This window comes from Apodemus sylvaticus, chromosome 10 (genome assembly GCF_947179515.1).
Source record: "Apodemus sylvaticus chromosome 10, mApoSyl1.1, whole genome shotgun sequence".
Lineage (NCBI taxonomy): Eukaryota > Metazoa > Chordata > Mammalia > Rodentia > Muridae > Apodemus > Apodemus sylvaticus.
Genome location: NC_067481.1, coordinates 85,127,561 through 85,199,649, shown reverse-complemented (window position 1 = coordinate 85,199,649; position 72,089 = coordinate 85,127,561).

The window sequence follows — 72,089 nt, the reverse complement described above, 5'->3', positions numbered from 1 at the left end:
CCCCTGCTAGTACGCATCTGTCTGTTCTCTTTCCATAAGATAATTTTTCTTTGGAAGTCATCTACCACATTTTTGATTTGTGTGTAAGCGTATGTCCATGACTCTACCCCTGGCATGTGAATCAGATCTGGCCACTCTGGGCCTTTTTATTATTTTTCAAGGATTTGATCTTGAACTGGCCCATAGCAGCATCAAAGATTGTTTAATAACAGCTCGATTAGATTAGAAAATACTTCCATAAGACAGTGAAAGTAAATTCCAAATCAACCAATTATTTGTTGGTTTATTTTCTTTTTTTTATTCGATATATTTTTATTTACATTTCAAATGATTTCCCTTTTTCTAGACCCCCACTCCCTGAAAGTCCCATCACCCTCTTCCCTCCCCTTGCTTTCCCACCCAACCCTCCCCACTTCCCTGTTCTGGTTTTGCCCTATACTGCTTCACTGAGTCTTTCCAGAACAAGGGGCCACTCCTCCGTTCTTCTTGTACCTTATTTGATTTGTGGATTATGTTTTTGGTATTCCAGTTTTCTAGGTTAATATCCACTTATTAGTGAGTGCATACCATGATTGATCTTTTGAGTCTGGGTTACCTCACTGAGTATGATGTTCTCCAGCTCCATCCATTTGCCTAAGAATTTCATGAATTCATTGTTTCTAATGGCTGAATAGTACTCCATTGTGTAGATATACCACATTTTTTGCATCCACTCTTCTGTTGAGGGATACCTGGGTTTGCTGAGCACTTTAGTATACCAGAATATCCATAGTGAAAATAAAAAAAAAACATAAGATTTGAAAATAATTTTAGAGCCATATCAATCCTGGAAATTTAAAACCAAAACACATTAATAAGAAACACTGAGATCATTTAACATATAGGATGAGAAATTATATCCAGTATTTTTAAAGAAATAGGTGAGAAAACAAACAAAAATGCTATACTGTAAGTATTAAAGCCAAGCTTTGTGCTGGTCTACCACAGCCGCTATCTAGAATCCATTCTGTTTCTCCGTGACTTTCATCCAATCAAAAGAGGTGACATCTAAGGTACATGTGACCTCGGTACTCAGGAGGAGGATGTAAGTGGACTCTCAGTTCCAGATCAACCCAGAGACATACAAATATTTTGTCTAAAAGAAGAAAGACCAAGGCTGGGATGGGAGGGGAAAGAGAGAGAAAGAGAGAAAGAGAGATAGAGACAGAGACAGAGACAGAGAGACAGAGACAGAGAGAAACAGACAAGGAAGAGGAGGAGAAAGAGGAGGTGGCAGAAGGGATAGCTTAATGAACAGTATAAGAAAGACGCATATGAAAACTAACCACGTAATAATCCAATTAAAAATATTAGTTACTAAGAATAAGAGTCATCTCAAGATAATGCTACTCCCAACAGCTAATGGTTTTGAAAAAAAAAAAAACAACTCAGTAGCTGATATTTGACACCACTTAATGATTTGTTGTTCAGAGAGGTACTAAGGGCTTCAAATACTACAAGATTCTCCTAGTCCTCTTACTTGCAAACCACAACTAGTTGGTAAGACACTTGCTGAGGAGTCCGTACACCTTGGTTACAGGGTGTAGAGAAATCCATGAGAGACTAAGCTGGAAGCTTTCTCCCTGCAGTCTAGCATTCACAGCATTGTAATGAGCTATGCAGGTTTGGGGAGAAGAGGTATCAATAGTTTTGCTGGCTGGTTTTATATCAACTGGACATAAGCTAGAGTCACCTGAAATGAGGGAATCTCAGTTGAGAAAATGCAAATAAGATCCAACTACAGGGCATTTTCTTAATTAGTGGTTGATTGGGGAGCTCCAGTCTACTGTGGGTGCTAGCATTCCTGAGCGGGTGGTCCTATATAAACCTATGTAAGGTGACTATATAAGAAAGCAGGCTGAGTTGCCAGTAAGCAGTATCCCTCCATGGCCTCTGTATCAGCTCTTGGCTTCAGATTCCAAACCTGTTCGAGTTGCTGTCCTGACTCCCTTCAGTGATGAACAATGATATGGAAATATAGCCTAAGAAACCGTTTCCTTCTTTTAGGTCATGTCATTTGTTGCAGCAATAGTTACCCTGAAACAGCAGACTTACTTAGCTGTGAACTCACTGAGCAATGATACCAACCTGCCAGGTAAGATATTCCCACAGATGTAGTAATACCTAGTCAGGAAAGAATCAACTTCATTTTAGATTTAAGACCCATACAGTGAATTTAAGTTTGACATTGTAAGCCCTGTCTAAAACCTGAGTTGAGGGGGTGATTTAGACTGTATTTAAAAGGGGGGAGGAAAGAAAGGGAAGGGAAGGGAAGGGAAGGAAAGGAAAGAAGGGAAGGGAAGGGAAGGGAAGGGAAGGGAAGGGAAGGGAAGGAAAGGAAAGGAAAGGAAAGGAAAGGAAAGGAAAGGAAAAAGAAAAAGAAAAGAGAAACAAGAACTGGAAAGGGCAAGGCAGGGCTGGAGGAAAGGATCAGTGATTACTTTCAGACAACACAGGTTCAATTCCTAGCACCCACATTAATGCTCACACCCTTATCTATAACTCCAATCCTAAAGGGCCAAATGTCTCCTTCCAGCCTTGTGACACACAGACATACATGCAGGCAAAATATTCATATGCAAAACATGAGTACTTTTCCCTTTAAATAAAAAGACATAAATGGGGGGCGGAGAGATGGCTCAGCAGTTAAGAGCACTGACTGGCCTTTCTAAGTTCCTGAGTTCAAATTCCAGCAATCACATGGTGACTCTCAACCATCTGTAATGAAATCTGACACCCTCTTCTGGAGTGTCTGAAGACAGCTACAGTGTACTCACATATAGTAAATAAATAAATCTTTAAAACAACAATGACAACAACAACAAATTGAATGTAGGAAATGAACTTGTAGAGAAAGCAGAAGGTATAGATATGGGAGGAAGATTAGAGGAGGGTACAGTATTCAAAACATACTTCATGGATGAAATTATCAGATATCAAATTTAATAAACATTATATTAAAAGAATAGTTGATACTTTTAGCTACAAGAAAATCACTTGAGAATGAGAAAGGAAGACACCTAATGTCCTCCTCTGGCCCCTGCATGCTCAACCATGGGCACACACATGTATGTACACACCATAACACAAAGAGAAAGAAACCCATTTTGATTTATTTAATTGAAAAAATGGGTATGATTCCAATTTGCAACTGAGATTAGAAGTACACTGAGATTAAGGCAAGTTTGTTTGACCAAAACAATGTTCTTAATGTAAGAAATCACCTCCAAGCACAGAGTGTACTGGAAGAATATTCACAGATCCATTATTAAGGCTAGAAAAAGATACTTAGTAGCCTTCTTCAGTTAGGTTAAGACAAGTCTAAGCATATTTTTGGCCTTTTTTTTTGTTTTTTGCTATAAGGTATTTTAAAATTAGTTCCTTGACAGTATCACATAATGCTTTTGATTATCCCTTCATTAACTTTTCCCAGATACAACATCCCATTCCCTACACACTCAGCATTGTCTCATTTTTAATTCCTTCAAGACTAATTTGTTCTACCCAGATACTCTTGGATATGTAGTCTTCCACTGAGGATGTTTACTCGTAGGAAAAACCTATCTCTCTCACTCCCCACAGAAATGGATTCCCAACAGTTTCATAGCTAAGGATAGCATTGTGTGCTCAACTCCCCTCTGTAGAGTGAGATTTAGTCTGGCTTGTGCTTGCTGATGGTTTGTGCATAGTGTCCCAACTATTGTGAGTCATGTGTGCAGCTGCCCTGCTTTGTCCAAATGATATGGTTTCCTTGTTATCTTTGACTACCCACTATTCCACCTTTTCTATCTCCTCTTCCACCATAATTACTAAGCCTTGGGGTCAGAGGAGTTTCCACAGATATGTTTCTTTTAGGGCTGAGGATTCTACAGTCTCTTTCTCTGTTCCTTAGCTAGTTGTAGGTCACTGTGATAATCAGCATCTGCTATAAATACAACCTTTTTAGATGTGAGTCAAAGGGGGCTTTCATCTATGGGAATAATGGTGAATCATTAATTTCATACTAATTATCATTTTTATACTACATCCATTTAGTAGGTTCTCCCTTGGACCTATGAACTTTCTAGATATAAACCCAAAGGTCCAATAATAATGCCAGATATAGGTTTCATTTTGTGGATGAGAACTTAAATCCAATCAAAAAGAGGTTGGTTACTCCCATGATGAATGTGCCACTATAGGTACGTTCTGCCAGGCCTGTAATCATTGTAACTGGGGTTTATAGCTGGTTATGATCAGTGATAATGTTTTTCCTCTTGAAATGTATATGCTAAAAAAGATCCAGAAAGAAAAATGTCATGTTTTTCTCATCTATAGATATTATCTTTACATCTTCAGGAATGTGTCTTTCATTGGGAAGACCCAAAGAGTTCAGAAAATTGCTGAGTTGTGGGAACTTTCAAGTAAAGGGAAATAAAATACATCTGTGCTATGAGTCAAAGCGAAAAATTGAGCAGGAAGGATTAATTGAAGGCGGTGCAGTAGAAGATAGGTAGAGAATGGAGTAATACTAGAAAGGATAAATAGCACCAAAGTCCTTTCAAAGGATATATGGAAATCAATTGTTGACAAGGCTCCCTACACACACACACACACACACACACACACGTGGGGAAACCCTGCTAATTAAGGTCGATGTCTGCCATGACTGGATAGCTTCTTTGAGTTAGGCACAAATGGAGGACTCCCATGATTGAATACCTTTTCTGAGCTGGACACAAATGGAGGACTCCCTTTACCAGCAAGCCTTCCATGTCTCTAACCTTCTCTGGGGAGCCCAAACCTAACACCCACTACCTGGGGAAGATCAAGTAGTCCTAGGTAAGCCTACAAGTTCAGCCTCCTCTTTTCCCCTTCCCTGCCTCCCTCCATAAGAACTAGTGCAGTGAATTTCTAGGATTCCTAGAATGCCTCTCCATTCAAATGAGATATTCACAACACTTTAAACTCTAGCCGATAATTTTCATTTACCCTAAAAACACACTCTCACTCTCCAAAGGTCCATCTATACTTCTGGTCCATCCCAAATAAAGTGTATGTAGACAAAGTCACCTCACATAAAGGTAAGTGTACAAGATAAAGTCATCTAAGAGAGCCATTTCATTAAAGATCATCAGAGAAGGCTAAAAGAGCTGTAACATTAAGATACTTGGAGAGGCCTTCTATCCACCCACACTCAACCCCCACACTACCATCACCCAGACTGGAATCCTGCAATCCAATTCTGCTTCAGCATTCCAGCCTGGTGGAACACCTGGATACCATAATGGGGAGGAAGTAGAGGACATGAAACCACAGCTGGAAGGCTGACCCACATACACACACGCTCACACATTACTTGCAAGGAGTTAAAATGGTATCACACTTTAAGAGAAGAACAATGCCCCTACATGACAGCGGGGGCTAACAGTACCAGGAATGTTGTTGCTGAGGAGTGAAGCACCACAGATATTCAAATATTAAAAAGTATTTTCATTGCTGTTGGTTACCTTCTATAACTCAATCAAGGGCATGTGTGAGTGTATATAGCTAGTAGTGCTGAAGATATCACATACTAGAGTGAGAGAACTAGAAAAATCCATGGGTTTTTTAGTACTGACCTGGAAAGTACATCTCTACTACCAAGTTTATATAGGGATGAAAGTGTAAATAATTTAATAGATTGTCCAACTAAAAACTAACATATTCAGACCAAAGAGAGGCTAATTTCAATATATATTGGGAAATGAGAGCATAGCTCAGTGGTATAGTATATATTCAGTATGCAGGGGACCCTGGGTTTGATTTATAGCTTTGCCGAAATGAAACAAAGCAAGAATAAAAATATGAGGTGGGAGAGAGGGAGATGTGAAAGGCTGCCAGATACTGTATAGTATTTCTCAGCTGTATCAAAATGTTTTCTGCTCACAATCTACAATCTATGTTTGAGATTTCATATCAGGGCCTCAATGGTTCAGTCCTCTCAAAGTTTATATGCTAAACCCCCAATCTCCATATGATGGTTTTGGAAGAAGGAGACACTTGATGGACATCACCAGGCTTAGGTGATATCTTGGAATTTAGATTAAATCTCCCCCTCAAAACGTATTCATGAAGAAGAAGAAGAAGAGGAAGAAGAAGAAGAGGAAGAAGAAGAAGAAGAAGAAGAAGAAGAAGAAGAAGAAGAAGAAGAAGAAGAAGAAGAAGAAGAAGAAGAAGAAGAAGAAGAAGAGGAGGAGGAGGAGGAGGAGGAGGAGGAGGAGGAGGAGGAGGAGGAGGAGGAGGAGGAGGAGGAGGAGGAGGAGGAGGAGGAGGAGGAGGAGGAGGAAGGAGAAGAAGAAGAAGACCTGTGAGCCCAATAACAGACCTGCCATCTGAGAGCAAGGAACAATGTCCTCACGTTGACCTGCAGCTAACCACACTTGATTTGGGGTTTTCCTGAAAGTTGAAAACTGTCTTAAGATTCTTAGATTCATCTTTGTTTAGCCAAGGGGTATAATACTGATTTCAGGATATTTGCATAGTCATGCAACCTGCCAAAATCTATGAAGCCTGAGTGATTTATTCTATTCTAGAGACTGTAGGATTAAAGCAGGACCAGTTATCTCCAATGAGGAGCAGAGAGAGAGAAGTTAATGAATACAAGGAAACCAGCCCAGCATGGTGACACATACTGATAATTCCAGCTACTCAGAAGAGTGGGGCAAAAAAATAAAAACAAAAACAAATTTAATACCATCCTAGGCTATATAATGAGATCCAATATCAAAAATTACCCAAAAAAAAGGGAGGGAGAACCTGAAGATTTAGCTCTGTGGTAGAGTCTGGTTAGTGAAAACCTGCATTCAATCCCAAATCCTACAAAGGAAAATAAGTTACTAGGCATGGAAAGAACTTTTAGTCTAAAGAAAAGAATTAAATTTGGTTCTAAGCATATGTTAAGAGTTTGTGAGTTGAGCATACTATTCAAAATCATTTTCCACTTATGAGCAAACACATTCTTACTCTTGTTCATATCCCAAAGATCCTCAAAAACAGATTCCCAAGATGACTAGTTGCTAGGCAGCAGTATTTTAATGTCTCACCTTGAGTATAAGAGAGTATTCCATTAAAAATAAAAAAGAAGATAAGCTATAACTAGATTTCCCATTTATGTACAAATATGGGTCTTTGAGCAGAAATTTACCCCAGTGGAATTTATTACATCAGTATTTGCTGTATGAAATATGTCAGTATGGTCAGTTTAACTATCACAGTTTTAATTATTTGTATTAGTTTCTTATGGCTGCTAAAACATATTGAGAAGCTAGTGCTTTAAAATGAAAGAGATTTACTCTTTCACAGATTTAACAGTCTAAAATCTAAAACAAAGTTGTCAGAAGAACAATGCTGTCTCCAACGTGTACAACAGGAATATATCTCCCATAATCTCAGAACCCCATGAAGTTCTATAAGATATCCCTCTGTCACCATCCAAATGACTTTCCTTTCTTTCATGCCTTCCATGAAGATGTTGGTCTCTAGATTTAGGAAGCAACAATTCAATACAGGATATCAACTCACAATCCTTAATAATGTTTATGAGAGCTCATATCCTAAATAAGGTCTCGTCCACAAGACCAAGAGTTGAGATTGAAACATATAAGTGTCACCATTCATTTGGACCATTCATTTATAATATTAAAATTGCAAGTCACTTAAAAAAAAGTCAAACATTGTACAATTCACAAAGAAGTATTGCCAGTAACCAAGTTTACAGATTATTAATTTCAAGTCATGTGTTATTTGAATTTATTTGTGTGGCTGTGTGTGCATACATATATGTGGTCATGTGTATGCAGGTATGCCTATACTGCTGGACTCGTGTGTGGCTCAGAAGTTGATAAACAAGCATCTTCCTCTATAATTCTCTATCTTATTTTCTGAGATAGAATCCTTTGTTGAACCTGAACTGTCAGGTTCAACAAATTTCTGTCACAAAAGAACAAGACCAGCAAGTCAATGAATCCCAATGACCCTCCTGTTTCTGCCTATAAGGTGCGGGTATTGTAGGTATAAACGTATATAATACATGTGTGTGTGTGTGTGTGTGTGTGTGTGTGTGTGTGTGTGTGTCATTATACTCAGATTTTTAGATGGGGATAGGGATCACACTAGAGTAACTATGCTTATGTTGTAAGCCCTTTACTGATTAAATCATCTCCTTCGTTCGTAATGATATTTTTAATAGTGCAATATCACAGTTGTTTACAAAAAGACAACTTTAGCTTAGGAGTGACCAATAGATGTAAGATAATAGCTGATATTTTCTGTATCAGACGCTCATGTTCTTCACCTACCTCAAACATTTGAAACTGTGTAAAAAGGGAAAATAAAATAAAATAAAAAAAACACTTTAAAGTCACAGTACTTCAGATGGTGACTTCCATCTACACATATAAAAAAATTCTTGTTTTTATCTTGCTCTCACTGTAGCCATCGTTTCCCCATTTACAATGAGAATTACAATTTAGATTGCTGCCCTACATGTCTGAAGGTGACTCAGTGGGGAATAGAAGAGGAAATCTCTGCGATATGGACGAGCGTGGAGATATCTGTCACACAAACAAAAGAGCATCTGTGAATGCAATCGACTCCTTTCAATGATGCATCCAGTTAAACAGTTGAATAAAAACATCAATGCAGAAAACAGTCATTAAAACAACACAAAAGACACATCATGTTCTTGTGTCAATTTAAAACTATATTTAAAGACAATTTTATTTTTATCTATAAATTCAAGTAATGGGTTTATACTTTGGACATAGGGGATGGTTACACATCCTTTCTATTCACACATTTGAAATAGACATGAATAACAATATTGGTTTATTGAAAACATTTCTGTTACCAATGTAGACAATAACACTCCAAACCAATTTAAAGAAAAGATCCAAATAAAACAGAATCCAAAAATCAAAAGCAAGATAAAAAAAATTTGTTTCTGAACAAGTACTAGCTTAGTAACACAGATTGAGCAATTCACAAAGAATGGAAATTTATTCTTTAAGGGTCTGGGGGCTGAGCGGACCAAGATCAAGGAACTGAAAGGTTATGCCTGACCTCTCTGCTTCTAAGAAGATGCTAGGAATTCTATGCTTTAGAACGAAGGAATACTGTGTCCATTCAAAGAAATAAAGTCTCCTGCCTCTCCTTCCCCTCCCTGTCCCCCTCTTTCTCTTTGTTCCCCCTCACACACACCCAAACACACACATATACACACAAGCATGCATAAACACACACAAATATACAAATGTGAAAGGTAAATGGCCCTAAAATATATTGCAAAAAGTCTTTGATTATATTCTCTCAGGTAAAAATACATAAGAGTAAATTTCTTTCTCCCAAATCCTCCAGCAAATTCAACAGTACTTCCTAAAGTTGAGGTATTCAATGCAAATAAAAAGATATACTACTCTAACTGGCTAGAACAGTAGACACTAAGGAATCTGGGTAAAGGAAATAATAAGTCACATCATGGAAAATTATTGTGTTCCTGTTTGTTTTCATCATATACACGACTGCTAGAAGTATTGTTATCTGGGTTTTTCTAACTTTACTTGATTATTTTAATATAATAAGTTCTTGAGAGTGATATTGATATGGCTGAGCATATAATAAATGCTTTAAATTTTTAAACAAGTACACAACATTGTCTCTCAGAGGATGACATTGATTTCTGTTTCTTTTTTTTTTTTTAACAAACACAAAAAAAGATAGCTACACAAACAGAATTTCACCTTTAACAAAGTAAGCAACAATCACTTTTCCTTAAAATTTCTTAACATCGATGATCTCTGTTTCAATGGGTGGTGTGTGATTTTATTTTTCAAGGTCTTACTTTCATAGTTAAACACAAAATAAATAAATTTAGATCATATATAAATACCACTAAACATATATAATAACTTTGCTTAAACTTTGGATAATTGCAAATACTGTAACATGAAAACCTTAAGTACTGAAATAAAAAAAATATGTCTCATCTACTACATAATCACAATACTGTAATCATACCAACAAAATGAACTTCAACTCAATATCTAAACAACCAATTCATACTTTACATTTTTAAGATGTCCATCGAATGTCATTTATAAACTGTTTGAAACCAAGGAACCAGTTCAAAATCAAGAATTGTACAGTATATCACTTCAGTAGTTGTTCAGTGCTTTCTGTCCTCATGACTTTATTACAAAAATACATTTGAGGATAGTTTATTATACAGCCATTCATAACAGGAATGATTCTGATTCCACAATGCTGCTTATTTATATCATGACTAGATCCATTCCAAGTGGGTAAAATCATCCCTTCTCTGACCTAAGCATACCATCACAATATTGTGGCAAGAGACACATTTTCCAATCCCGTTGTTGTTGCTAGCTTTTGTTTCCTTAGTTAAGATGATATATACCTGTATCTGCATTGTGATGGGATGTGTCTCTAACCTGCTGAATCAACAGACATGTTAGTAAACAATTCTATGTTTTCAAAAAGAAATGAACATATATATAATTTCCATAAATGTTCTTGTGTTTCCTTATCTGGTCTCACATTTTATTACCATTTCATTTACTGCAATGCTCTTATTACAATCGATGAGTCAGTATCTCAACACAGTTACCTACTAAAGTCCACACTTTGAGTTATAGTTTTCCTTTCGGAGGGTTCATGTCTATGAGTTTGACAAATGGGTAACTCCATTTAATTGCTCAGTTGTATATAGAACATTACCATTTACTCTCTTCTCCTGAATCCCTGCTTTTGTTGACCCTTAATTTTCAATTTCTCCATAGTTTTGCCTTTTTTACAGTGCATTGTAATTGGACACATGTCACCTGGATACCTGTGTTGTTTACTCATTTGAACAATTATAAATACATCTACTATGCCCATCTATATGCAGACCATTGGTGAGCAGAAGTTTCCTTCCTTTGAGTAAACACTAAGGAGTTTGATTATATTGTCATATAAAAATGATGATAATGATAATAATAATATAATAATAATAATAATAAATGTTTATAAAGAACCATCAAACCATCTTCCAAAGTACCTAATGTTTATATCCTTACCAACAATGAGTCTGAATTGGTAAGGTAAACATGTTCATCTGCATTTTTTTGTATTTCAGATGTCAGCCATTCCCATGGGTAGTGATATCTTAATTGTTGCTTCAATTTCAATTTTCCTAAAGGTACCTGATGCCAGTGCTGTCATATAGTTATTTTCTGTGTGTGTTTCTGTCCTTTAGTGATGCTAAGCCCCTGGAAAATGCTTCTCGGTCATTTTAGCTTAGGCAAGACAGAATGGCTGGATGTGGGTAGAATTAGGTACTTTCTCTGTTCCTAGTATGAGAAAATGTAAGAGTTAGAATTGGCTATTTCTCTTCAATTGAGATAGTTAGGCATTGCTCTTGGTCATTGATAAGAACCTCCAACAATTTATTGTTGTAAAATAGTAGTTTCTCTTGAGGGCACGACTCGATAAGAACTGAATGTTCCGGTCCCGGGCTGCTCATCTCTACTCCCTACCAGAAGCAAACATGAATTTTGCTCTGAGGCCCCCTTGGAACCACTAGAAATGTACTTGATAGAGTGGGTGGAGAATCCATGACTGGGACTCTGGCATCTCTAACTCTAAAGGAGATTGCAATGAGCATCTATCCCATAATTGTCTGCATCAATCCTGAGTTTCCCTTTCTTTCACTGATTACAAGATGTTTCTGCCCAGGGACTCCTGCTCCAGTAAGTGGTATCTATCTGCCTGCAACTCTAGTTGAGGAGTCAAGGCTTTGTCCTATAACCTCAATATTTTATATCTTTAAGAATAGCCTTATTTTTTCAGTTCATTGAGTTTTCTATTAATTATAGGATTGTGGAAACCTCTAACCTCCTTAAATGCTGATGTAGAAACACAAAGTCTTTACTTTCTGTTTCTAGTTTATTATTTCCTCATTTTTACCATTTATTCCCAGACTCAACAGAGCCCTAGAATATTGTTGTCAACCTCCATAAGGTTGCTCCCCATGGCCAAGCTCCAGAAATCGACTGTGAGATTACTCACAATCAGTGGCATCCTCCCACTGAGTTGATGGGTTTCACTCCAAAGGAAGTCGTCACTATAATCTTTAAACATTAAAGAGTCTGCTTCCCATACAATACCAGCAGAGAGATTAGCAGAATATGTAAACAGGCAATTGGATGGTGTAACATGTGCATTCACAAATGATGACAGAGAGAGGTAAGGATGACTATATAAAGCTCCTACAATGAAACTGGGGTTGCCTATTGCTTCGTTTTCTATTGGAATTCCTTTGCATATGTTCTCTTTTTTTCTATCAGAAATGTCAGTGTCATTGCCAGGTCCAGCATTTGATGTGGCATAATCTCCCACGTCACATTTAGGCTCCTTCTCAAAGTGAAGAATGTTGAGTTGCCTACTGCTTATGTGCTCTTTCACATGGGCACAATGCTTGGGGTCTCCACTTCAGTTGGTAGAAATCTCAAATTCAAGAACCTTGTGCCCAAAGAGAATGGATTGGCACTTAGGAATAAAAGACTGCAGTCATAGAAGTTCTTTAGATAAACTTTGCTGTGACACTCTTGCAAACTGGATCTGTTCTCTCCACACGCTATCTTTGCCTTGTGGAACTCTTCTGTATTCATTCTCTGTGTAGCTCTGGTTATCCTGGAACTCATTCTATAGAACAGATTGGCCTCAAACTCAGAAATCTACCTGCATCTGCCTCCCTAATACTGGGATTAATTAGAGCTATGTACTACTACACCCAGAACCTTAGGATATTTATAATGCTTAACAATCATTTATAAAATTTGATTGACATACATTTCATTTTCACCAATATTATTTTAAAGGTAAAGTAATAAATATTAATTAACTGTATGTCAGTATTAGATCAATTATAGAAGAAATGAAATGAAAATTAAAGTTGGTCATCCCTGTCTTCTACAAGAAAGAAAAAATATATACAAAAGGTGGTATGGAGATTAAAGACACATCACAGTAATTTCCATGGTAGTGTAAGGAACAATAATTCAATTTTAAAAAGGTCCTAATATGCAGTGTCATTTGTGTAGTTAAAAGTTGTAGAAATGACAGAGGAGAGAAAGAAGCAGAAGAAATCACATCTGACAAAGTCCTGAGTAGGGGTCATTAGTGTTAAATAAATATTCATCGCTCACTTTCCACTCAGATTGAAATGCTGGCAGGCTGAATCTCAAAGGCTCAGGAGACATGACTCTCACAGAAGTGCGGTTTTGAATTAACAAAATATATGGAGCTCGGTAAAAGTACTTCAGTTCTCAGGCCCTGGGGCCATTTGAAGAAAGAAAAATGGAGGTATGCGGAGGAGTCTTTAAGTATTGTTTCTCTTTTCAATCTTTCAGAAGAGGCTGTAAAACTCGCATTGTATCCTGTTATAGTCTGAATGTTTATATCATCCCAGATTCATATCTTGACATCTATGGTAATAGCTGGGGCTCTATGAAGTGATTAAGCAATGCAAGAGCAGCTCTAATAAATGACATTTGTTCTCTTAGAAGACAAAGAGAAACCTTTGCCCTTCCTTGATGGCAGGTTGCAATATATGAAACAGGAGGAAGATCACCATACACATGGAATCAGTTTGTACCAACTTATGGACTACCTATTCTCCAGAACATAGAAATAAATTTCTTTTTGTATATTAGCTACATTTTAATATAGCTTTTTTTATTGCAGCCCAAACAAAGAAATGTCTCTTATAAGCCAATGAACTATATATTTTGCAAATATGTATATGTAAATAATAAATATCAAGTGTTATCTCTAGTATAATTTAATGTTTAAGAATATATTGTGGGCCGGGCGGTGGTGGCGCATGCCTGTAATCCCAGCACTCTGGGAGGCAGAGACAAGCGGATTTCTGAGTTCAAGGCCAGCCTGGTCTACAGAGTGATTTCCAGGACAGCCAGGGCTACACAGAGAAACCCTGTATCGAAAAAACCAAAAATCAAAAAAAAAAAAAAGACTATATTGTGAGGCTAGGGATATTGTTCAATAATATAATATTTGTCTAGTATATGAAAGGTGTGAATTGCCTTAGGTTCAATCCCTAACACACACACACACACACACACACACACACACACACGCATGCAAAAATGCTAAAATCTCCTCCAAGATTTCATGGGTCTGAAAAATTCTCCTTAAAACAGAAGACTAAAAGGAGGGGAGAGCCAAGATGCCTATGGGTTCAGAAAATATCTTTACTAAATAAAATCCTAGAACTGGTATGGTGGTTTGGGAAGAACATAACAGACTTGAATTTGAGTCTTGACAGGTACTAGTTGCTGACTGAAAATATTGCTCAACTTGGGGGCCAATCTGAGATTTGAAGTGATTATGCACAAAATAGTTAATAGTTCTCACATCACAGGTTTGCTTAAATCAGTTACTCTTAAGCTAAACTTGGGGAAGATAGTTCATCTAAATCTCCTTAAAAAGATATATATGCTTCTGTTTCCATTTGTATGGTCAACATTATCATTCTTTAACAGAATATATTATTGTCAACAAGTACAATGAACAGGAGTATTATAAGAATGATCTTTTGATGGAGTGTTTTAAACACATTTTATATATATATATATATATATATATATATATATATATATATATATATATATGGTAATTCACCATTTATCCTTCTATTTCAAAAATGTTTTATTATAAAGTCTTTTTTTAATGTATGCTATCAAAAAACAGCAACAAAAAAGAATCCAAACATCCCTATATTTTGGTATAACAGTTAAGGATTTGGAGCAGAGGACTGGAAAGGCAGTATCTTGCTTTACTGTGGCACTCAAGAGATTATTTTCACTATATCTAAAACATACGGAGGAAAGGGAAAAGAAACTTCTAAATCATTTAATTACCTCGTTGATTTGTATCAACCTCTTTAGTTTTGTTGCTGATGTAGGGGAGAGTTAGAAGAGTTGGAAGGTGAGAGATTGCAAGAAGTTAGCCTCGGCGTGGCTTAGGGATATGATGCAATGGCATCATTATTGATATTCTTTTTAAAGGGTTCACTGGGGTGCAGCGCACAGTTGTCGAGTGGAATGGAAAACAGAAATCCCTTTGAAAATAAGAGATAGAATTCAAGGTCAGTCTCCCACTAGCCAGAATTCCCTCTCCCCTCACCTTTTTTGAAAAGCTGAGAATCATTTATCTGGGTTTGCTCAGTGTATGCAGATGGCATCAGACCTTATCGCTAGCTGAAAGAACATTTCACTGGCATATTTAAAAAAAAAAAAAAAAACAATTTATCTTCTCTTGTTCCCAAAGCTAATTTGAACCCCAGAAAGTCCCAATGGGGAAAGTAATCGAAAGTTGTAATGCTTTTGATAAACGTTAAAACTTTCTCATATCTATCGTTCAAAGTTAAGTTAGCCAGTGTGTTTTGTTTTAGATGGGCCCACTGTGCCTGCTATATTCATGAGTTTCAGAAAACATTCACAGCACTCAAGACAAGAGGGGAATTACTGTATGTTTACTATAAATGTATGAGTATGTTTTTCTGTATCTGTTCTGTGTGCCTTCTATGTTGTAATTCTGTACAGAAAAAAAAAATCCATGATCAGTTTCAGACATCTTTACATTGGCATGGCAAAAAAATGCTTAGTCCTGAAACACTTAAAATTTAACTGCACATTGTTTGGTTTCGGACCAGGGACAAAGGGCTAAGGCAAGGCACTTATTTTATACATCAACGTATCCCTCAGTTCCTACCTGGCATACTTTGCCCCCAACCCACCCCTCTCTCTCTCCTCTCTCCTCTCTCCTCTCCCCTCTCTCCCACTCCTCTTCTCTCTCTACAGTGAGCCCTTTCTCTCTTCCTTCTCTCCCCCCTCCTTTCCCCATGGCAACTCCCCTGGCCTCAAACCTTGAGGTCAGTGAACTAGCAAGAGATCAACTTCCTAATAAGCCGGCCTGCCTTTACTATAATCTAATCTGCCTTGAATTAGCTCATTCACCCATGGCAGAGAAATAACCTATCAAACACATAGAAGTCTGTGATTGCATAGACTGGGTATAGGCACTGAGAATTTGTATTTTTAACAATATCCCAGAATGTACGGCTGATCTGGAAATCATGGTATGATAAAAATTATTAGCCATCAGTACTCAGATTATAAATATTGATTCCTGAAGGTAAGGGGGTTCCTACAAACTCCTGAAACATGAGCATGTAGAAGAGAATCAGCAAAGTCCTTGTATCCAAGACAAAATTTGTTTGGTGGACACGATATTTTGAGAACATTAAAATATAGATGTGCTGCCAAATGTATGATTCCATTTTCATGCCCACAAGCACTTAAAACACAATCCAGGTTCCATTAAGTATGTTTTCTTGCATGTCTGCTTTTGTGGCCTAAAACATTTGAACTGTTTTTAGGAGGCATGTGTTGTTGCTTCCCTACCAACAGCTAACACTAATTTTCGGTCACTGTGCAAAAGTTAATTATCATGCCAATTTTATTCTCACTTTCTTAAATCTTGATCCAGGTGGGAATTATATGCTGTCTACAACTGAGTATCATCGGATAACTTTGAATGCTTCTGTGACAGTGTAGACCAAAATATATGTTCTGGAGCACAATTGGCAAAATGAAACTTCAAGTCAGAGTTAAAAATCAGAAAAACAATAACAAGAAGAAATCTGTTTACAGAAATACTGAGGCAGAATGTAGTATACATAGGGTAGTAATAGGGGCAGGAAACATTCTCCTCTAAATCAAATATCTTAAATAACAAGAGAGAAAGAGAAGGATCCCTAACTGTGGTTAGATGAAATGGGAGAGAAGCCAAGATGAAGACTAGATCTCCCAAAGTTGGACTTCAGTATTTTGTATATTTTAATATCAGCAAGGTTGCCACCCTACAGAATCCAGTATGACTCAAAGTGTGCTAAGGGAACGAGGGATGGGAACTGTAGATTAGATTGTGTGAATTATATAAATGATGCAAAATGCAAGGATAAAATGACTACGTTTCAACTGTACTGAATAGTGTCCATAAAAATGAAAGTTAATTGGATTTAACTACACAAAGAATCTAATTCACTAACTCAGGGCAGAGGAATCTACATTCATAAATGGTCACAATGAAGAAGTGTTTAGCCCCTGACAAAGAGGACAATACTTAGAAGGCTCTTTTCTGTTTTCTTTCTGACAGCACTACTTTCCTACCAGGACTGCTAAGACCCTTTACTGATTACGAGACTGGGACTTATCTACATTATTGAAAATAAGTCTATACTCTAAATATAGCCTCAGGTCTGTCGACCATTGGACCATAGGATATGGCTTCCCATCAGCTTCTGATAACATGTTCCCTTCTAAAGTGAGCCATTTAAAGGCGTACACAGTTCAAAATAGATCTTTCTCTGGAAAGCACCAAAGATGTAAGACTGTCTCTATTTTCTGCACTGAAGCTCGCAAAGCCTGTGAAATCCCTCTTCTCCGGTGCTAACACCACTAGTGTTCTGTGATTTCTCCATAGGACCTGCCTAGCAGCCTATGTGGACATTGAATGGGTTATTGATAAATCAACCAAAATCATCACTGCAAAGACATTCTCTGTTTTCAATCGTTCTGCCTCCCCTTTCAGTTGCATGGTCACCTGTTCGCCTGTTACCTTCACATAGTTCTGGAACAAGAACAAGGAGGAAAACAGCCATCAAATTCAAGAGTGATTCAGGGAAAACACAGTGTGGATGCAACTTTCCATCACTAGTGCCAGTCTAACACAGAGAGGCAGTCAAGGAAGACTTTGCCAATGAGAAGGATTGGAAGACTGTAAAACATTGCTTTTCATATGCAGCAAAGAAGTGATTTCCTTCTCTGGGTATTCTCCAAATAGCTTCTCCTCGCCCCAGCTCCTACCGAATGCATAGAAAAAGAAAAAAAAATCTTAAGATATGGTTCAGACATACGCTCCACTTGCAAGGAAAGTTTCTCCTCCAGGTGCTATTCATAAAATAGCAGTTCCCATACTTATCAGTCAGCGTGCTGTTGAAGTGCTGCAGAAGAGTCCTGCCACCTGTTGTGCACTTTGCTTGAGGGAAGCAAGCAAATGCAAACCTTTGCATAAATAAAGATTAAGAAACACAACTGCATCCCTTTCAGAGTGTGTCAACAGTGATGTCAATAATGTCAGATGAGGTTCAGACTCATTTCTAGTGCCTACTGACAGCTGGGAAGCATTGTCCAGCCGTTCTAACAATGGAAGAGACTCTTTCCAAAAGAGAGTGCAATAGAACAAAATTCTATGCTCAGACAGTAAAGAGTCTCTTGGGAAGTTTTGCTTTTGCTTGGTTTTCTTTGGTGAAATGATCTAGGAAGAAAATCTGCCCCTTATTTGAAATGGAAATTATAGACATTCAGGCAATGATTAAAAATTTAGAAATCAATGGAGAGAGAGGGAGAGAGAGAGAGAGGAAGAGAGAGAGAGAGAGAGAGAGAGAGAGAGAGAGAGAGAGAGAGAGAGAGAGAGAGAGACGTGTAGGTACTTTTTTGATTTATACAACATATAAAATGGACATGGAAGATACAGATTCCATTCTCATTAAAATCGCAGAAGTGACTTGTTAACGGGCAGGTCACATCCACTCTCTCTGCTTCTTCATCTTCTCCATTCTTTTCAATCATACAACCTTCCTTACACAACTCAATCCCCCACTAATGATGGCAAAGATACCAAAGCCTCTTTTGAATCGTGGCCTTCTAATAAGACGTTCCGATGCTCCTTTGCTTTAGAATGCACCTCTCATACTTCATTTACTCCTGGAGAATCACGTTCAAGGACATCTGCCTGTACCCCATAATCACATCCCATTCCTTAGAAGCCTTTCCTTCTTCAGCACCTTGGCTCTATTGCCTTGCAAAAGGCTGATAACAAAGAAGAGTATGTGGCTTTTCCAGAATATTTTCACTTCAACATTGTAGGATGACATAACCCAGTCAAGTTCTCCCAAAGCATTCAAAAGGCACTAAGAATTTTTCCATTATTATTTTTTTTTTTTACTATTTTATGTCTCATCTCTCTACAATGACAGCTAGCTTTGACATTGTGTTCCAGCTGATGGCAAGCTGATGCATGGGATAGTTAAGTTAGTGCTTTAACAAGACTGATTCAATCAAGATGAGTAGAAAACACATTGCCAATAAACTCCTGGCTGAGTTTATTTGATTACCTCTTTAAAAGATTGAGCTATTTATTTGATTATTTTGGTGCTACTTTCTACCATTAAAAGTTTTGTGTTTGTTTGGCATTTGAGGCACTAAATTGTGGGTTTTGGGGGGGAGGAGCTTCTTTCTTTCTTTTGTTCTTGCTTTTTCTGCTTTAACACTTGTTGATAAGTACTGTGGTCCACTTGTCAGACACCAGGAGAATCCACCAGAATGTCTCTGTGTATTACTTCCAGTTTCAGTTGTAAAATGGACTTGTCTCTCTTGAACATCCCCAATGTGAATAGGAGCCAAATAAATGAATACTTCAAGTACATTTCAATATTTTTATTTATTTTATATATTGTGTTCTAGGAACAAGGGGACCAACCAAGAATAATATGAAAGAAATTCAAAAAGAACATAATTCACATCAATATCTGTACCAAATATCATAGCACTATAATGCCAGTGAGACATTTTAAAATCCCAACCTAATTGAGAACTATGACTATCACACTTTTATTTGTCCATATATTTTTCCTGATACCTTTGTGTAACATTTACTATTCAATTAGAAATTCTTCTCCTGCATTTATTTAGCTTAATCTCTCTTAGGAACTCCCACCCCAAAGAAAAAGTTTGGCATATTCTTTTTAATTTGTTTTAATTATTGAAATCATGCTCCAATTTCTAAAGTAAGGAGAGATTAAAGCTTCTCATTTTTTGCCCTGACTCAACAGTTTGAAAACAGCTGGAATTTGCACAAGGTCTAGACAGTTCAGTACCAACCAGAGTGGCCTATTTCACTCTTTCACACCTGACTGTGAGACCTGCTACCAGGTTATCTTTTCCAGAAAATACCTATGCCAGCAAAACCTGCATATTTTTTCTAAGTTTTTGAATTATTACTTGGTTGCCCAGCACATTTTGAATGTAACCTTTTTAATCTCCGCATTGGCAATTAGAGATTAAAATTCCTTTCCAAGAGCCATTCAGCAGATGGCATAACATGAAAAAAATGGAGGTATTTTAAAATTGTATTTACACAGAACACCAGATGAATTTTCCAGGCTGTTTCTTCCCATGTTTATACATTTTCTCGTGGAAATTGATTGTTTAAGATATAGATTTCATTTGCTGGCATTTAGCGTTTTATAGGAATTCTGAAGCATCAATTAATCCATCTCTTGTGTTCAACATAGTTGTCATAAAATATGAAAGAGAAATCTGTGTTTAGAGAAACTGCTTGAAAAGATTAAGGCACCTGAGTATAGGTCACCATGCTGGGTTGAGAAAGGCCACTTGATAATAAAATGGACTGGCCATAGAAGCAAAGCACCTGTTAAACAGAAATGCTATCACATCTTAAGCAATTTAGGCAGTTTGATTCTTAAGATTTCTTTCCCTCAGTTTCCTCCAGAAAATTTTTAAAATACTTAAAGTTTTTAAACTTTGGTTGACATACATACATACATACATACATACATACATACATATATACATAATGGATACAAAAAAGTACGTAAATCATTAATGTGTAACTTTAGTGACATTGAAAATAAGAGTCACAACCATCTTACAGATTGAAAAGCACAATTATTACTTGTTCCTTGGCCTCTGTTCCCTTATGCATCTCTTCCCAGGTAAATACCTCCTGAGGTGGCCATGTTCTACTCCTAGCGCCACTGGTTAGTTTTCATCATGTCAAAAACTGCATAAGTAGACTTACGTTTACTCTTTTATGCCTGACTTCATTCTCACACATTTGTGAAACATCAATCCTGCTACATGTGGGGCTACGTTTCTTATTGTCATTGTATGCAACTGCATTTGATAAAAAGCCAGAAGATGGAAAGAACCCAGTTGTCCCTCAACAGAGGAATGGATACAGAAACTATGGTATATATACACAATGGAGTACTATTCAGCTATTAAAAACAATCAATTCATGAAATTCTTAGGCAAATGGATGGAACTAGAAAGTGTCATCCTGAGTGAGGCAATCCAATCACAAAAGAACACACATGGTATGCACTCACTAATAAGTAGATGTTAGCCCAAAAGCTCAAAATAAACAAGTTACAATTCACCCAGCTCAAGAAGGAGGACTTAAGTGAGGATGCTTCTGGTCCTCTAAGAAAGGGAACAAAATAGTCACTGGAGCAATAAGGGAGACAATGTGTGGAGCAGAGACTGAAGTAAAGACCACTCAGAGACTGCCCTACCTGGGGATTCATCCTATAAACAGTCAACAAACCCTGACACTACTATGGACTACAAGAAGTGTATACCAAAAGGAGCATGCCATGATTGTCTCTGGAGAAGCCCTGCCAGAGCCTTACAAATACAGAGGCAGGTGCTAGCAACCAACTATTGCACTGGGCATGGGGTGCCCAATGGAGGAGCTGGAGGATGGTCCAGAGGAGCTGAAGGGATTTACAGCCACATGGGAAGAACAATGATTTTGGCCACCCAGACACCCCAAGACCCCCAGGGACTGAACCATCAACCAAGGGGCACACATGGTTCTAGCCAAAAATGTGGCAGAGGAAGGCCTTGTTGGGCATTAGTGGGAGGAATGGTCCTTGGTCAGGTAAAGGCTCAACAGATGCCCAAAGAAAGAGAAACCAAGGTGGGGAGGAGGTAGTGTGTTGAGTAGAGAGGCATATACATGGAGGCAGGGGGAAGAAAGAGGCGGATAGGTTGGGGGTCTTAGGGGAGGGGGATATCAGAAAAGGTTTTACCATTGGCAATGTAAATGAAGAGGATATTCAGTAAAAAAAGGAAAAAAATGTTCAAAGAGAAAAAAGTTGCATACTCTGTTCTTTCTATAATGAATCAGTATTTGAAATGCTCTTACTTTGGAATAATGACAAAAGATAAATTAATGGCTGTGTGTGTGTGTGTGTGTGTGTGTGTGTGTGTGTGTGTGTGTTGAATGTGTGTGTTTATATACATATATAGAATATAGTAAAGTAATAAAAATACTACAAGTTGAAAATAGCATTATATTGATAAAACTAGCACATGCCTATAATCCCAGCACTCAAGAAACAAAAAGGAAGCCAGTCTGACCCATACAACTACTGTGGGTCAAGCCACATCCAACCTTACATCTGATAGAGGGCTAATATCCAATATATGCAAAGAACTCAAAAAGTTAGACTCTAGAAAGTCAAATAACCCTATTAAAAAATAGTGTACAGAACTAAACAAAGAATTTTCACCTGAGGAATATCAAATGACTGAGAAGCACCTAAAGAAATGTTCAACATCCTTAGTCATCAGGGAAATGCAAATCAAAACAACCCTGAGGTTTCAACTCATACCAGTCAGAATGGCTAAGATCAAAAACTCAGGAGACAGCAGGTACTGGCGAGGATGTGGTGAAAGATGAACACTCCTCCACTGCTGGTGGGATTGCAAGTTGGTACAACCCCTCTGGAAATCAGTTTGGCCATTCCTCAGAAAACTGGGCATAATACTACCATGACCAATCTCATGACCTTTCTTAATGTTAGGATTCCCTTTGAAGAATTATTGTGAAATAAATAGATCTTCCTGCAAGGAAGAGGAAACTTAAAATTAAAGAGCACGTAAAACGGTCAAAAAGCTCAGAAGGTTAAAAGACTCAGAAGAAACTTTCCCAAGATTATGTAACTAGTAAAACAAAATCTCCCTCAAGGAGATTGTGTAGTGGCTACAGTTGTCAAGTGGTCAGGGGACTCCATACATGTGGTTCCATAAGTCATCACACACGCTAGGGTATGCTTTTGCATCATGCAGTGCTGCATATCACCCATATTCCTGGAATCATATTCCTCCACTACTGTAAGAAACCCCAGAATTTTCATTGGCTTACCAATCTAGACATGGATGGAATCATTCCTCGGGTGTCTCCTCAGTGTTTAGTTTGGATTGGAAAGATCTTTGTTCCCTGCTCCCAAGGAAAAGTTACCCAACACCCTCAATAGCTGAATCAAATATATGTTGAGGACTTAGTAGAGATAATTTTATTACACAGTGTAACCTCACTGCCAATCACGCAGGGAAAAGTCATACGCTCTCTAGGTTTGAAATGGCCAAAGAGGCTTTTGAGGAGATTTATGTTCAAAGGAGCCTTTGAAGAAGCAGCAGTGTACAGATTGGGGGAAAGCAAGAAAGCTTTTTTTTAGACACGTTTCAAAGAATTTCTTCAAATGCTTCCACTTTCATTCCCTGCTTCTACTTTTTCCCTGCCTTTAACCATACTCAGTGCAGGCAACTGCAGCATATAATCATCCACATAAATAATGAAGCTGATGCCCTTTCCCTTCTTAAGTAAATACAGTCTCCAATACAGATACGTTTTGATGAAAATAGAAAGTTTCTAAGGAAAAGTGAGGTGGCTCCAGTGATTTTTACCATATATAGCAAAAATCAAAATAATAAAGTGACAGCTTACAAGATTTATATTATCCTATTCATACGAGATTTATCTAGCTACCTAACTGCCTACACAACACCAGGCATTATTTTTTTAGAAGCTCATGGAATAGTGCTTATGGTGAACAACCCAGGCTGTTTTCAAAAAGTGTTACCACTATGTATAGGGACTTGTAGACATCCTTTAACCCCACTGAGTATTTCCTCATCTTAGAATTAGAATAGTACTATTTAGATATGAAGAAATTAAATCATAGTCATAGCTTCCATGTGACCTCACTATCAGAACCTCCCAGCGCACTGGTATAGCAAGAACCCTATTACATGCACAAGCTGTGAAAAGAGAAAGAGAATAAACACCAGGGGAATGGATTTTAAGTAGTTCCAGATGTTGCATTTATGAAAAGAGAAAGAGGTTTAGAGAGAATGGTATACGGTGGTGTGGGGGGAGGGGGTGCCTAGGCAGGGCCATGACCAGGCATCCCTCCTCCTCCCCTCCCCCCCCCAACCCCCCCACCCCAGGGACCAGACACACACAGACATGGTATAGATAGAGTTTATTCAGGGCAGCGGATGGGAGTTAATGAGGTAATGGAGGCAGAGAAAGGCAGAGAGAGGGAGAAAGTAAAAAAGTGAAGGCCAACCTTGACCACATGGAGAGAGGCGGGAGGGGAGGAGAGCCCAAGAGGGGCCAGAGAGAGGGTAGGAGAGAGGAGTAAGAGGAATAAGAGGTAAGAGGCAGAGGAAGGGCCTAGCACCCTCTTTTATAGGCCAGGCATACCTGGCTGTTATGCAACTGTGGGGAGGAGCATACCTGGCTGTTGCCAGGGAACTGTGGGGTGGAGCTTAGACAGAACCCTAACACCAGAAACCTGGAGGAAGATGTATATCTTCTTTGTACTTCCCTACACTGGCATTTATTTCATGTTATTAAATTTGGTTTCCATGGCTAGAGCATCCCATGCTCAAATATTTCTTAAGAAAGGAAACATGAGCATTGTCTGTTTGACTGATAGAGCAATGCTGCTACTCTTATCTCTGGCAAGATCTTACACTGACAGAGCATCCAAGCAGTATGAATCACCAAACTCTGTAATAAAGGTTAGGATGTTGACTGGAAATTTTAAAAATATGTACATGATGACAACATCAGTATCCCATGGTCAATTACTGAGAAGGAGAAAGGATGCTCCAAGCTCCTCTTAAAGGTGTTACTGGTGTGAATGAATAAGGATTGTACTCAGCCTTGGAGCAGTTGGCTTCTTACTTTCAACATTATGATTAAGTAAAGTCATTCACTGTACCTCTTTAGGAATTGCATGAAGGAAGAATTTTATTAGATATAGTTAAAATAAAAATTAAATGACATATATTAAATTAAATTGTAGCTCTTAAGTATCCTGCATTCTAAATGTGGTGGTTTTGTGATTCAGAAATATGCTGTGCTATCAAAATAAAGTCGTTACAAAGTAAAAGTGGTTCACTCATTTAATAATTAGCTCCATGAGGCCATCTTGAAGACCTACATATAGTACCTACAGGTCATATGAAGGGAACCCCTTGCATTGAAATTCTCTGTATTATTAGCTCTGTGGCATTAGACAAAGACTGGACTTGTTAGTCTTTTTAACCTCTCCTGTAAGATGTAGAAAGAGGAGAGTATTTCTAAATGTGTAGCAATTATTATTACTTTATCCTATAAGCATTATGGAAATGTTTTATGAAAAAATTGAAAGATGAACTAAAATCATTCAGAAATTCTTTATTTCTTATGCTTGTCTTCCTTCATAATTTTATCTATGCAATAGCACAAAAAGTAGTCTTACACATCAGATTTCACAATGTTATGTGTTCCTTAATTATACACTAAATCACTTGTTTCCAACCATTTATAAGCAGCAACAACCACTCGGGTCAGTGAAACAGAACCATCATAGCACATGGAACATGTCTTCAATGCACAACTGTCTCCTCTGGTAAGATACCCAGTCTTCAGAAAAGTAGAATCATCTTCCTTTCTATCTAGTCGCTTGAATCAGTTATAAATTGCCTGATGGCCTAAAATTACTGAGTAAAGCTGCAGGCAGAAGAGATGGCCCTTTCCGGGTAAGAGCACACTAACGGGTTATTCAGTGCCAAACAGTCAGCCTTGAAAATATACATAAAAACAATATTGTATGGACTCAACAGGTTATATTTAGGAATAGATAGATAGATAGATGATAGATAGATAGATAGATAGATAGATAGATAGATAGATAGATAGATAGATAAAGATAGATAGATGATAGATAGATAGATAGATAGATAGATAGATAGATAGATAGATAGATAGATAGATAGATAGGTAGATAGGTAGATAGGTAGAGATAGACACAAATGCATGTATGTGTATAACAATTGAAAAAGTAAGACAGGAATTTGAATAAAAATGGGAGCAGTACATGAGAATGTTTGGAAGAAAAGGGGAAAATGTGATTAAAACATAATCTCAAGAATAAATACATTAGGTTATATATTTATGTAGAGGAACGACATATGCACATGTGATAAAATATCCATTAAGTGCACACGAGAACATACTCTGATGCTGGTATTACAGAGAGTTGGCTTCTGCGAACTGAACTCGGGTCCTTGAAAGAGTATAAAGTTCTCTTAACAGCTGAGCCATCTCTCAAGCCCCACCCCAAATTCATTTTTATTGTGTGTCATTTCTACTACAGATATATACTAGAAAATCACATCTCTAAAACAAAACAGTATTCACAGTTCATAAAATACTGAACAATATAGAATACTTAGTTATATGCATAGTAAATCCCATTATAGAAAGGTTTAAATCTTTTTATTTAGTATATTATTTATTTCTCTCTCCAACAACAATACTAGTATTCATATTTCTCCAAAGACATAATCTGTGCATAGCTACCCATAGGTAAAAGAATAAACATTATAACATGGGAGTAATGCCTACATTTATCTAGCATTATATATTCTTCAGAAATAATTCTCTATTTAATCCCCTTAACATCTTCTCTCCTAATCATACAATACTTTTTAGGAAACAATAATGTAGAAGGTCAGAATTCCCCAAATGTGGTTCCCAAAGGCACCAAAAGATAGAATGGAGGAGTATACAAAAAGTCTTCTAACTCCTAAACCAGTGATTTTTCTCCCACAATCTCATTGCCATCTGAGAACAGTTGCTCACTTTGTCACTTTCACATGGGTGTTGAGAAACACTTAGGCAGAAGATTGGAACTTATAAATGAGAAAGATCCAGAAAGTGATTTACTATCCTCTTGCAAAGGATAAGAAAGCTATTTCTAGCAAATCACAATCCTGAATTCCAAAGGCAACACTAGTCAATAGCTCCTAGGGGCATTTACCCATCAGCTATAACCTTTGTCCCCATATGAGCTGCTGAATTACTCAACTTCCTAATCATAGTCGGCTTCAGTGTTATGTCTGGCTCGGTGAATGGATGCTGAGGTCATTCCTTTCTCCAAAACTTTGGCATTACAAAAGAAATGATACCTATTTTCTTCTCCTACCCTGATGACTTAGTACATGGAGACTAGAATGGGAGAGACTAGAGGATAGGTTTGAGAGAACCCATCCCCAACTATTAATATTTTGCTAGATTCAAAATGTATCATCTTATCTCACTTTTTTCTACTTCCATTACATCATGTGTATGCCTTCTAAAGGATCCTAATCTCCACATAGCTTTTCCAAGCACCCTCAGATTTTAATTATAACTTCACATGATGGACATCCAACCAAGGGTGGGGACAAGCCTCTGTGCATGAGAATATCAACTGTGTTGGCCAACTGGCAGCTCTCTGTTTGCATACTCTTGCAATTACTTCCAGGTCACTACGTGCATCTTAAGTAGATCTTTTTTGTCATTTAGAAAAGAAATATAATGACATTCATTGATTCCAAGATTACAGCAATAAAAGCAGGGAAGAAGTGGCAACAAAAGGAAGCACAGAAAGGCTTTGATGGTAAGTCAATTTTGAAAGAAAAGATTTGAAGAAATAAACATTATTTCTACACATCATCAGAAGACTTACTTCATGCAAGAAGTATACCAAGAACATCCAATGACTCAGATAGTGTTGTGTGAGAGAGTAAGTGTGTGTGTGTGTGTGTGTGTGTGTGTGTGTGTGTGTGCATGCTGCTTGTGTATGTGATACACATGGAAGGCAGATAACAACACTGAGTGTCATTCCACAATCACTGTCTACCTATTTTTTTTTTTTACACAAGAGCTTTACAAAATAGGCTAGGCTGTCTGGTCAGTGAGCCCCAGGAATCTGACAGCTCTTCCTTCCTAAGTGCTTTTTATTATGAGGATTAAATTTATATTCTTAGGCTTGTGCTCCCAAATGAACAATCTCCAAGCCATATAGGACAAAGTAGTGAATAAAATAAGGCCTAAGTTCCTAGAATTTCAGTAGAATGAAGCAGGCAAAGGAGCTGATATGCCAATAACCATTTTTATAAATGCTATGAAGAGAATCACACTAAAACATAAGACAAAAACTGGTCAGGAATCGTACATAGTGGGACATAGCCATACATAATCCTAAAGCTATGACTTTGTTAGTTCTTGCAAGATAAGTAGCACAACAGATCCAAAACCCCCAAACCTGTGAACTTGGAACATGATCTGCATGTTTTAGAAATGATAAGGATGAGGACAGGCATTTGGAAGTCAGAGGCAGGTGATCTCTGAGTTCAAGATCAGCCTTACCTACAGAGTTAGCTCCAGGACAGCCTACACAGAAACTCAAGGCAAATGAGGAGGAAAGAGCAATAGCCAATAGAGCTAGAACCTAGAGAAAGGGTTGGAAAAGGAGGCAGGGGATGCATTATGTCAAGTCCTGACACCCTGATACACACACACACACACACACACACACACACACACACACACCCTTGTAGTAAGAGGTTACTGAAATTTTATTGTACAGCCAGAACTATCCTAAGATCTGGGGGCAGATCTCTAAGGAAGGACATGCCAAACATAAAATTCACTGTCTAGTTATTACATTGCTCTCAGTTTGTTATAAGAGCATGAACAATTTGAAAACACAGGAGCAATAGAGATCTGACATCAGGAGAATAATTGGTTTATGGGAGGTAAGAAGGGATATACCATATCATACAGAGTCACATGGTTCGTGACGAATAACAGAAATTCCCTCTATCTTGACAGAGTGAGCACAATGAAGCTGGCCTGGTCTTGATAGTGTCACTTGACCATAAAATTCTATGATATTGACATTCTGGGACTTTGGAGTCTCCTCACCCTCTACCCAGATCCCTTGACCATTCACCCAATATGTGACAGCAACGTGATGGACAGGGCATAAACAGACATCATATGAAGTAGCCAGCCCCTCACAAGCATCCCAATGTCCCTCACTTCTGATAAGCATGTGCTTTCCCGTTCCCCTTTCCTGGGGTACAGACTTCATGACTTGCTTCTAACAAAGTAAGTATTGCCAATTTTTAGGTAGACCTCTCCAGTCATAAAACATTCTGTTCTCTCTATTATTTGATCTCTCTTACATGCAGTTCCCTCACTATATGAAATTCAAGGTTCCATAATAAGGGCAAACCTATGGGAAGTACCATGTGACATGGAATAAATATCTCTGCCCAATAGCCACATTAGTGAGCTTGGAAGTTTGGAAGTTAGTATTCCCAAGCCAAGACTAAAAAGACTGCATCCACTGGTGGTGGTGGTGGTGGTGGTGGTGGTGATGGTGTGTGTGTGTGTGTGTGTGTGTGTGTGTGTGTGTGTGTGTGTGTGTGTGAAAGAGCCAAGCCTTTACTGCAGCCTAGGGGGAGACCCTAAGTCAGAAGACACATCTTTAAAACATGAACTCCCTCCCCCAGAAACTGTACCATTGTAATAATTTGGCTTTCTTAAGCCATTAATTGTAAAGTAGCTTGTATTAAGTAACTGATAATTACTATACTGAAGAAATATTAGTACTTGGGGCAATTTTAGGTCATCCCTAACAATCTGCCAAGTATGTGAGTGAAACCGATGAGATGCATCTGATATCTCTTAGATCTGAAGCATTCGCTCAAGCCCTTGTATAAAGGTTTCGCCCCTGTGTAGTGCTATTAGGAGGTAGTAAAAGCATTAAAAGGTTAAAACTAACAGAAGCTTTAGGTCATTGAGAGTGTTCAGTAAAGACAATGTTAAATCTCAACCTCTCTCTTTCCTTCTTCCTGCCCACTTCCTGTATGCTCTGAATAGAAAATACCTTCCTGTCATATACTGCTGCCATGTAAGAATCATGTTACCACAAACTCCAGGTCATAAGGCCAATGACCATGAGCTAGAACTTCCAAACTATAAGTCAAGATATACCTTCTTATGATATAAATTTCTTGTCCCAATTATTTAATACAGTAGCTATCACAGAGCTCAACTACCAACAGGATTTAAACTATAGTACGCAATTCATCTAGTCAAGACCCCAAATTCCTGACTTATAGCATTAGGATATGAAATAAACTGGCTGTCATTTCACATTATTCTCTTGGAGCATTGTTTCATATGCAAATAGACATAAGTAGAAGAGAGTATCAGGATACCTCTTTGAGGAGGTAACAACTGAGCAGACACTTGGAAAAAGTAAGAGAATGAGCCATTCCTAGATTAGGAATTAGGGAATAGGGGCTAGAGAGATGGCTCAGCGGTTAAGAGCACTGACTGCTCTTCCAGAGGTCCTGAGTTCAAATCCCAGCAAACACATTGTGACTCACAAACATCTGTAATGGGATCCAATACCCTTTTCTGGTGTGTCTGCAGACAGCTACAGAATACTCCTATAAAGGAGATAATTAAATTGAAAAAGAGGGAGGAGGAAGAGGAGAAAGAGGAGGAGGAAGAGGAGAAAGAGGAGGAGGAAGAGGAGAAGGAGGAGGAGGAGGAGAAGAAAGACAGGTTGAAAGCATGTCAGGCATGGTCAGACAGAGGACCAAATTGTCCTCTGGTGCCACGTTATATGTAAGAATACAGTGGGAGAAGATGAACTCAAACAATGTTAACTGATGAAAACAATTATAAAGACCAACATTTAATGTGAGTGACTTGCAGAAATTTGAGCAATGACATGAGGAATTTTCTGTGTTAAATTCTCTTTCCCCCTAGTCCCCTTATCTACATAACTATCTGCAAACGATGTGTGTCACATACGCATAACAAACCCTATCCAAAAACTCGTCATTGTGAAATAACCCTGAAGAGACTGCCTCCCTCTCTCTGGATTGTATGTGTGCAGTCTGTACCTTTGCGTCTTCCTAGTCCTCTTCTTTGCCTGGCCATATTTGCAGTTCAGCACTGATACTTTCATTTTTAGAGTGTTTACATTAACTTGAAGTTGTTAACCTAGTTGTGTAGCAGAATGTTTCCGACAGTGCCAGAGGCTATAAATAAATAACAGTTATTTCAGGTCTGCCTGGCAAACAAGAGCCTGGATTTTGCAGACCCCAGAGACCATGACTGCTGTGGCACTGAGTGTCTCAAATGGCCACAACAGGGACGCTGGAGGAATACTAAGCCTGTGGCTAACAGGATTCAGCTGTGTCTGCCACCACGTGCATTGTCTAGTTGCCATGGGAACCAATAACTCTGCTTGTCTATCACACCTATTTCAAACCCACTGCAGCAAACTTAAGCCCAATTATTCCATATTACCAACCAGATATTTCTACTCGAACTTTACCAGCGACCAAATAACCAAAACCAAGACTTCCAAGGATATTTTTCATTAATTTAAACTAAATTTCTTAAGATCTAGTTTTTTTTTTTTAACTTGTAAGTTGTCAAAACCCAAATATACAACCTCAAGATAGATAATTTATCTCTCCCTACTGGGGTTTCTTCAGTTATAGATCAAAAGTACGTATGCTATAGAATTAGTGAAAATGTAAATGTGATACCTGTAGAATATTTACAAAAGCATCTGACACAGAATAGTCTCTCAAGATTAGTTCTTCATAATCATCTAATAATATTGCTGATTTTTCTCCTTATCACATAATGGTAGTTAAACACTTAACTGTTTCCTCAGAAATAATTTTATAACATTTTAATGAATTTAGAAGCACTTATAAATAAGTTTATAATACATTATTCTTAAAAGCTTCACATATTAGACACATAGACATACTTGGGAAAGACAATTACTTATTAAACCAGCCATGGCTCATGAACATATAGTCACCACAGAGTTTGAAAAATCCTACACCAGAAATCTCTGGTTCATCTTTTCATTGTCTGTATCTCTAGCAATAGACAATGAAAAATGTTGCTAAGAATTGTGATACATTGCCCTAGAAAGAGCTTCAAATGTACAAAAAATTTAGTTAGAATTTGAGTAGTACAGTTGGGCTGTATTATTAGCAATACAGCACAAGAAGGAAGTAAATGGATTAAAAACTGGGAAAGAAGCCTCGGCAGTGATGGCTCATGTCTTTTCTCCCAGCACTTGGAAGGCAGAGAGAGGCAGGCAGATCTCTGAGTTCGAGGCCAATCTGGTTTACAGAATTAATATTAGGACAGCCATGACTATGCAAAGAAACACTGTCTCAAAAACAAACAACAAGAGTTAGAGCAGCGGCTGCAGCAGCAGCAGCAGCAGCGGCTGGTCCAGAGGAAGGGCCATCAGCAGTAGAACCAAGCGGACAGGGTCCAGGCAGACCCTGCGCCCACGACTACTGGCCATCGCTGGCCAGACAGGCTGTAAGCAGCAGCGGATTTACTGTGCCTTTCACCACACAGAAGCCACATCAGAACTCTGCCTCCCACCAGTCAGTTACGAGGCCTCCACATTGGTTCTCGGTCGCCAGAGAAATCAGACTGAGGTACGCAAATATAACCCGAGACCAACATCGCGGGGGTCTAAGCCCGACGGGCGTTGGCCTGCACCGAGGCCCTGGGCTGATGGGGGTTGGGGGCACCGGGGTGCAAACCCGGCCAGGAGGTTTTTTTCCCCGGGCCAGCGCACGCACCACCACCATTTTGCCTAAGGGAAGCCAGAGAGACCTAGCAGGCAAAACCAAACCAGCTAACAGGCATAGCCCAAGGCGGACATAGCAGGGGTCTCAGACGGTCAGGCCCTGGACTGCCCCCAGGCCCTGGGCTGCTCGGTGGGCCATCTGTGTGCTGACCCAGCCAGGAGGTTGTTAGCCCAGCAGACTCTCCCAGCACTCTCAGGGAGCACGTGCACGCCACCATCCTAGCCACCTGACAGACCCAATTAACACTCACAGCTGAGGGGAACTTTGCTCCTACATTGGCCTGCCAGGCTTTTGCCTAGACTCAGGGCCTGAGCAGCTAGGCTAGCCTTGTGTGCACCAACCCGGTTGGGAGTTCTGCTGCCCAGCAGAGAGATCAGCACGCAGAAAAGGTCCCTGCAGCATACAGCCTCAGCACTCCCTGAAGGAGCAAACGGGCGCCTTCTGGATCACAGACACAATCTGGGGCAAAGAACACTAGGGCTGCAAGGGCACCCAAGAGGAGGAAACCACATCAGCAATCTGCAACAGGGGAAACCCTGCCCTCCAGTGTTGCAGAAATAGCCCTAGAGCCTCTCAGGAGGCTGAAACACCAGCCAGAGACAAGACCAATTAGCTCCAGAGAACAAGATGGCAAAGGGCAAATGCAGGAACGCTACTAACAGAAATCTAGGCAATATGGCAGCATCTGAACTAAACTCTCCAACATCAGCAAGTCCTGGTTATGCCAACACACCAGAGAAACAAGATTTGGATTTAAAATCACTGTTCATGATGCTGCTAGAAGAACACAAAAAGGACATGAATGAATCTCTTAAAGAAATACAGAGGAACATGAATAAGCTAGAAACCCATATAATGGAAACACAAAAAACACTTAAAGAAATGCAGGAGAATAAGGCCCAAGAGATAGAAGCCAATAAAGAAGAAAGGCAAAAAAAAAACTTAAAGAAATGCAGGAGAACTTGAGTCAACAGGCAGAAGTCATGAAAGAGGAAACACAAAAATCTCTTAAAGAATTACAGGAAAACACGGACAAACAAATGATGGAACTGAGCAAAACCATCCTGGACCTAAAAATAGAAGTAGAAACAATTAAGAAATCACAAAGGGAGACAACTTTGGAGATAGAAAACCTGGAGAAGAAATCAGGGGCCATAGATGCAAATATAAACAACAGAATACAAGAGATGGAAGAAAGAATCTCAGATGCCGAAGATACAATAGAAACCATTGACTCAACTGTCAAAGAAAATGCAAAATGCAAAAAGCTTGTATCCCAGAACATCCAGGAAATCCAGGATACAATGAGAAGACCAAACCTAAGGATTATAGGTATAGATGAGAGTGAAGATTTACAACAGAAAGGGCCAGCAAATATCTTCAACAAAATTATGGAAGAAAACTTCCCTAACCTAAAGAGAGAGATGCCTAGGAATATACAAGAAGCCTACAGAACTCCAAACAGACTGGACCTGAGCAGAAATACCTCCCGTCACATAATAATCAAAACCCCAAATGCACTAAACAAAGAAAGAATATTAAAGGCAGTAAGAGAGAAAGGCCAAGTAACATATAAAGGAAGACCTATCAGAATCACACCAGACTTCTCACCAGAGACCATGAAAGCTACAAGATCCTGGGCAGATCTCATGCAGACTGTAAGAGAACACAAATGTCAGCCAAGACTACTATACCCAGCAAAACTCTCATTCACCATAGATGGAGAAACCAAGATATTCCATGACAAAACCAAATTCACACAATATCTTTCCACAAACCCAGCTCTGCAAAGAATAATAGGAGGAAAACTCCAATACAAGGAGGGAAACTACACCCCGGAAAAAGCAAGATAGTTACCTTCCTTCATCAAACCCAAAAGAAGATAACCACTCAAATATAAAAAGAACATCAAAAATGACAGGAAGTAATAATCAATATTCCCTAATATCTCTTAACATCAATGGTCTCAATTCCCCAATAAAAAGACATAGACTAACAGACTGGATAAGGAAACAGGACCCTACAATTTGCTGTATACAGGAGACACACCTCGGTGTCAAAGATAAAAACTACCTTAGAGTAAAAGGCTGGAAGACAATCTTACAAGCCAATGGTCACAGGAAACGAGCAGGAGTAGCCATTCTAATATCAGATAAAATTGACTTTCAACCTAAAGTCATCAAAAAAGACACAGAAGGACATTTCTTGCTGGTCAAAGGAAAAATCCACCAAGAAGAACTTTCAATTCTGAACATCTATGCGCCAAATGCAAGGGCACCCTCATTAGTAAAAGAAACCTTACTAAAGCTCAAAGCACACATTGCACCTAACACAATAATTGTGGGGGACTTCAACACTCCACTTTCCTCAATGGACCGATCGGGAAAACAGAAACTAAACAGGGACACAGTAAAACTAATTGAAGCTTTGGACCAATTGGATTTGACTGATATTTATAGAACATTTCACCCTAAAGCAAAAGAATATACCTTTTTCTCAGCACCTCATGGTACCTTCTCCAAAATCAACCATATAATAGGACACAAGGCAGACCTCAACAAATATAAGAAGATCGAACTAATCCCATGCCTCCTATCAGATCACTATGGAGTAAAAGTGATCTTCAATAGCAACAAAAACAACAGAAAACCCACATACACGTGGAAACTGAACAATATTCTACTCAATGATACCTTGGTCAAGGAAGAAATAAAGAAAGAAATTAAAGACTTTTTAGAACACAATGAAAATGAAAACACAACATACCCAAATCTATGGGACACAATGAAAGCAGTGCTAAGAGGAAAACTCATAGCCCTGAGTGCCTTCAAAAAGAAAATGGAGAGAGCACACATTACCAGCTTAATGACACACCTGAAAGCCCTGGAACAAAAAGAAGCTATTTCACCCAGGAGGAGTAGAAGGCAGGAAATCATCAAACTCAGGGCCGAAATCAACCAAGTAGAAACAAAGAGAACCATACAAAAAATCAACAAAACCAGGAGCTGGTACTTTGAGAAAATCAACAAGATAGATAAACCCTTAGCCAGACTGACCAAAGGGCACAGAGAAAGTATCCAAATTAACAAACTTAGAAATGAAAAGGGAGATATAACAACGGAAACTGAGGAATTCCAAAAAATCATCAGATCCTACCTCAAGAGACTGTATTCAACACAACTGGAGAATCTGGAGGAAATGGACAATTTCCTTGACAGATACCAAATACCAAAATTAAATCAGGACCAACTAGACCATCTAAACAGTCTCATAATGCCTAAAGAAATAGAAGGAGTCATAGAAAGTCTTCCAACCAAAAAAAGCACAGGACCAGATGGTTTCAGTGCAGAATTCTATCAGACCTTCAAAGAAGAGTTAACACCAATACTCTTCAAACTATTCCACAAAATAGAAACAGAAGGAACACTATCCAATTCCTTCTACGAAGCCACAATTACGCTGATACCAAAGCCACAAAAAGATCCAACAAAGAAAGAGAACTTCAGACCAATTTCCCTTTTGAACAACGATGCAAAAATACTCAATAAAATTCTTGCCAACCGAATCCAAGAACACATCAAAACGATCATCCACCATGATCAAGTAGGCTTTATCCCGGGAATGCAGGGTTGGTTCAATATACGGAAATCCATCAATGCAATCCACTACATAAACAAACTCAAAGAGCAAAACCACATGGTCATTTCATTGGATGCTGAAAAAGCATTTGACAAAATTCAGCATCCTTTCATGCTTAAAGTCTTGGAGAGAACAGGAATTCAAGGCCCATACCTAAACATAGTAAAAGCAATATACAGCAAACCGGTAGCCAGCATCAAACTAAATGGAGAGAAACTTGAAGCAATCCCACTGAAATCAGGGACCAGACAAGGCTGCCCCCTTTCTCCTTATCTTTTCAATATTGTACTTGAGGTACTAGCTCGGGCAATTCCACAACATGAGGAGGTCAAAGGGATACAAATTGTAAAGGAAGAAGGCAAACTTTCATTATTTGCAGACGACATGATAGTCTACGTAAGTGACCCAAAAAAATCCACTAGAGAGCTCCTACAGCTGATAAACAACTTCAGCAAAGTGGCAGGTTATAAAATCAACACAAGCAAATCAGTGGCCTTCCTATACTCAAAGGATAAGCAGGCTGAGAAAGAAATTAGGGAAATGACCCCCTTCACAATAGCCACAAACAGTATAAAGTATCTTGGGGTGACTCTTACCAAACATGTGAAAGATCTGTATGACAAGAACTTCAAGACTCTGAAGAAGGAAATGGAAGAAGACCTCAAAAAATGGGAAAACCTCCCATGCTCATGGATCGGTAGAATCAATATAGTTAAAATGGCCATTTTGCCTAAAGCACTGTACAGATTCAATGCAATACCCATCAAAATCCCAACTCAATTCTTCACAGAGTTAGAAAGAGCAATTATCAAATTCATCTGGAACAACAAAAAACCCAGGATAGCTAAAACTATTCTCAGCAACAAAAGGAAATCTGGGGGAATCAGTATCCCTGACCTCAAGCAATACTACAGAGCAATAGTGTTAAAAACTGCATGGTATTGGTACAGTGACAGGCAGGAGGATCAATGGAACAGGATTGAAGATCCAGAAATGAACCCACACACCTATGGCCACTTGATCCTCGACAAAGAGGCTGAAAACATCCAATGGAAAAAAGATAGCCTTTTCAACAAATGGTGCTGGTTCAACTGGAGGTCAGCATGCAGAAGAATGGGAATTGATCCATCCTTGTCTCCTTGTACTAAGCTCAAATCCAAATGGATCAAGGACCTCCACATAAAGCCAGACACTCTGAAGCTAATAGAAAAAAAACTGGGGAAGACCCTTGAGGACATCGGTACAGGGAGAAAGTTTCTGAACAGAACACCAATAGCGTATGCTCTAAGAGCAAGAATTGACAAATGGGACCTCATAAAATTACAAAGTTTCTGTAAGGCAAAGGACACCATCAAGAGGACAAATCGGCAACCAACAAATTGGGAAAAGATCTTCACCAATCCTACATCAGATAGAGGGCTAATATCCAATATATATAAAGAACTCAAGAAGTTAGACTCCAGAAAACCAAACAACCCTATTAAAAAATGGGGTACAGAGTTAAACAAAGAATTCTCACCTGAAGAACTTCGGATGGCGGAGAAGCATCTTAAAAAATGCTCAACTTCATTAGTCATTAGGGAAATGCAAATCAAAACAACCCTAAGATTTCATCTTACACCAGTCAGAATGGCTAAGATTAAAAATTCAGGAGACAGCAGGTGTTGGAGAGGGTGTGGAGAAAGAGGAACACTCCTCCACTGCTGGTGGGGTTGCAAATTGGTACAACCACTCTGGAAATCAGTCTGGCGGTTCCTCCGAAAACTGGGCACCTTACTTCCAGAAGATCCTGCTATACCACTCCTGGGCATATACCCAGAAGACTCCCCACCATGTAATAAGGATACATGTTCTACTATGTTCATAGCAGCCCTATTTGTAATTGCCAGATGCTGGAAAGAACCCAGGTATCCCTCAACAGAAGAGTGGATACAAAAAATGTGGTATATCTACACAATGGAGTACTATTCAGCCATTAGAAACAATGAATTCATGAAATTTTTAGGCAAATGGATGGAGCTAGAGAATATCATACTAAGTGAGGTAACCCAGACTCAAAAGGTGAATCATGGTATGCACTCACTAATAAGTGGATATTAACCTAGAAAACTGGAATACCCAAAACATAATCCACACATCAAATGAGGTACAAGAAGAAAGGAGGAGTGGCCCCTGGTTCTGGAAAGACTCAGTGAAACAGTATTCAGCAAAACCAGAACGGGGAAGTGGGAAGGGGTGGGTGGGAGGACAGGGGAAGAGAAGGGGGCTTGCGGGACTTTCGGGGAGTGGGGGGGCTAGAAGAGGGGAAATCATTTGAAATGTAAATAAATTATATCGAAAAAAAATGGGAAAACCTCCCATGCTCATGGATCACCAGAATCAATATAGTTAAAATGGCCATTTTGCCAAAAGCAATATACAGATTCAATGCAATACCCATCAAAATCCCAACTCAATTCTTCACAGAGTTAGAAAGAGCAATTATCAAATTCATCTGGAACAACAAAAAACCCAGGATAGCTAAAACTATTCTCAGCAACAAAAGAAAATCTGGGGGAATCAGTATCCCTGACCTCAAGCAATACTACAGAGCAATAGTGTTAAAAACTGCATGGTATTGGTACAGTGACAGGCAGGAGGATCAATGAAACAGGATTGAAGATCCAGAAATGAACCCACACACCTATGGCCACTTGATCCTCGACAAAGAGGCTGAAAACATCCAATGGAAAAAAGATAGCCTTTTCAACAAATGGTGCTGGTTCAACTGGAGGGCAGCATGCAAAAGAATGGGAATTGATCCATCCTTGTCTCCTTGTACTAAGCTCAAATCCAAATGGATCAAGGACCTCCACATAAAGCCAGACACTCTGAAGCTAATAAAAAAGAAACTGGGGAAGACCCTTGAGGACATCGGTACAGGGAGAAAGTTTCTGAACAGAACACCAATAGCGTATGCTCTAAGAGCAAGAATTGACAAATGGGACCTCATAAGCTTACAGAGTTTTTGTAAGGCAAAGGACACCATCAAGAGGACAGATCGGCAACCAAGAAATTGGGAAAAGATCTTCACCAATCCTACATCAGATAGAGGGCTAATATCCAATATATATAAAGAACTCAAGAAGTTAGACTCCAGAAAACCAAACAACCCTATTAAAAAATGGGGTACAGAGTTAAACAAGGAATTCTCACCTGAAGAACTTCGGATGGCGGAGAAGCATCTTAAAAAATGCTCAACTTCATTAGTCATTAGGGAAATGCAAATCAAAACAACCCTAAGATTTCATCTTACACCAGTCATAATGGCTAAGATTAAAAATTCAGGAGACAGCAGGTGTTGGAGAGGGTGTGGAGAAAGAGGAACACTCCTCCACTGCTGGTGGGGTTGCAAATTGGTACAACCACTCTGGAAATCAGTCTGGCGGTTCCTCCGAAAACTGGGCACCTCACTTCCAGAAGATCCTGCTATACCACTCCTGGGCATATACCCAGAGGATTCCCCACCATGTAATAAAGATACATGCTCTACTATGTTCATAGCAGCCCTATTTATAATTGCCAGATGCTGGAAAGAACCCAGGTATCCCTCAACAGAAGAGTGGATGCAAAAAATGTGGTATATCTACACAATGGAGTACTATTCAGCCATTAGAAACAATGAATTCCTGAAATTCCTAGGCAAATGGATGGAGCTAGAGAACATCATACTAAGTGAGGTAACACAGACTCAAAAGGTGAATCATGGTATGCACTCACTAATAAGTGGTTATTAACCTAGAAAACTGGAATACCCAAAACATAATCCACACATCAAATGAGGTACAAGAAGAAAGGAGGAGTGGCCCCTGGTTCTGGAAAGACTCAGTGAAACAGTATTCAGCAAAACCAGAACAGGGAAGTGGGAAGGGGTGGGTGGGAGAACAGGGGAAAAGAGGGGGGCTTACAGGACTTTCGGGGAGTGGCGGTGCTAGAATAGGGGAAATCATTTGAAATGTAAATAAATTATATCGAATAAAAAAAATTCATGAAAAAAAAACAACAAAAAACGATACCAAAAAACCTAACAACAAATAAACAACAAAGAGGAAAACTGAAGTCAAACTATCCCTATTTGAAGATCTGCCCCCACCTGTCTGTCCTCCCAACGTATTTTTTCTAGCTGGTTCTTACCCTCCAGGCCAGTACTCTTGGATGTATGGCCTACACTAGATTACTGTTCGTGTATCAGAGGTCACACAATTAAAGAAAACTGACTCTGCCTTTTCCAGAAGCTATTAAATGCCAATTACTCTTCAACCAAAGATGGTAATACAGGACTATCCCAGCCCACACCTAAGCTGTAACTTTGTGTGGACTAATTTTGTTCGTGATTTGTGCATGCAGTCAAAATCTCCGAGAGTTCATATGTGAATCTTCCCCGTTGTGTCCGGAATGTGAATCTTCCCCGTTGTATCTGGAAAACAGTTTTCTTGTAGTCATCCACCACCCATGGCTCTACAATCTCTCTGCTGCTTCTTCTGTAAAGATTCCTGAGCCTTGGGGGGAGAATTATAATACAGATGCCCCATTTAGGGATAACCACTCCAAAGTCTCTTACCTGTACATATTAACCAATTATGGATAATTTGTGTTGTCATCTCCTGCAAGATGACACTTCTCTAACAAGATTGAGAGATCTATTCATCTACAGGTACATCAATAAGCCATTGAGTCCTATGTGCTCATTTTAATGCTATGTGTTGCCAACACTCAGTGTCTCCTTGCATATCGATTAAGGTAATCAAGACAGTTCTTCAGCTGAGGTTCTGTACAGGGTCATTCTAATCTGTGTCAAGTTGGCATTAAAACTAACCTTCACAATTGGCTTAGTAAAATGGCAGCAGCGGATTCTCCTCTAGTGTCTCTGAACTCCTCAGGCAACATCTGGCTAGATTTATAATACCAGGCATTATTCAAGTCCAATTAGATTGCTTTTGGTTACCACCAACACCACTATTGCACCATTTGGGTGCTACTGCTAGGCAGATCATTATTGTGGTTCTCAGCTTTACATCTGGGTAAAACTTCAGATGACATTCTCCCTTGACTTGCATGTCACCTTCAAATATCTTTAGCCTGATCATTGGATAAGAAAAATCAGGTACATATACACAATGCAATTCTACTCAGTTAAAAAGAAAAAAAAAAAAGAAATCATGAAATTTCTTAATAGATAAATAGATTGACTTGAATCAATGTTTTGATGACAGCTTTTTCTCACTGAAGTCACTTGGTCACACTCCATTAAAGTACATGCCTTTGTTATCTGAGCTGACCTTCCCTAATGTAGATTTGCATCTGAGGTGGGACTAGGAGTGCTGTGAAACTCTTGACAAGATGGGTTGAGCATCTCACATCTCACCTCCCATAGCCACTCAATTAAATACAAATTTGAAAGGAAAAGGCAGCTTTCTTTTCCCTACCCAAATGTTTGTGTTTAACCTAATGAACTTTCCACATAACTGTTGCCAGACACTTAGAATAAAGTGTCTCATTGTGAATAAAGATCATTAAAAATGTCTAATTAGCTATGAGTTAAGAAGGAGTTCAGATGAGAATTGGATTCCTCTATATCCATAAAGTGTTAGGTGGATTAATAAAAAAGCATTTTTTATGTTGTCCACTCTTCAAGGTGGGACTTAATTTCAAATATACATTATAAGCTACAAAAATTGCTAAGACCTCTTGGTTACCTGAGTATTAATTATTGTTGCCTCTCTAGAAGATCTATCCCATGTCTGTCTCTTCCTGGGTCAATGCTTATGATATATATAAAAAGAGTATAGTCATTTGTACTTTGGCCATAATTAAATTCTGCTGCTTCCTTCACCAATTCAAAGCCTACTATTGTATTTCTAGAAAAAATGTTTCTAAGCACAAGGTCACGGAGACACTACCAATTTTTGTTTAACCTGCCTCTTCAATTGACTACTTAAACTGACAACTCTAATTGTCTACCAGTGGACACATTAGTGCATTAAAATGTCTGGTTACATTGTTATAAACCAACAGATAATCTGACTTCAATAATCAGGTCTGAATTTAGAGGCTAATTGCATCTCATCCTTTAACCTTTAAAATGAGTTGCCCTTATAATTCAACAGAATCCTCTGCACAGTTTTCTAAAAGTGAGGGCTCCAAAGGAATTAGAATAAAAAAGAACAGATTATTCTATGTGGCTGAAAAGTGACAAAGCAGTGACCCCCCTCCCCCATCTTCAATTTCATAAAGGTTCTGAAATCTATGCTCATATTGTGGCCTTGGCGGTTTTATAATTTGTTCATTGCCCATTGCTCTCATTTGCATGAAAAAGGAGAGGAAGGTCAATATGCTCCTTTAACGTATCTGGGTTGGGTTCAGAGGCTCTGCTCGAATGGACAGCATCTCTTTGCTTGATGTTCCCCTCCCCTCACACGCAGTTTCTGTTCATTTTACTCTTCCCCAAAAAACAACTCAAAGGTGTAGATTTGTGTTTCACTTTAGAAAAACCCTAAAATTAACTCATAATTTTACATTTTGAATTCAAATAAATGAAAGTAAACACTGTTATGAAGACTTTTTTGATTGAATTATTTTTATAGTCAGTAATCAGTATTATGTGTATATATAGATAGATATATAGATATATATACATACATATATCACACACAAATATATGTGTGAATATACATATATATTCATATATATGTATATACATCAAATATATATGTGTGTGTGTGTGTGTGTGTGTGTGTAGAGAGAGAGAGATTATGTATTTCTGTTGCCATGTCATTTGCAAAGATGAGGCTGAAAAGAAGTAGAATAAGCTAAGTAATGTAACTGTATTCCCTCTTCTCAAAAAACATTAAAAACCATATACCTTGGTTTAAGGAAGGAATAACAATGTGTCCTCGGAGAGAAGTGAAATCATACATAAATATCAGATGTTAGAATTAGTTTAAAATTCTCTCATGTCTCTACTTTACCAATGAAAAGTAACTCACATCTCTGCTTCCTAGACCTAAATCTAGATTCTGTCATTCATTCTGAGTTTTTCCACACAAAGCTCAACTTTCCATTGGATAATAGTGGCTGTGAAAAATTAATTTGAAAACTAATTCAAATATGCTGAGTCATGCATTCATCATAGGAATGCTGACTTGAATGGACAATTTAAATTTATGATACCACCCTATCCACCCTTCCCTGTCTTCCTTCCTGCCCACAACTTGGCCCAAGACATAGTGGGAGCTCCAGACCCTTTTCCACACCCATTGACAGCTTGACTCCCAGGAACTCTGTTAAGATGAAGCTTACAGATGAGACCCCTCCCCCTGCTTCAATACCTGGCCTAACTGGGACCCCCAGGACCAAGAGGAGGTCAGCACTATCTGCCCTACATTACCAGATTCACATCTTCCTTCAGGCCTACAACTCCTCTTAAGGCAGAGCCAGAGTTCCAGACTCCCTCCCACACCCAGAGACAGCCTGAAGAAAGGAGGCAAAACATAACCAGGCTCACAGAAGGGACAGACTGTAGTCATAGCCAGCTAGGCCAGTTAACACCAGAGATTAACCAGATGGTGAGAAGCAAGCACAAGAATATGAAGCAACAGAAATTGATGCCACTTGCAATATCAGAAACCATTTCTCCCACAACAGGAAACCCTGGATACACTAACATACCTGGAAAGCAATTAGATCTAAAAGAAATTAGGGAAACAATACCCTTCACAATAGTCACATAGTAATATAAATAGTAATATAAAATATCTTGGTGAAACTCTAACCAAGCAAGTGAAAGATCTCTATGACAACAACTTCCAAGTCTCTGAAGAAGGGAATGGAAGAAGACATTAAAAGATGGAAAGATCCCTCATGCTCATGGATCAATAGAATTAACATACGGAAAATGGCCATCCTACCAAAATCAATGTACAGATTCAATGCAATCCCCATCAAAATTACAACTCAATTCTTCACAGAGAGGGAAAAGAGCAATTCTCAACTTATTCTGGAATAACAAAAAAAAAAAAAAAACAGAATAGCAAAAATTATTCTCAACAATAAAAGAACTTCTGGGAGAATCACCATCCTGACCTCAAGCTGTACTACAGAAAAAATAGTGATTAAAAAAAAAAAAAGCACATGGTATTGGTACAGAGATGGACAGGGAGATCTATAGAATAAAACTGAAGGCCAGAAATAAACCCATACACATAGGTGTGTGGTCACTTGATCTTTGATTAAAAAAAAAAAAAAAGCCAAGACCATACAGGTGAAAAAAGACAGTATTTTCAACAAATGGTGCTGATCTTACTGGCAGTCTGCATGTGGGCTGGAGAGATAGCTCAGAGGTTGAGAGTGCTAATGCTCTTCCAGAGTTCAATTCCCAGCAACCACAAGGTGAGTCATAACCATCTGTAATGAGGTCTGGCACCCTCTTCTAGTGTGCAAACTTATATGCAGTAACTGTAAAAAATAAATAAATAAATATTTTTTGAACCATTTGTATCACCTTGTACAAAACTCAAGTCCAAGTGGATCAAGGACCTCAACATAAAACCAGATACAATGAATCTAATAGGAGAGAAAGTGGCGAATTTCCTGAATAGAACACCAATGGCTCAGGTTTTAAGATCAACAATTGACCAATGGGTTCTCATGGAACTGAAAATCTTCTGTAAGGCAAAGGACACTGTCAGTAAGACAAAATGGCAACCTACAGATTGGGAAAAGATCTTTTTTTTTTTTTTTTTTTTTTTTTTTTTTTTTTTTTTAGGTATTATTTACTTTCTTTTTTATTATTTGATATAATTTATTTACATTTCAAATGATTTCCCCTTTTCTAGCCCCCCCACTCCCCGAAAGTCCCGCAAGCCCCCTTCTCTTCCCCTGTCCTCCCACCCACCCCTTCCCACTTCCCCGTTCTGGTTTTGCTGAATACTGTTTCACTGAGTCTTTCCAGAACCAGGGGCCACTCCTCCTTTCTTCTTGTACCTCATTTGATGTGTGGATTATGTTTTGGGTATTCCAGTTTTCTAGGTTAATATCCACTTATTAGTGAGTGCATACCATGATTCACCTTTTGAGTCTGGGTTACCTCACTTAGTATGATATTCTCTAGCTCCATCCATTTGCCTAAGAATTTCATGAATTCATTGTTTCTAATGGCTGAATAGTACTCCATTGTGTAGATATACCACATTTTTTGCATCCACTCTTCTGTTGAGGGATACCTGGGTTCTTTCCAGCATCTGGCAATTACAAATAGGGCTGCTATGAACATAGTAGAACATGTATCCTTATTACATGGTGGGGAGTCTTCTGGGTATATGCCCAGGAGTGGTATAGCAGGATCTTCTGGAAGTAAGGTGCCCAGTTTTCGGAGGAACCGCCAGACTGATTTCCAGAGTGGTTGTACCAATTTGCAACCCCACCAGCAGTGGAGGAGTGTTCCTCTTTCTCCACACCCTCTCCAACACCTGCTGTCTCCTGAATTTTTAATCTTAGCCATTCTGACTGGTGTAAGATGAAATCTTAGGGTTGTTTTGATTTGCATTTCCCTAATGACTAATGAAGTTGAGCATTTTTTAAGATGCTTCTCCGCCATCCGAAGTTCTTCAGGTGAGAATTCTTTGTTTAACTCTGTACCCCATTTTTTAATAGGGTTGTTTGGTTTTCTGGAGTCTAACTTCTTGAGTTCTTTATATATATTGGATATTAGCCCTCTATCTGATGTAGGATTGGTGAAGATCTTTTCCCAATTTGTTGGTTGCCGATTTGTCCTCTTGATGGTGTCCTTTGCCTTACAGAAACTTTGTAATTTTATGAGGTCCCATTTGTCAATTCTTGCTCTTAGAGCATACGCTATTGGTGTTCTGTTCAGAAACTTTCTCCCTGTACCGATGTCCTCAAGGGTCTTCCCCAGTTTTTTTTCTATTAGCTCCAGAGTGTCTGGCTTTATGTGGAGGTCCTTGATCCATTTGGATTTGAGCTTAGTACAAGGAGACAAGGATGGATCAATTCGCATTCTTCTGCATGCTGACCTCCAGTTGAACCAGCACCATTTGTTGAAAAGGCTATCTTTTTTCCATTGGATGTTTTCAGCCTCTTTGTCGAGGATCAAGTGGCCATAGGTGTGTGGGTTCATTTCTGGATCTTCAATCCTGTTCCATTGATCCTCCTGCCTGTCACTGTACCAATACCATGCAGTTTTTAACACTATTGCTCTGTAGTATTGCTTGAGGTCAGGGATACTGATTCCCCCATATTTCCTTTTGTTGCTGAGAATAGTTTTAGCTATCCTGGGTTTTTTGTTGTTCCAGATGAATTTGATAATTGCTCTTTCTAACTCTGTGAAGAATTGAGTTGGGATTTTGATGGGTATTGCATTGAATCTGTATAGTGCTTTAGGCAAAATGGCCATTTTAACTATATTGATTCTGCCGATCCATGAGCATGGGAGGTTTTCCCATTTTTTGAGGTCTTCTTCCATTTCCTTCTTCAGAGTCCTGAAGTTCTTGTCATACAGACCTTTCACATGTTTGGTAAGAGTCACCCCAAGATACTTTATACTGTTTGTGGCTATTGTGAAGGGGGTCATTTCCCTAATTTCTTTCTCAGCCTGCTTATCCTTTGAGTATAGGAAGGCCACTGATTTGCTTGAGTTGACTTTATAACCTGCCACTTTGCTGAAGTTGTTTATCAGCTGTAGGAGCTCTCTAGTGGAGTTCTTTGGGTCACTTAGGTAGACGATCATGTCGTCTGCAAATAATGATAGTTTGACTTCTTCCTTTCCAATTTGTATCCCTTTGACCTCCTTATGTTGTCGAATTGCCCGAGCTAGTACCTCAAGTACAATATTGAAAAGATAAGGAGAAAGGGGGCAGCCTTGTCTGGTCCCTGATTTCAGTGGGATTGCTTCAAGTTTCTCTCCATTTAGTTTGATGCTGGCTACCGGTTTGCTGTATATTGCTTTTAGTATGTTTAGGTATGGGCCTTGAATTCCTGTTCTCTCCAAGACTTTAAGGATGAAGGGATGCTGAATTTTGTCAAATGCTTTTTCAGCATCCAATGAAATGACCATGTGGTTTTGTTCTTTGAGTTTGTTTATGTAGTGGATTGTATTGATGGATTTCCGTATATTGAACCAACCCTGCATTCCCGGGATAAAGCCTACTTGATCATGGTGGATGATCGTTTTGATGTGTTCTTGGATTCGGTTGGCAAGAATTTTATTGAGTATTTTTGCATCGATGTTCATAAGGGAAATTGGTCTGAAGTTCTCTTTCTTTGTTGGATCTTTGTGTGGCTTTGGTATCAGCGTAATTGTGGCTTCGTAGAAGGAATTGGGTAGTGTTCCTTCTGTTTCTATTTTGTGGAATAGTTTGAAGAGTATTGGTGTTAACTCTTCTTTGAAGGTCTGGTAGAATTCTGCACTGAAGCCGTCTGGTCCTGTGCTTTTTTTGGTTGGAAGACTTTCTATGACTCCTTCTATTTCTTTAGGCATTATGGGACTGTTTAGATGGTCTAGTTGGTCCTGATTTAATTTTGGTATTTGGTATCTGTCAAGGAAATTGTCCATTTCCTCCAGATTCTCCAGTTGTGTTGAGTATAGACTCTTGTAGTAGGATCTGATGATTTTTTGGATTTCCTCAGTTTCCGTTGTTATATCTCCCCTTTCATTTCTAAGTTTGTTAATTTGGATACTTTCTCTGTGCCCTTTGGTCATTCTGGCTAAGGGTTTATCTATCTTGTTGATTTTCTCAAAGAACCAGCTCCTGGTATTGTTGATTTTTTGTATGGTTCTCTTTGTTTCTACTTGATTGATTTCGGCCCTGAGTTTGATGATTTCCTGCCTTCTACTCCTCCTGGGCGAAATAGCTTCTTTTTGTTCCAGGGCTTTCAGGTGTGTCATTAAGCTGGTAATGTATGCTCTCTCCATTTTCTTTTTGGAGGCACTCAGGGCTATGAGTTTTCCTCTTAGCACTGCTTTCATTGTGTCCCATAGATTTGGGTATGTTGTGTTTTCATTTTCATTGTGTTCTAAAAAGTCTTTAATTTCTTTCTTTATTTCTTCCTTGACCAAGGTATCATTGAGTAGAGTATTGTTCAGTTTCCACGTGTATGTGGGCTTTCTGTTGTTTCTGTTGCTATTGAAGACCACTTTTACTCCATAGTGATCAGATAGGAGGCATGGGATTAGTTCGATCTTCTTATATTTGTTGAGGTCTGTCTTGTGACCAATTATATGGTCGATTTTGGAGAACGTACCATGAGGTGCTGAGAAAAAGGTATATTCTTTTGTTTTAGGATAGAATGTTCTATATATATCTGTTAAATCTAATTGGTCCAAAGCTTCAATTAGTTTCATTGTGTCCCTGTTTAGTTTCTGTTTTCCTGATCGGTCCATTGAGGAAAGTGCAGTGTTGAAGTCACCCACAATTATTGTGTTAGGTGCAATGTGTGCTTTTAGTTTTAATAAAGTTTCTTTTACGAAAGAGGGTGCCCTTGCATTTGGGGCATAGATGTTCAGGATTGACAGTTCTTCTTTTTGTATTTTTCCTTTGACCAGCAAGAAGTGTCCCTCAGGGTCTCTTTTGATGACTTTGGGTTGAAAGTCAATTTTATCTGATATTAAAATGGCTACTCCAGCTTGTTTCCTGAGACCATTTGCTTGTAAAATTGTCTTCCAGCCTTTTACTCTAAGGTAGTGTTTGTCTTTGACCCTGAGGTGTGTTTCCTGTAAGCAGCAAAATGTAGGGTCCTGTTTACGTATCCATTCAGTTAGTCTGTGTCTTTTTATTGGGGCATTAAGTCCATTGATGTTAAGAGATATTAAGGAATAGTGATTGTTACTTCCTATCATTTTTGACGTTATTTTTTAAATTTTAATGCTTAACTTCTTTTGGGTTTGATGAAAGGTTACTATCTTGCTTTTTCCAGGGTGAAGTTTCCCTCCTTGTGTTGGTGTTGTCCTCCTATTATCCTTTTTAGGGCCGGGTTTGTGGATAGATATTGGGTAAACTTGGTTTTGTCGTGAAATATCTTAGTTTCTCCATCTATGGTGATTGAGAGTTTTGCTGGATATAGTAGTTTTGGTTGGCATTTGTGTTCTCTTAGAGTCTGCATGAGATCTGCCCAGGACCTTCTAGCCTTCATAGTCTCAGGTGAAAAGTCTGCTGTGATTCTGATAGGTCTTCCTTTATATGTTACTTGGCCTTTTTCTCTTACTGCCTTTAGTATTCTTTCTTTGTTTAGAACATTTGGTGTTTTGATTATTATGTGACGGGAAGTATTTCTGTTCTGGTCCAGTCTGTTTGGAGTTCTGTAGGCTTCTTGTATATTCATGGGCATCTCTCTCTTTAGGTTAGGGAAGTTTTCTTCCATAATTTTATTGAAGATATTTGCTGGCCCTTTAAGTTGTAAATCTTCACTCTCCTCTATGCCTATAATCCTTAGGTTTGGTCTTCTCATTGTGTCCTGGATTTCCTGGATATTTTGGGTTACAAGCTTTTTGCATTTTGCATTTTCTTTAACTGTTGAGTCCATGGTTTCTATGGAATCTTCAGCATCTGAGATTCTTTCTTCTATCTCTTGTATTCTGTTGTTGATATTTGTATCTCTGTCCCCTGATTTCTTCCCAAGGCTTTCTATCTCCAAAGTTGTCTCCCTTTGAGTTTTCTTAGTTGTTTCTACTTCTGATTTTAGATCCTGGATGGTTTTGCTTAGCTCCTTCACTTGCATGTTTGTGTTTTCCTGTAATTCTTTAAGAGATTTTTGTGTTTTCTCTTTCATGAGCTCAGCCTGTTGACCAAAGTTCTCCTGTATTTCTTTAAGAGATTTTTGTGTTTCGTCTTTCATGACCTCAGCCTGTTGAGCAAAGTTCTCCTGTATTTCTTTAAGTGTTTTTTGCATTTCCTCCTTGTTGGCTTTTGTATTCTCCTGGATTTCTTTCAATGATTTTTGTGTTTCCCTTGCAAGGGCTTCTAACTTTTGATCCATTGTCTCCTGAATTTCTTTATGTATGACCTTCATGTGTTCCTGTACCAGCATCATGACCAGTGATTTTAAATCCAAATCTTGTTTTACTGGTGTGATGGGGTATCCAGGACATGTTGGTAGAGGAGAATTGGGTTCAGATGTTGCCATATTGCCTTGATTTCTGTTAGTGACGTTCCTGCGTTTGCCTTTTGCCATCTAGATCTCACTGGTGTTAGTTTATCTTCTCAGTGCTGGACTCACCAGTGCAAGCTGCCCCTTCCCAGTTGGCCTCTGGTGCACAGCTTACCTCCTGCACTGCTTGTAGACAGTGTGCTGCTGCCCAGGCTGTTCAGATCCCAAAGCAGGCACCCGAAGGCTCCCGCTGGGGCCAGCTGGATTCACTGGAGCACACTGACTTCTCCCAGCTGGCCGCCCGGAAGCCCAGCTAGCCACTTGCAGGACTTGGAGATGTAATGCTGCTGCCCAGACTGATCTGGATCTGGAAACGGAGAGAGTAGAGCTAAGGGCTTCTGCCTGAGGCCTTGCCCCAGATTGTGTCTGTGGAGCAGATGGAGCCCGTGTGCACTCCCAGGGAGTGACGACGGTGTATGCTACTGTGACCTCCCCTGTGTTCCGCTCACTCCGCTGGGCAGCCGATCTGCCAACCGGGCTGTCGCACACAAGGTTAGCCTGGCCGCCCAGTCCCTGAGTCCAGGCAAAAGCCTGGGAGGCCAAGGTCCGAGCAAAGTTCCCCTAGGGCTTTGACTGTTAATTGGGTTTGCCAGGTGACTAGGATGGCGGGCGTGCGCGCCCGCGCTCCCTGAAAGCGCCGGGAGAGTCTGCTTTGCTAACAATCACCTGGGCGGGTTGACTCACAGATGGCCCACCAAGCCGCCCAGTTCTTGGGGTCAGTCCTGTGCCTTTTGGGGCCTGGACCCCCGCTTTGTTAGCCTTAGGCTATGCCTGTTACAGGTCTGCCCGCCTGAGCTCTCTGTCGTCCTGCAGGCAAAATGGCAGCGGCGCGCTCACAGGCCTGGGCAAAAAACCTCCTGGTTGGGTTGGCACCCCGATGGCCCCCCGACCCGCCCAGGGGCTGGGTGCAGGCCAACGCCCGTCGGGCTCAGACCACCGCGGTGTTGGCCTCGGATTATGTTTGTGTACCTCAGTCTGTCCGATTCCTGGAGTACGGAACCAAGATGGATGCTCCTCTCCTGACTGGTGGGAGGCCGAGTTCTGAAGTGGCCTCCGTGCAGGAAAGGCGCCGCACAACTGCAGCTGCTTGCTGTCCGGCTGGTCAGCGAAGGTCAGTGGTCGTGGGCGCAGGGCCTAACTGGTCCCTGTGACGCCTTGGTTCCACTGCTGATGGCCCTTCAGCTGGAGCAGCCACTGCTGCTGCTGCTGCCGCCGCCGCCGCCGCCGCCGCCGCCGCCGCCGCCGCCGCCGCCGCCGCCGCCGCCGCCGATCCCTCTGGGAAAAGATCTTTACCAACACTACATCTGATAGAGGGCTAATATCTAACATAAACAAAAATTCAAATAGTTAGACTCCAGAAACCTAAATAGCCCAATTTAAAAAATGGTGTACATAGCTAAACAAAAATTTCTCAACTGAGGAATTTCAAATCGTCAAAAAAGTACCAAAAGAAATATTGAGCTTTCTTAGTCATGAGGGAAATGTAAATCAAAACAACCCTGAGATTCCACCTTACACCAATCAGAATGGCTAAGATCAAAAATTCAGTAGTCAGCAGATACTGTTAAGGATGTGGTAAAAAAAGGAAAACTCCTCCATTGCTGGTGGGATTGCAAGCTATTAAAACCACTTTGGAAATCAATCTGGTGGTTCAGAAAATTGGAAATAGGTGTACCTAAAGACCCAGCTATACCACTTCTGGGCATATACCCAAAAGTTGCTCCAACATATAACAAAGGACACGTTCCACTATGTTTGTTGCAGCCTTATTCATATAGTAGCCAGAAGCTAGAAAAAAATCTAGATGTCCCTCAATAGAAGAATGGATACGGAAAATGTGGTACATTTGCACAATGAAATACTACTCAACTATTAAAAATGACAACTTCATGAAGTTTGTAGACAAATGAATGGAACTAGAAAATATCATCCTTGGTGTGGTAACCCAAACCCAAAAGTACAGACATGGTACATACGCATGAGAAGTGTGTATTAGCCCAAAAGCTCAGAATACCACAACTCACAGACCATATGTAGCTTAACAAGAAGGTAGTTCAAAGTGTGGAGGGTTCAAACTCACTCAGAAGGGGGACAAAATAATCATGGGAGGGAGAGGGATGAAGGAACATGGGTGAGAGAGGGAGGGAGGAAGAAAAAAGAGGGGCAGGACCAGGTATGGAAAGAGACAGGAGGGAAGTCCAGAGTGCTAGGAGAAGGAATAGAAATAAGTAACAGTGCAGGGTGGAGAACATGGGAAACCACCAGGGATTTGAGAGGCTCCCAGGACCCAATGGAGATGACATTACCTGAAATACCAAACAGTGTGAAGATATAACCTGAAGAGACAACCTCCAGTAGATAGACATGGCCCCCAGTAGAAGGAGGGAGCCACCCACCCATCTAAAAAAATTTAAGCCAGAATTGTCCCTGTTTAAAGGAAATGCAGGAACAAAAATGGAACAGAGGCTGAAGGAAAGGCAAACCAAGGACCTCTCCACCATGTGATCCATTCTGTCCACAAACACCAAACCTCAACATTATTGCTGATGCCTAGAAGTATTTGCAGACAGACATCTGGTATGACTATCCTCTGAGATGTTCTGCTAGCATCTGACTAAGACACATGCAGATATTCACAGCCAAGTATAGGACTGAGCCCAGGAAACCCAATGGAAGAGTTAGGGAAAGGGTTGAAGGAACTGAGGGATTTGCAACCCCATAGGAAGAACAACAGTATCAATATACCGAACCCCTCAGAGCTCCCAGGGGCTAAACCACCAACCAAAGAGCATACATAGGCTGGTCCATTACTCTCACTACATATGTAACAGAGGAGGTGCTTGGTCCTGTGGAGGCTTGATACCCCAGAGAATGGGAATGCTAGAGGAGTGAGGCAGGAGTGGGTGGGTGGGTGAGAGAGTGCTTTCTTAAAGGCAAAAGGGATGTGGATGGGGATGCAGTGGGGGGGGGGTTCATGAAAGAAAGATGGGGTAGAGCTATAATGTTTGAAATGTAAACAAACAAAATGATTAATAAATAAAAATAAATTTATGCAACCATTTCTATAGAAAGAGAAAACTCTTTTTTTTTTCCAATCAAAAACACTCTATCAAAAGGCTAGGAATCATCTAGGTGATACAGCAAATAGAAAAATGCCATTTGATAGATATAATTTCCCTCAGGTAAAATAAAAGTTCCAAAAATTGCTATACCAGTGTATACCTTAGAGGTAGTAATCTGTGTCAATACAAAGAAGTTGAATCTCGTGTTGTATGCTTTCAATAATAGCCTAGCAAAAATAAAACTCTAGGAAAGTCTTCCATGGGTGATTAAGAAGTCATTGGGATAAAAAGAAAGCATTTAAATAATCGACTATTTTAATTGCCAGTAGATGTAATACTAATATCCAGCTGGCTTCCAGAAGAGGGGTTGCTATTTGGGATTTCCTCTCAGTGAGCAGACTCTGCTGGGTCCATTTGTTTGGTACACTTCCGGGGAAACAGCCAGATATGTGATCTCCAATTTTGCCTTTTAACTGTACCTCAAGTATCATCACCTGAATTCTACAGATCCCACTTTGAGAAATCTGGAGTGGTAAGGATCCTCCATCCCAGAGCTTCAGGGTAGACTGGGTAAATCCACTCATAACACCAGTGAGTTTCTGTAAAACCCTCAATTAAAAACATTGGCTAGGGTTTACTTGGAAGCTTAAAATAGTACAGTATTAAGGGGTCAATTCTGGGAATAAAATCTAGGCTCTGGCATACTAATAACAACTAGTTGTCATGGTGACCAGAATTGTGATCCAAGTGCCTCACATAAAGAGTAAATTTTATTAAAAATTACTATTATGACATCAATAGGAAATGTACTAGCTTTGTTAAGTAGCCATGATTCGTGGGCAAGTTCACTCAATAGAAATAAAGAAGAAAGAAAATACCCTTGAATCCACCAGATCTCAGAGACTGAATTTTTCTAAAATCCTTTATGAATACAATGAGATACCTGAATGTCACGACTGAAACTTTAATCATTCATTTGCCTCCTTTCAATATGGCACCACTAACTTTGATTAGAATATTTAAATTCTGAGAGTTATTGTAATTTGAAAAAACGTATTAAGGAAGGCTGGCAGTAACAAAGAGATGGGTAAAATTCATTTCTAGGACATGGGACATTTCCTGATGATTATTCTGTCTCCTTTTCTTTTATTAGAATGAAAACTTTCTTCCCACCTGAAAATCTTTAAATCACATTCATGACACCTTAGTATTCTTGGACCATCCTTCTCTTCTGTATAAGGTCCAATGATTGTAAATCAAAAGTATCAAATAGAGTCATCCTCCCAGACAATAATTTCCTGGATAACTAACCCTGTATATCTTAAGATGTCTTAGAATATGTAAGATTTTCTTCCTTCTCTATTCAGACCTGCTTCAACAGAAGTATAGGAAAGTCTTTCATACCACGGGTGATTAAGAAACTCTTGGAATGTGAAGGAAAGATTTAAATAATACAGTCTGTGCAATGCTGGAACGTTGTCAGATAAGTCACCAATCACTCACATTTGTATCCTCTCTTCTGTGTCTATGAGACCCAGTAACAGTCACAATAGCAAGTTATTAATTTAAAAAAATAGTCTGAAGCATAATTTATATCAGAAACTTTATGGATGCACTATCTTATGGATAAATAAGAATGTATTTATCTTATTCTTTGAAATGTTTTGTTCAATTTTCTTCTTCTTACAAATATACTTACTACAATTAAAACAGAAATGACATATCACAGTTACTACCAATGAAGCCCAAGACTCAGATTACTTCATTGCAACCCAATGAAATGAATTCACCCTAAAGTATTCTGAATAGCTTAATGGTACTGTTTCCAAAAATGCAGCCAACATTGGTTGAGTAATTACTATGCATCAGGATTGCTAAAGGAGACATGACAAGCACTTGTCCCACACAACTCTGCTTGTGGAATCATTGTGGCTTAATGTCTATGTGAGTTACCCTTTACATACATACCATGTACATAGGTGGATTTCTGACAGTCACATATAAACCTTTGCAATGGGGTATTGAAAGAACATAGCTTATTCCATGACACAATGGCACATGTATCCCTCATAAGGTAGAAGAGTAAGGCAAGAGATGAAATCAGCATAAACAAGAGTCTTCAATGTATAATTTGGAAAGAAATCTGTCCATTTTGGGGTTACAGAGATAGATTAGTCATAAGAGTGCTTGCCTCCTAAGAATAATTACCTGAGTTCTGTACCTCATCAAAACCTAAGCTCGTCAACACATGTAGTGATCCCAGTACTGAGGAGGCAAATTCAGGAAGCTCTCTGAGGCTTACTGGCCAAATATTCTAGAAATGTTGGTAACTCCAGAATCAGTGGATAGATTCTTTCAAAAATTAATCTGGAAAGTGATTAAGAAAGCCAGCCAATGTTACACTATGGCCTCTACACATGTGCACACATGTGCACATGTATAAACATGTACACATGACCACCCACATGCATACATGGTGATACTTATATGGCACATTGAAATGAAATGTTTTTTCCCCACTCCTACTGTAGAGAACATATACAGTCCCCCAAAATGACTTCCAAATTCTCCAGGGGAAAGTTCCAAACCAGAGATGGCTAGGACCCTCAGAAAAACAAAACTTCTCACACAAAAACTTGCTGCTGCCTGTGCAAGATGTGGAAGTAAAACACACACAGAGTAGAAGGGAAGATGGAATTAGGTGGGCTGTGTGCTCAGATAGTGACATTACATCATGTATATTATATAGAGCTATAACAAGGATGGTCCCAGCTAATCTCCATAGGTGATCTCAGAAGGGGTCTTGTGAGCATGCCTTATTCTGAAATAAGGAACCTGCAGTTAGACCCGTTTTCATGTGTCACTCTCTTATTAAAAGCCAGCTGTTATACAAACATCTCACTTTAGAACGTTCCTAGTCTCCTGTCTATAAGAGGCCATGCCATTTCCTTAGCCTTGAGGCCTCTTAGATACGGCATTGCTCAAATCCAGAATGCACAGTCACACTTGGGTCCATTCATTCCATACATCAATTCTCAGATCAGATTCGGATTGACCCACTAAGTGAGCTTGAAGAAATTTCTAAACTGGTCTATGCTTCTATGTCTGTCAAATGGAGAGGAAATAACCAATTTATGCTGATTTAAGACATGATGGAAATAAGTAACAATCTCTATTTGAATGTGTGTGCATTTGTGCATGTTCATGCCCATGATTCTGTGCATGCGTGTGTGTGTGTGTGTGTGTGTGTGTGTGTGTGTGTGTGTGTGTAGTGTGTGTATATGCCTGTGAGCATAAAACTCACCAATATCTAGCCCTCATATTGCCATTTTAGGAGCAATTAAAGAAAAGATAAGAAATGTCCTTAGGCATAATTATCATAAAACGAATTCACATTAAGAGCTGTTTAATCTCCTTAGCTCTCCTGGAGATATTTTCATTATTCTCCTTTATAGATCAGAAAATGACAGTACAGAGAAGTCTAATCATTACAGAAAGTTGCACAGCTTACAAACGAGTGAGAATGAAACATATTTGATAGGTTATTTTATAACTGTTTGGCCTGAAAGATCTTCTAGGTCACAGCATAAATGTGTTCTTTTCTTTGACAGATGAAAAATAATAGTGTATTTTCAGCTCCACTTTAGAGAAGCCATTCATTTCTAAATCTGTCAGACACTTCTTTATGTCCATGAATATTTTCTGGCTGGTGATTTAAGTTTTTCTTCCCTTTAACTTCTCCTACACTCATTTCATTCAAAGCACACACAATACATTCTTGGGCCAGTGTTTTCAGATTTAGACAGAAAGTCAATTTTCCCTTTTGACTTCGCAGAGTTACCCTTTGTACCTAGTCTTTCACTAATTTTTTAAAGTGACATCATGCTTTGGTTGATGTATGACTGCGTACTCAATATCGCAGAGTAACTTACTGAGTCTGTTTTACATTACTTTACATCATCCCACTGCTCAAGTAGCTTTGGATATAGTTGAGAAGAACACTCTGGAAATGTTTGGTCAGTAACAGAGATCCATCTCTGTTATTTTTCATCCATCTATCTTCAATGCTCTTCACCTATCCGAGTCTAATCGAGGATATGTTCCCATGGAAACACTAGACCGTAACCTCTGTATGGGAAAGTCACTTTCATAGGAAGTGATGATCCAAAACTAGTAAATATTAGAGGGAAAGTAAATTGCAAAAGAACAATGCTTTCAAAAAAGGACCTTTGCTCACTAGTATCTCAAAAATCTGGACAGCTGACCAAACAGGGTCAGGGAACGCTGACTTACATAGAGTAGAAGTTGCACATAGAGACTCGAAGAGCCTGGAGATACCCTTATACTCTGATTCTCTGAGGGAAGAAAAAGAGGCAAATTTTCCCTGACACAGATGAGCACAATATCTTTGAAGACAGAAGAGAAACAACAAAACATAGTCAAAGTATCCAGCGCTAGGATCCATGAAATCGGATTGGGATAGGAGAGCCAGATCCAGCCAAAAGGTTTGGCTTCCCTGTATCTGCATGAATCAGAAACTCATTGTCATGAGTGTACAACATACTATTTCATCACATAAAGGTACATGAGCTGGGCGGGAACGACATTCACATTCAAGGCATACACTTGCTTAACAAAATTGAGATCTTGGCATGGCACTATTGTTTTTCATGAAGCAAACATAATAAAAGTAAAACATTTGGCCTTGTGACATCATTAATTTTTCTACTTTGCACAAATAATTGCTATAAATTAAATTGACATCCAGGGGAAAAATGGTTATCTGTTCAATGTTAAATTGTATTACATCTTTATTCAGTAAAGGCTGAAGTCTAAATTAATTTTCCAGTCACCAAATGAAAACCAGTTATTGTTTTCTGAAAATAAAATAAATAGACCTTCCTGATAGAAAACTTTCTGAATTGTAAGCCTCAGCACCTACACCTTATTTTTAAAAGAAATATAAAATTAGTTTACTAGCTACTGGGTTTAAGACTTTTTCATGGATCCTTAGTTTTGCCTAGCCGTCCCATGTTCATTTCAAACACAACTTTAAAAACACAAAAGGAGTTCAGACGCCATTATCTTTTTTTTAATATTTTTAATTTCTATATTCTTTGTTTACATTCCAAATGATTTCCCCTTTCCCGGATCCCTCCTTCCCATATGTCCCATAAACCTTCTTCTCTCCATCCCTTCTCCAATCACCTCCCTCCTTTTTCTCTGTCCTTATAATCCCTTCCCATGCTAAATCAATCCTTTCCAGGATCAGGACCCTCTCCATACTTCTTCATGGGAGTCATTTGTTATGCAATTTGTGCCTTGGGTATTCAGGGCTTCTGGGCTAATTAATATCCACTTATCAGAGATTGAATTCCATGTGTATTCTTTTGTGATTGGGTTACCTCACTTAGGATAATATTTTCCAGATCAAACCATTTGCCTAAAAATTTTGTGAATTCATTGTTTCTAATTGCTGAGTAGTATTCCATTGTGTAAATATACCACATTTTTCTGTATCCATTCCTCCTTTGAGGGGCATCTGGGTTCTTTCCAGCTTCTGGCTATTATAAATAAGGCTGCTATGAACATAATGGAGCATGTGTCTTTCTTGCATGCCGGGAAATCCTTTGGGTATATGCCCAGAGAGGTATAGCAGGGTCCTCCAGAAGTCTCATGTCCAGTTTTCTGAGGAACCTCCAGACTGATTTCCACAGTGGTTGTACCATCTTACAGCCCCACCAGCAGTGGAGGAGTGCTGGTTCGACAATGCTGCTTTCAGAAGACACGAAATAAAGTGAAAATTGCAGTAACTAACAGGAGATTCATTGCTATAGTCAAAGAGGTTGGCGAAGTTTCCAAAAAAAAAAACCCAAAAAACCCACAGGTTATTCTCATTACTCTTCGTTCCCTTCCATAACTACATGGTATGATCCTATCGCTGAGGAACTACATACTCTTAGGTTCCAAACATTTGGAAAACAATCAAAGAAACCAGGAAACTTCTAGATGGGTTTCATATTGTCAAAAGGAGCTATTCAGGCTTCTAGGAGAGAAAAGACATCCATGACCATCCCCACAGCTAGATGCTGCACAAGGCGATACTTACCTGCCAGATAAGATGCTCAAACTGGTACAATGATGAGGTGACTGCCACAGGGAAACTTCAAAGGGAACTAAAGCTTTCTCAGAAGGATGGAATTTCATGCTTCCTACTGTAATCCTGGTTATAAAAAGAAACTATAGATAATGAGATCATGGACCACAGGTTAAAAATAAGCTATTGTTATTTTGTTAAATGACCATGTTATCAAATTGCCTTCTAAACATTTGTTTACACCACAGACCAGGGCTGCTCTCAAACTTGATTGGAAACTCTTCATTTTGCAATGTGAAGTAGTCAGTGCAGACATATCCCTGGTCATGGTGCAGAGAATGAGAGATTGCATGCTCAGCCTAAACAGGACATCTGTATTACCCTACCATCACTACCACCAACAGTTAGGGAATGTTGCAAGACCGTGATGTTAAAGCTGGAGTATGGAGAGGAGAGCTGTGATGCAGTGTCTTCTACCCAGCATGGCTATAGAAACCAGTAACTTACTGCAGTCATGGCTATGACCACAGCAAAAGAACAGGCCAGCCAGAATCCAAAGAAAGAAGAGCTCCCTGCCCCATAAACTGTTAGTTGCTGTTGGTTCCTGAGGGAGAAAAAAAGTCATTCTTTTCCGAGGATGTGGTTATCTGTAGGTTTCTCCTGCTCCAGAGGATGGCCCACAGTCCCATATATATAAGTAGCCCTGACTAGAATTAATAGGTTATCAAAAATAAATGAAATTGGGATGAGTGTCATGTACAGTATATAGATGAGAGTTGGAAAGAATGTTATGGAGGAGGAGGATATATTTCATGATACACGTGTATAAAATTCTCAAAAATACATATATGTAGAATTAGCTTGTTATTTGAACACATGGAAGCAATCCCCAGATGAAAGACATTTTACTTTTCTGGGGACTGATACAGATGCGGATAAGGAAAATAATATGGGACAATTGCTTTTCAATTGTCTTGCAATGAATGTCTTTGCCTCTTGAACACTTGTGTATGCCATTTGAAGAAAGTATTCCTTCAAAGAAATCACAGTTTTTCACTTAATACCCATTGACTAGAATACATAAAAGTCAGGCATTGACTTTAATCTGGGGGTGATATCATCCTGATAAGTGACTAATGTTGAAATGCAAGGCCTCTTTTCATGCTGGATTTCTAACTATTTAACATATGTTTAATAGGTTAATTTGTGTGTGCACATATCCATATATGTGTGCCACAGCACACATTGGGAAGTCAGAGAAGGACACGCAAGGGTAAATCTTCATATCACGTGGATCCCAAGGACTGAGCTTGTGTTGCCATGTGCTTAGTGGCAAGCTACTTTACCTTCTGAGCCATCTCGACATCCCATAATGCTTGTTTGTTTAATGAAACATCTACCCTGTATTTAACTGAGAAAGATAATGAGTTTAAAATAAACCTACAGAGGCATTCTGTGTGTGTAATCAAGAAAAATTTCAAACTGGAATCGGTCGGAATGGAGTTTTGCTCCTTTGATTTGAAAAATATAATGTACTTTCTTTTTCCCTGTGGCATATATGATCTGTGTAATTTAGACAATTAATCTCTTACAACTAGTCCCTAAACTATTGATGGAAACCCTATATTTTTCTTATTCCCTGTGGCCATTTTACACTGTAGCTCTATGATGAAAAGAAAAGCAGGGAAGGAAATTAAAAGAAACAACCAGGGGCAGTCTTACCCAGGGATTTCACAAACCAAAGTGTTTTAAAAACCATCTTGAACTCTAGTGATGTTCCTTTCCCATTTGTAGGGTGGTTTTATTTAATTACACAAAGAATAATCTGGGAAGCGAGCAGTGGTTTCAATTTGTCTGATAGAGAAAACTGGAGAATTACCCTTCAGAATACTTAATTAAACATTTCTATCAATTACACTGAATAAATATGCAGTCACAACTATTGCTGGTTCGTTTGGCATTTAAAGAGATGGTGTATATTAAACCCACAGTTTGGTTGTGCACTGCATTAGACTCGGTTAGCAAACAGAGCAATTGTTTCTCCTAAGCAAATTGTTCCTTTTAATTAAAGCATTTGCTCTTCTCTTAGCACTTTACAATGTGTGATACAAGATAAACATAAAATACTTCCTGTATATTTCCCCTCAGCTTTCTCCAGCCTGAGAAAAAATCTGACAAAAGGGTCCTCAAATTCATAGCACAAGTCATATACCTTTGCTACTATCAGCATCTTCACTGACTTCCCTTGAACAGCTCCAAACTGGGCTCCTGGGCTCAATTTCTATATTCTTCAGTACCCCAGTATGCCTTTTAGTTCACAAAGATTAACTAAAGTTCTTCAACTCCCTTCTCGTTCCCTTGAAATAAGCAGAGCATCTTACTGTTGCACACAGGCCGTTCACCACCTGCTTGCTGCTTGAAGCCAATGCTCAGGGATGCAGCTATCCTATCCCACTCTTTCCTCAGTCTTAAACTTCCCTGACTGAGTTACTTTTTAATCCTCCCCTCCAGAGCTAACTCAAGCTTTGCTCTCAGCACTGAGCACCTAATCTTCAACATTGTGGCTTATGAGCTCTGAAAGGCTGCCTCTTACCTACTGGCCTGACTCTGAAAGACCAGGTATGTTCATCAGATCTCTGTTACTGTAATAGAGTACTGGGCATAAACAATTTAATAATGATAAAGATCTCTTTTGATTCATAATTTCAGAGATCCACTCATGCTCCATTGGGTGTTCCTGTAGCAAGGCACCACACCATGGGAGGAATGCATGGAAAAGCCCTGTGTGCCTTGTTTGGCAGCCTGGGAGGAAAGAATAATGATTCATTTTCTACTTGCATTTGTCTGTAACGAACTCTGTTAATTACAATCAAAACACGCAAATGAGAAGGAAGAAATTGAAATTCTAACAAATGGATGGTCAGATAAATGCACCTCTGTACAAATGTTCACTAACTAAATGAATAAAACTAAGAAACTAAGAAAGTTCAGCCCATTTATAATTCTTTATTTCCTTTCTCTCTTCCTTTCTATTACTTGCCCACTTCCAATCATTTTAATAGTCAACCTTTTTTTTCATTAGATATATTGTTTATTTACATTTAAAATGTTGTCTCCTTTCCTGGTTCTCCACTCTACCCCCCCCAAAAAAACAGTAAGACATTTCCCCTTCCCCAATCAATCCTCCCCCACTTCCCTGTCCTGGTATTCCTCTACACTACAGCATCAAAGTCTTTCCAGGACCAAGGGCCTCTCTTCCCTTCGGTGTCTAACAAGGCCATCCTCTCTTGCCTATGTGTCTGGAGCCATGGGTAACCCCATATGTACTCTATGGTGGATGGTTTACTCCCTGGGAACTCTGGGAGTACTGGGAGATTCATATTGTTGTTCCTCCTGTGGTGTTGCAAACCCCTTCAGCTCCTTGGGTCTTTTCTCTAGCTCCCCCATTTGGGACCCTGTGCTCAGTTCAAGGGTTGGCTGAGAGTGTCCCCCTCTGTATTTGTCACGCACTAGGAGAGCCTCCCAGGTGATAGATATATCTGGACCTGGTCAGCAAGTACTTGTGGGCATCCACAATAGGGTCTGGGTTTTGTAACTGTGTATAGGATGGATCCCTGGGTGGGGTAGTCTCTGGATGGTCTTTCTCTCAGACTCAGCTCCACCTTTTGTCTCTGTATCTCCTTCTGTGGGTACTTTTCCCCCCTTTCTACAAAGGACCCAAGGATTCATCATACCTTGTTCTTCCTCCTTCTTGGGCATCATTTGATATGTAAAATGTGTCTTGGGTATTCCAGGCTTACATAAAATGTGGTATATATACAAAATTGAGTACTATTCAGCTATTAAAATCAATGAATTAATGAAATTCTTAGACAAATGGATGGAAATGGAAAATATCATCCTGAGTGAGGTAACCCAATCACAAAAGAACACTCATGGTATGCATCCACTGAGAAGTGGATATTAGTCCAGAAACTTAGAATATCTAAAAGACTTTTTAAACTGTGCATGCACACACAAATTGTTTATATGTGTGTGGGTTTGTATGCATGAACATGTGTTTATAGAGACCAGTGGACAATCTTGGGTATCATCCTCAGGAACACCATCTTTGAGATGGGGCTTCTCATTGGCCTAGAGCTATCCAATAAACCTCATGCATCCTCTTGCCTCCAGCTCCCAAGCATGGGATTACAAAATCATGTCAGCACACCACCATTTTTATATGGATCCTGGGACGAAGTTCAGGTCTTCATATTTACAAGGCAAGCATTTTACTGATTATTCTATGCTACTAACCACTTTAGCTAGTAATCTTTTTTAAAAAAACAAACAATTGAAGGTCTAAGAAATAAAATCTGATGGTTCATATCAAGATAAAAGTACTTTGAGTTAGCTTACAGGTCCAACTCCAGGTAATCAGGAAATGCTACACTCCTGTTGACAACCTGATAAATTAGCCACTTCACCCAAATTCTTCTAGTATAGCTACACCATACACCCAATCTAGAAGAATGGAAAAGAACTAACAGCCACATTTGTTTAATGACCTACTGACATGGCAAGGTCATGTACCTAGTAAGCTTTAAAACAAACAAGATTACGATATAGAGATGACCCAACACATGAGATCTGTTGAGAAATAGTAAAACGCTAAGCAGAAGTGAGAGACACAACATCCAAATTACATATAATATTATTCCTTCCCAATAACTCATTCAGTGAGAGAAGAAGGGACCTCTCTGAGGTAATGGAAATGGCTCTCCACACTGAATCAACATGCCTACAATTCTGGGATGACACTCAACTTTACCAACTTGTATGATAAACTGCCAGTCCTTTTTCTGTTCTGAATCCCCGTGCTTTTTTTTTTTTTTAAGTGAGGACCTGAGTTTTTCATACAGTGATCTAGAAATTTCTCAACTAATTCATTAATTATATTCACATAACCTGCAAACTGGTTGGATAGGAGCCCTATTCTTTTTTTTTCCTTTTTTTTTATTCGATATACTTTGTATTTACATTTCGAATGATTTCCCCTTTTCTAGACCCCTACTCCCCGAAAGTCCTATCAGCCCCCTTCCCTCCCCCTGTTTTCCCACCAAACCCTTCCCACTTCCCTGTTCTGGTTTTGCACTATACTGCTTCACTGAGTCTTTCCAGAGCAAGGAGGAGCCCTATTCTTTACAATAAAGTGATTTTAACTTGAAACTAAGGAAAATCTTCCAAGGAGGAAAAACTAGCCGAGCAATAACAAAGCTTGAGTATCAGTAAGTATACTCATAACTCTAAATATCAATTAGACATCTTTTTTTTACATCTTTTGTTAATATCCTCTCAGTTACCTTAAATTAAACAACTTTAAATTTTAATTCATCTCTTTTCTTCTGACAACAGCTTATAATTTTTGTATAATCTTCAAACTCCAGACTAAAAATAATACTGTTAACACAATAACAACAACAACAAAATTTTACAGAACAATCACAATGGCTAAACTTGCTACATTGCAAATTTTTTAATGAACATCTTAATCAATAATATTTATTTTGAGGCAGTGTTGCCAATAGTAGAAGAAGAGAACAGAGCCAAATGCCTACTGTGCAAAGAAAATGCTCAACAGGAGAATAAAGAGTCCTATGGAAGTCATGCTCAATATTGTGAGCAAATACAAGTGAACTGCACAGACTAATTGTTCCTAAGGAAACAGAGTTTATACATGAGAGCAGATATTGTAATTCTTGTCCTAAGACCTGGAACTCTATGCAAACTCCTCTCAGTCAGTGTAAGCTTCGACCAAAGTGTTGCTTTGACCAACAGACTACTTCAAATATGGTCTTTCATGGACCCAAGACTAAAGGATCACACTCACCACCTTAACAACTTGCATAATCACTGAAAAAACAATGAGCTTTCGTGTCAAGACCTGTTATTTTAAGAATGCATTCTATAGGTCAACACCAGTCAACACTAGTTAACACTTCTGATGGAGTCCTACTTTTAGTCATTGCCAACAAGATGTCACCATGAGAAATTACAAAGATCAAGTTGACCTGTGGACAAGTTTGTGAGGGATTGTCTTGACTCTTAATAGCACAGCCCAATATAGTCAGCATCACTCTTTACTCAGTACATATGATAGAATGTAGGTGGCACCATTCCCTAGGCAGAGTGCTGGATCAGAATGAAGAAAGCTAGCTGGGAAAAAGTAAACAACTTTGCATTCATTTGGTTCTTAACTCTTGGATATAGATGTGATGTTACTGTTTGAGTTCTTTCCTTGACTTTTCTCAATGATAGACTGAGCCAATATGGGTGAAATATACCAGGTCCTCATACAGCAAGTGAGTTTTCTTTGGGGAGGATTCTTTATAACCAAAACAGAAATGAAAGCACAACAGGAAGCAGAGAGAAAATTTAGGAGCAGGGATTGGTTGGAGGAAGGAACAGGAAGGCCAGACTTTTGAAACCTGGTCCAATTTTGGACACATCAATGATAAAGTGACAAACACACTATCTAGTCTCATTTCATAAAAAGACATAAAAAGTATTTCATTTCAATAAAATGAAATACTAAAGAGAAAAGCTGAAAAAATATTAAATGTATTAATCCTATTTGAAAGGGTCCAGAACAGTCTTTCCAAGCCATACAGAGGTATCAAAAACATAGCCTTTCCCTTAAGAAAGTATCAAATATAGAAGACTGCAAAAGATCTTTGCCTCATAGGTCTAAATTTGGGTAGTGGAATCCTATTTTATTGGTACAATGTCAGGCAAGCGGATCAATGGAATAGGATTGAAGACCCAGAAATGAACCCACACACCTATGGTCACTTGATCTTCGACAAAGGAGCTGAAAGCATCCAGTGGAAAAAAAGACAGTCTTTTCAACAAATGGTGCTGGTTCAATTGGAGGTCGGCATGCAAAATTTGAATCGATCCATTCTTATCTCCTTGTACTAAGCTCAACTCCAAATGGATCAAGGACCTCCATATAAAACCTGACACACTGAAACTAATAGAAAAGAAACTGGGGAAGACCCTTGAGGACATGGGCACAGGGGAAAAGTTCCTGAATAGAACAGCAATAGCTTATGCTCTAAAATCAAGAATTGACAAATGGAACCTCATAAAGCTACAAGGTTTCTGTAAGGCAAAGGACACTGTCAAAAGGACATAACGTCAACCAACAGATTGGAAAGGATCTTCACCAACCCTAAATCTGACAGAGGGCTAATATCTAATATATACAGAGAACTCAAGAGGGTAAAACCTAGAGAACCAAATAACCCCATTAAAAAGTGGGGTACCAAACTAAACAAAGATTTTTCACATGAACTTCGGAGGGTTGAGAAACACCTTAAGAAATGTTCAACATCATTAATCGTTAGGGAAATGCAAATCAAAACAACCCTGAGATTTCACCTCATACCAGTCAGAATGGCTAAGGTCAAAAACTCAGGAGACAGCAGGTGCTGGCGAGGATGTGGAGAAAGAGGAACACTCCTCCACTGCTGGTGGGATTGGAAGATGGTGCAACCACTTTGGAAATCAGTCTGGCGGTTCCTCAGAAAACTGGGCATGGCACTTCCAGAGGACCCTGCTATACCACTCCTGGGCATATACCCAGAGGATTCCCCAGCATGTAATAAGAACACATGCTCCATTATGTTCATAGCAGCCCTATTTGTAGTAGCCAGAAGCTGGAAACAACCCAGGTGTCCCTCAACAGAGGAATGGATACCAAAAATGTGGTATATTTACACAATGGAGAACTATTCAGCCATTAGAAACAATGAATTGATGAAATTCGTAGACAAATGGATGGAGCTGGAGACCATCATACTAAGTGAGGTAACCCAGTCTCAAAAGATCAGTCATGGTATGCACTCACTGATAAGTGGATAATAACCTAGAAACTTGGAATACCCAAGAAATAATCTACATATTAAATGATGTCCAAAAAGAACAGAGGAGTGGCCTCTGGTTCTGGAAAGACTCAATTCAACAGTATAAGGGAATACCAGAACAGGGAAGTGGGAAGGAGTTGATGAAGGAACAGGGGGAGGGAAGAGGGCTTATGGGACTTGCAGGGAGTGGGAACGCAGAAAATGGGAAATCATTTGAAATGTAAATAAAGAATGCATCGAGTAATAATAAAAAAATTTAAAAATTAAAAAAGCATTAAAAATAAAATAAAATGACGATTTAAGCCAATACCCAAAACATTCTTTCATCTGTATAAAAAGTCATATAAGAACATTAAGAGAATGTTCAATTCTTCTCTGCTCAATAGTAATTCCTCTAAGAGAGATTAAGGTGTTGCCAAGAGCAGCTTGATGAGAAGCCCAAAATAGAGTTGCTTTGTCACATTCATATGGTGTTTGAATGTTGATTTGTCCATTAATACAGAAGATATTTTAAAACTTTGTAAAGAACTATATCAATTTTTGACAAAAAGGAGCATGAAAATAGAAAATGAGACTTTTCTAGAAACAAAATTCAAGTGATATAGGTCAGACCTATAATTAATTAATATAATTAATACTAATTAATTAGTAATAATTACTAATTACAAATTGATTAGTTAATTACAAGATTGTTAATGTTTATGAAATGAAATTTAAAAAACTGAGCTTTTATTATGATACAACCAATTTAATTTCAGAATTGTTCCACTATTAAAAGCCACATATATTCTCCTTTTACATATATTTTATTTTAATTAGCAATAATCAGTTGTGCATATTTATGATGGTCTTTCCATAGTATATACAACGTGTAATAGTGACATGTAAAGCTCTCAAACATACATATGTTTCTTTGTACAAGACTCCAGAGAACAAAATAAACCTATTAAAAATAGGAAACATAGCTAGACAAAGAATTCTCAGTTGAGGAATAATGAATGACTTAGAAGCACCTAAAGAAATATTCAACATCCTCAGTCATCAGAGAAATGCAAATCAAAACAACCCTGACATTCCACTTCATACCAGTCAGAATGGCTAAGATCAAAAACTCAGGTAACAGCAGATGCTGGCAAGGATGTGGAGAAAGAGGAATACTCTTCCTTTGCTGGTGGGATTGCAAGCTGGTAAAACCATTCTGGAAATAAGTGTGGCAGTTCCTCAGAAAATTGGACATAGTGCTACCCATGGACCCAGCTATACCGCTCCTGAGCATATACCCAAAAGATGCTCCAACATATAGCAAGGACACATGTTCCAGTATGTTCATAGCGGCCTTATTTATAAGCTGGAAAGAACTAAGATGTCCCTCAACAGAGAAATGGATACAGAAAATGTGGTATATTTACACATTGGAATACTACTCAGCTATTAAAAACAATAACTTCATGAATTTCTTAGGCAAATGGATGGAATTAGAAAATATCCTGAATGAGGTAACCCAGTTGCAAAAGAACACATATGGTATGTATCTGATAAGTGGGTACTACACCAAAAGCTCGGAATACCCACAATACAATTCACATGAAGTTCAAAAAGAAGACCAAAGTATGGATGTTTCAGTCCTTCTTAAAAGGGAGAAAAAAATAATCAAAGGAGGAAATGTGGAGACAAAATGTGGAGTAGAGATTGAAGAAAAGCTCATCCAGAGACTGTCCCACCTAGGGATCCATTCCACATGCAGACACCAAACTCAAACACTATGCAGGTGCCAAGAAGTGCATGCTGCCAGGAGGATGATATAGCTGTTTCCTGAGAGGCCCTGCCAGATCCTGACCAATACAGAGGCAGATGCTCACCCCCAAGCATTGGACTGAGCATTGAGTCACCAGTAGAGGAGTTAGAGAAAGGACTGAAGGAGATGTAGGGGTTTGCAAGCCATAGGAAGAACAGCAAAATCAACCAACCAGACACCAGAGAGCTCCCAGGAACTAAACCAAAGAGCACACATGGAGGGAACCATGGTTCCAGCAGCATATGTAGCACAGGATAGCCTTGTCGGACATCAATAGGAGGAGAGGCCCTTGGTTTGTGAAGGCTCAATGTCACAGTATAGGGGAATGCCAGGGCCAGGAGGCAGGTGTGGGTGGATGGGAGTGAGGGTGGGTGAGAGCACCCTCACTGAAGCAGGGGGAGGGAGGATGAGATAAGGGGGTTCCAGTGAGGAAACCACTAAAGGAGATAACATTTGCAATGTAAATAAATAAATATCCAATAGAAAAGACTATTATATACAGCATGTATGTGTATTATGTTATATTTAACATATACATAACATTGTATTTATCACATATATAATATTAGAAATTTATTGTGCACACTGAAGCTCAGGGAATATCTTAGAAGAGAGAGCATAAAGAATGTAAGAGCTGGAAGATGGGAAGGAATGCTACGAAATGTTTTCTTCTGGGCATGTCATGGCTGTTGTACCCATGAATTCATAATGCCAGTAGCTACCTTCAGAAGACTTCACAGGACTGGGCCTATCAATAGTTCATTTGGGAGGGGGTGCTTCTAAGGTCCCACTCCTTTTTTTTAGAAGTTATAGGTGTTAACGGCTGCTGAGAGTCATATTTCTCAACCATATAGCCATCGATACATTTCCCTCTCTCAGGTAAGTATATCCAACCCAGGTTGATGCAGGCAACTGGAATTTAATGCATAGACAACAGTAAGAAAAAGAGATAAAAAGGAAGAGATTCGTCTGTAAGGGTAGAGATAACTAAAGGTAATGAAGGGAACTTTCATTAAAGAGCATTATATATTTGTAAAAAATCGTCAAAGAATAATTTTAATCCAAAAACCATACTTATCATAAAAAATTACTATACAGTGGCTCATCTGTACCATCAACAAGCTTCTCTGCATGACTCCTCCACTCTACTAATCTTCGCTTCATTCCTATTACAGAATTTTGCCTCTGCGTGTAGGGAGAGAGAGCATTGCTTCAGAGTCCTATGATTCTTCACATGCAGAATCAAGTCATAAAAATAAACTCAGAGATTTTTGTCTGCCTTTGGAGAGGACTTAATAAATGTCTAGGATCTTCTCTCCAGCAACTGAGCAGGTGGATAGAGTCAGGAGCTCCGGGAACAGAGGAGTGGCAGAGCAGCTGGGACAAGGTCCAACTGGACACCACCTACACCCAGGAGCTGGGCAGTGCCACAGCACTCTGTGGCAGGAGAGAGCCAGTCACCCAGGGGTGCTGAGACAGACTTGCAGTCCACAGGAAGGAAAATCACAAGCCAAAGACAGCAGGACCAACTAACACAAGAGATAACCAGATGACAAAAGGAAAATGTAGGAAACATACCAACAGAAATCAATGCAACATGGTACCATCTGAACCCAATTCTCCCACAACAGCATGTCCTGGATACCCCAGCACACTAGGAAAGCAAGTGTACACATGGATGGAGCCATGGCTCCAGCTACATATGTAACAGAAGATGACCATTTCACATATCAATGAGAGGAGAAGCCAGTGATCCTATGAAAGCTTGATTCCCTAGAATAGGGGAATGAAAGTCAGGAAATTAGGGGTGGAGTGAGAAGGGGGAGGGGGATAGGATAGGGGATTTTAATGTTAACATTAATGTAAACATTAATGGCACAAAATATGTCTGTGACTTTTATGTATAGGTGCAAAATCCTTTGATACTTCTCATTTGAATGGAATGGTGGACAGGTATTCACTCTTTGAAACAGTAGGATTAACAAATGCTTCAATGCATTGTATAAAGAAGGCATGCTATTAGGTGACTTCTTGGGGTAGAATTTTAAAGCTTATGAAGCTTCTGCTTTGATTGAAAGGTATCAGGGGTCACTAAATAGTTCTCTGCATATGTCCGACTTGACAGTTGTAGCTGAAGTAGCCTTCCAGCCATTCTACCAGATCTTCTAGTGAATTCAACTTGAACACATAAGAAACTGAATATGATGATGTAAATAACTATTCATTCACATGAAAATGTCACCAAGCCAGCTTCTCCCCAAGTTTTCTTTTAATTACTTTTTAAATTTGGTCTACAAAATAATGGGTTTCATTGTAGCATTTTGAAATATATAAGCCATTATACATAATAGCATCTTCCTCATCATTATTTTGTACTACCTTTTGCCTGCTTGTCTTAGTCAGGGTTTCTATTCCTGTACAAACATCACGACCAAGAAGCAAGTTAGGGAGGAAAGGGTTTATTGAGCTTACACTTCCACACAGCTGTTCATCACCAAAGAAAGTCAAGACTGGAACTCAAGCAGGTTAGGAAAGCAGGAGCTGATGCAGAAGCCATGGGGTGATGTTACTTACTGGCTTGCTTCCCCTGGCTTGCTCAGCCTGCTCTCTTAT